The sequence below is a fragment of the Myotis nattereri genome, assembly GCF_964212035.1.
Source record: "Myotis nattereri genome assembly, chromosome: 9".
Classification (NCBI taxonomy): domain Eukaryota; kingdom Metazoa; phylum Chordata; class Mammalia; order Chiroptera; family Vespertilionidae; genus Myotis; species Myotis nattereri.
Genome location: NC_138084.1, coordinates 67,023,231 through 67,095,319, shown reverse-complemented (window position 1 = coordinate 67,095,319; position 72,089 = coordinate 67,023,231). Strand labels below are relative to the sequence as shown.

Here is a 72,089-nt window from a genome sequence, read left to right as displayed (position 1 = left end):
AGGTGTTCTCAGCCAGGACACCGAGAGTTGGTTAAAGTTGTGTTGGGACATCCGGGAAGCTGATTCCAACTGAAGAACCAGGCTGTTTGGAACTTCTGCCCCAGGTTGCAGGGTTTGTAGCAGAACCCATGTCATACCTTTGTCACAAAATTCATGCACTGGGGGGAGAAGGAGACGTTCCTCAGCCCAGCCTGCACCCTCTTGCAGTCCGGGAGTTCTTGGGGGATGTCCTGGGGAGCAGGCCTAAGCTGGCAGTTGGACATCCCTCGCGCAGTGGCCTTCCCTTAGTTCTTAAGGTTCCTGAAACTTTACTGTGAGCATCAGGTTTAGTGGAACAGCAATTGTGACTGTGGGAAAGAGCAGCAAGATGCTGCAGCACATCGACTATAGAACGAGATGCACCTGGCAAGACAGTGCCCAAAAGGCTCTTGACAAACATGTGAACTTGATCTTCTGTGACTGGGGTGAGTTCAGGAAGATCAACCCAAAGAATGCGAAGCAGCTGGAGTGTGAAGGAAAGAGGGGTTTGAGTCTGGTGTTGCTGCCTGGGGGAGAACGTGGAGTCCATGACTGTGGAGGGACTGCCCCCCAGAGACACTGGCCTTGCGTTTGCACCACTTGCAGGAGCTGCAGGAGGCCCTGGGCTTGCAGGGCCACCGGCAGCTGGTGTTCCGATTCCCCAGGCTCCTGCTGGGTTAGCAGGTTCTGTCTGAGGGTTGGGGACGATCCCAGCAGGTAATGGCTCCACAGGAAAGAGACACACTAGCGGCTGCTGCAGTTGCAGCCATTGCCGGTGTTGCAGGAGCCCCCACACCTGTAGGCTGAGTAACCCCACCTCCAGGCACTATTGCTCCTCTACCCATTGGGCTTCCCCTGCTCGAGAGATGCCAACAAGCATGCTCCCCTCCATAAATGAGACCTCCACCAGGAATTAGAGGTCCACCCAGGAATGCTCCCACCAAGACTCCAGGATACTACCGATCCGTGGTCACTTTTTCCTGCAGTGCATCTTGTGAAACTATGTAGAGTGTTTGTGAGCTTTTGTCCCCTCTTTGCTACATTAACATTCACTAATAAATAGATCAATTAAGCTGTAGAAAGAAAAATAGAGAAACTGCATCCCTTCATTCAAAATTAATGGTTAATATCTAAAGAGCTTTCTGGAAAAAAATTAATATTAATAACCTGAAGCCGAAACCGGTTTGGCTCAGTGGATGGAGCGTCGGCCTGCGGACTGGGGGGTCCCAGGTTCGATTCCGGTCAAGGGCATGTACCTTGGTTGCGGGCACATCCCCAGTGGGGGGTGTGCAGGAGGCAGCTGATCGATGTTTCTCGCTCATCGATGTTTCTGACTCTCTATCTCTCTCCCTTCTTCTCTGTAAAAAATCAATAAAATATATTAAAAAATAATAATAATAACCTGAAAACACCACTGAGTTTGCTTTCCCAGTTAAAAGTGTGCATTGTAATCAGTGTGTGATGGCACTACATAGAAATCACTCCTGGAACCCTTTCTCCCCCATTTCACCTTTTACTTCTTTAATAAAAATTAGGGGTTGGGAGAGGACTCTGAATGTTAAATGACGCATGCTAGACTTTAAAAATCCATTGCTCCAAAGAAAGGAGACCACCTATTTTAAGAAATAAAAGAATCAAAACTATGAAATGAGAAATTATAAAGGCTGTTATTACATACAGATATATGACAACAGGAAAAAAAATCTCCTGAGGGAAACAAAGCCAACTGCAATGACAACATGAAAGATAATATTGACAGAAATTTCCCTTTAATTCAATCCCCAAGAAGAAAGAAAAAGGGAATTCATTGAATGCGGGTGTATAAGTAAATGTGTTCTGAGTGATTGCTTTTCCCATTAGTAATGTAATAATCATACTTAACGTCAGAAATCTTGTTTTAAAACAGCAACAAGGTAAATGAGACATGATAAACTCCAGGAACTTCTCATTTGATCAGAGCAAAAAAAAAAAAAAAAAAAAAAGACAGATGACTAAAAAAAAAAAGTGAAAAAAAAGGCAGGCCCTGAGGCCCCAGAAGAAGGCAGCACCTGCCAGGGGAGAACCCGGCAGGGCACTGTAAGCTCAGACCTAGAGGCAGGAGGCAAGGAGGACATGCCAACAGCTTCGTTTTGCTCCCCGGGGCCTCCAGTTTCGCAGGAATGCGCGTTTTCAGCAGAGCCAAGAGTCTATTCTTGATACTACAGTCACTAGGAAAAGGTAAATAGACACAGGAAAAGTCATGAAGTTAACACTGAAAGCATTGGCAGGGTCAACACCTGTCAGTGTTTACCCCTGGCTCCACAAGATACAACCTGGGCACTTAAGGGACAAAGAAGACACGCCTGTCTTATTCTGCCTTAGGTTTCGCCACTCTACTCACCCTTCAGGCTGTGGGAACACTGGGTTGGCATATTCTTGCACAAACCAGGCCATCTCATACTGCTCCACTTCCTAAAGTGCTACTTTTCTTTCTTTTGCCCAGTTCATGGCTGCCCATCCTGTCACACTCAGGAAGCCTGCCCTGACCTCTGCGATAACCCTCTAACAATGACATCCTATATCCGCCCTCGACCCCTGTTGATAATTGCTCTCTTGCGTGATTGTCTCAAAGGACAGCGCTGAGTCATGTTTACTAGGGCATCACTGGTGCCAGGCATGTGGCCATGTGGTAAGTGAGTGAGTAACCGGGATATTTGTAAACTTTAATCAGCTGTTCTTTCAACTTTTACTGGCAAAAACGTCCTAAGCAATGTTTAGAGACTGCGGGGCTAACCAGGGGGAGAAAAAAAGGAAATCCACAGTGCGCCCTATGTTCTCGAAGAGAATGCTTTTTAATTGCGGAGCGGTTGGGTGGGAGTAGGGGAGATACATTTAGGATATGTTTAAAAGATTGAGAAGGAGAAAAGTATGAAAGAAGGAAAACAGAGAGTTCTCTTATAACCACTCATTAAGCTGTATACATTTGCTTAGTAGTTCTAAGCATGTTTGAAGGGATTCAAATCAAAAAGGAGTGCTGTTAAGAGGCTTTGCAGATAAATTGTAGCTTAAGATGATAATAATTACCACGTACAATGTTATAATTCTATGTTCTACACATGTACATAATATGTAATGCCATATAATATGTAATATATATAATGGTATATGATAATAATAAACATTATCCAGCACTTTCTCCCTTCCAGGGAGACATGGCCTGGAAGAAGTTTCACGGAAAATAAAGACTGTATTTGGAAGGATAGCGTCCAGTGGAGCAGTATGGCCACCAAGCACACAAGACTGTAGATGCCTATGGCACCAACTAGAGCAGGGGTGGGCAAACTTTTTGACTCGAGGGCCACAATGGGTTCTTAAACTGGACCGGAGGGCCGGAACAAAAGCATGGATGGAGTGTTTGTGTGAACTAATATAAATTCAAAGTAAACATCATTACATAAAAGGGTACGGTCTTTTTTTTTTTTTTAGTTTTATTCATTTCAAACGGTCCGGATCCGGCTCTGCGGGCCGTAGTTTGCCCACGGCTGAGCTAGAGCCTTAGGGGACACAGTCAAGCAGGGTTTCCGGGAGACCACTGGATAGATCTTAAAAGAAAAATCTTGGTTCAAGATAAAAATTTAGGTTTCATCAGCATATATGTGGATCTTGAACAACAGTAATTGATGAGGTTACCCAAAGAGAAGGCATAGAAGATGAGAATACATAGAAGAGAATATGTACTCAAATAAGATGATTAAAGATGTGCCCTGAAGGGCACCAACATTTAAAGTCCTGGATAAGGAGAAACAAGGAGACTGCGGAGCACAAGGACATGGGTAATGGGGAGCAATGTGGCATGAACTAGGCATGATAATGGTAGAGCTCTGTATAAAATGTAGTCATCATTTTCTTGTTTTTATTGTCTGACTTGATAATTTCTTTTGAGAAACTAATAAACTCAGAAAACAAATGAAGTCGTTATTTAATTTTCCCAACTTGGAATGACTTCTTCCAGATACATTTAAAATTAGATACCGCTCTGGCCTTAGTCATTTTCACTAGGAATTTTAGAGGGCATCCATATAATTCTACTTCCCCAGTCAGGGCTAGACCAAGGCTAAATGAATATTGAGTGTGAAAATTTGGCACCCTTTCAAATTTATAATCTTTCAATATTTCAATTCAATGCTTGAAGGAGATCAGAAAAAACATGTTTTCTATGAATAAAGATCACCTCTTTCATGTATAAAGTGAGATTCATCACAGCACTTAATGAATCACAAAATTTTAACTTATTTGGACTCATCTTTTACTTCAGTTTTTTCCTTACATAATTAAGCAAAGCTAGAGATAATTTGCATGACTATGGCTCTACAGATTGTTTATAATACTTTTTTTTTCCTGGCTTGAGTGTTGTCAAAATATTTCTATTTTTCTAGAGTGTTTTATTCTTCCCCTTGGTTGATACAATTTCATTTACAACTAACTTTCACTAGCTCCTCAGAGCAACACTGAAAAGGAAGTCCTTTTGTGTGAGTGTAAGTCCAATTCTCCAGCATAATGAAGGGGTCCTGAATTATTTAGATGATCACTTTTTAAATGCTTATGTTTTTAAGTATTTAATTTTGAAGCAGTTTTAAGCTTACAGAAAAATTGCAAGGATAGTAAAAAGAACTCTTACCTAGAGACCTCATTCAGGTTTTGCCACTCTGCCAATAATGTCCTTGAGAGAGCCCATGTGGTACCTGGCTTTCACGTCCCTCTAGTTTTCCTCGACCTGGATCAGCTCATCAGTCTTTCCTTCACTTTCATGACCTTAACATTTCTTTAAGTTATAGGTGGTTATTTTATAGACTCTCAATTTGGGTTTATCTGGTGTAGCCTCATAAATAGGCTCAAGTTATGTCTTTTTTTTTTTTTTTGCCAGAATATTATAGAAACTTTGTTCTTTTCTTTGCAACCTATTAGGCAGCATATAATGCTTATTTATTCCACTAGAGGCCCAGTGCACGAAATTCATGCAGTGGGGGGCGGGGGAGCTGGTCCCTCAGCCCGCCAACCATGAGCCCAGCTTGTGGCTGAGAGGTGCTCCCCCTCTAAGAGAACACTGACCACCAGGGGGCAGCTCCTGCATTGAGCATCTGCCCCCTGGTGGTCAGTGCGCATCATAGTGACCGGTTGTTCTGGTCGTTCCATCATAATGGTCACTTAGGCTTTTATTATATAGATTATACATGATGGTAATGTTTTTCTTTGGTAATAATACATATTTTGCAGAATGATGCTTTGTAACTATATAAAAATCCCTTCTTCACCACACTTGTACCCATTAGTTTTAGCATCCTTGATGTGTCTTGCCTGGATCAATTATCACAAAAATAGTTTCCAAATGGTTAGTTTCTAAATTCATCATTCTTTTTGCATTTATTTATTAGTTGGCTCTCTACTTAGAAAGGAGAGCTTTCTCTTATCCCCATTGTTTGTTTATTTGTTCATTTATATCAGTATAGACTCATGGTTCCTCTTTTATTCGGTGGACTACAACTCATTGCTACCATTACGCATTTTGATGCTCCAAGTGTCCCAGACTAGGCTGGAGGAGGCTCCAAGAGCTGGCTTGTGTCTGTTTGACATGCCTCCATCATTATTGGAGCACTTCCTTACTACCTGGCACCACAAGGTATTCTAGGTTCATCTTTTAATTTCCCTCCCCCAGCTCTACAAACTGCCATATCCATGGGCCCTAGTTCCTTTTAGTGGTGGTGGTTTTGGAAACCAAACTGTGGGTGCAAGATATGCCTGTGGGGTCCCTGGTTGCCAGCCCCTTTCACCCCATCAACGGACACAGATAGGAATTATATACATATACAAGCACACACGCACATTTGGCTCCGTATTTATTTCTATGAATGTGAGTTTGCACCAATACCCTCATTCCCATTCTCTCAGGTGTCTTTGGAGCTTTCCTCCTGTCCAAATCTGCCCCTCTCTTTCCTGACGGTGAGAAAGCTGGCCCCTGTCATCTATGTAGCCAGCCTCTTGATCCTGCCAGGACACTGCCTCTTACTGCCCCACGTACCCATGTCCTGACCCCTGCGAGGGGCTGCCTTCCCCAGGTTACCATCCCCATTTGGCCTTGCAGAAGGGCTTTTTGAGAAGGAAGGTAGGAACAGAGGAGGAGGGAGAAGAGGGAGGAAGAAAGAGAGAAAATTCTAGAGGAAAAAATGGAAACTTCAAAAGAAACTGCTGGGCAAACTTCCCGAAATTGCTGATTCAAACACTGGAATATGTCTATAATTTCGTGAATTGCCTCACTAAAACGATTAGGCAAGTGGAATGTGATCTAATGAGACCTTTGACACCCCACCCTTACACAGGCAGCTGTAAACACATATACAAAAGCCCACATTGGTGATCATTGCATTATAGGCTTGAGATTTTACAAGAATAAACAAAATGCTAACTATATTGACACTATACTTGTCTTTCAAAGTTCATGATCCAAGATAAACATAGTTGTTAGCCTTCTGGCCCGCACTTCCTACACCCCACCCCTCGGTGACCCCTCGCCTCCATCCTCACTCCCCTCCAATCTATGCCGCACGCTCCTTTCAGAGCTGTCTCTGTGTAAATGCAAACCCAATCATGTCATTCCTGGGGAAGAAACCCGCCGGTGGTTTCCCATCACAAACCGTTAATGTGTGGATGCCTTAGCTTGGCACAGAGGCTCCCATGACGTTGCCTAGTCCACTCCTCTCTGGGCCCTTTAAGTAAACTCAGCAAGCCCTCAGTCGCCCTTGTTGCTACTGTGGCTGTTCCAGACTTGTTCCGTGCCTTCTGCCTTCCTTGTGCTGCCAGCGTATTCCAGCTCTGTGCCCTGGAACCTCACCAGTCCTGCCCCCTGGATCTACAGCTTGGGTTAGAACTTGCTTCTCTCCTGGCTTTCACCGTTGGCCATGCTCACCCAGCGAATGATTCCTGGCCTCCGCCTTCCTGTTTCAGTCATCGGAACTGTGGTGAGAGGTGTCCTCCATCAGGCAGTTCTCTGCCCACTTTTTCTGCCCCATCTCCTGGTGCTGCCACCAAATCACCTGTGCATAAAAATACCTTCCGTTTCCTAAGAATAGATGCACTTTGACATGTTCCTACCCCATAATCATCTCGGTTTAGAATTTCTACCTCCTCATTTCCTTTCACCATCTCACCCATCTCAACTCTTACTCCTTCTCACCTCACCATCTTGCTGGTGAACTCTAACTCCTTCAGCAATCAACACTCACCTACATCCCAGCCTATGGAAATCCCACCCCCCTTCCACTCTCATTCTCAATAGTCCAGACAGAAATGGGCTTTCTCTCTTCTGCCCTCATTTGGACCTTTAAATACCTTTATTATTCCACTAATTATCCTGTAGGATATTTTTAGTTTACATTCAGGACTCTCACTGGAGACTCTAAGACCCGGGAAGGCAAGAGCACGTTTTTATGTACCTTTTGTAGCTAGAACACTAAACCTAGTACCAGCATATAGAATAAATGCAAGAGATTTAGACTGAGTAAATAGATGAAGCCCGGGGAAACAAATGAATGCGTAAAATAGGCCACTGAGTCCATTATATAGAACTTTTGTTTTCTCAAATACAAACTAAACTTATGGATATATTGGCATAGACTTTCAAAATGTCACTTACTGTTTTTAAAATGTATGTTAGCATTAAAGGAAATTTTACAAGAATGGTTAGGTATAAGGTTTTATCACCTTGACACTATCGTTTTCGGTTCTCTGGGTTTCCTTCCAACTTTCTTGCCTACATGTACAAACTTTTCTTCAAAAGACATAGAACCAAACTTGCCAAAATTTGTATTTGGGGGGGGGGGGGAGGAGGGAGGGTTAAAATTGTTCTTTTAATATTTTATGCATTGTTATTTCATTTCTCATGACTAAATTATGTAACATGGAGTTGCCATAACTTAGGTAACCACTTCCCTATTTTTAGACATTTAGGTTGTTTCCAAGTTTTTTGCTGTTATAACTAAGCAAAAAATAACATCTTGGTTTTTTTCTTTTAAGTAATTTTTAAAAATCATTCTTCTTAAATTCTTAGGAATGTGGCCCAAAAAGTAATTCCTTGTATGTATTGTAGAATTGCTTTTTAGAAGGTTTCTACCAATTTGCAGTGTAAAGGCACATTTTTGTCACAAAGAGTCAGTCCTTTTTTATCAAAGTTCTTACTCTAAATTCTCTATCTTATTGCAGTAGTAAATTTTGAGCCCCTGGAGTATAAAATCAGTGTCTCAGATCTTTGTACTCCCAGGGTCGAGAACACAGACTTTGAACTCTAACAGATTTGGATTTAACTCTTGGAGCCACCACTTAATATCTGTGTGTATGTGAACAAATCTTCACCTTCCCTAAGGCCAAGCTTCTTCACTTGAGAACGGAGATCTCTTAAAAGTTGTATGAAAAAATGTACATACGGTCCTTGGCTGAGTGGCTGGTATAAAATAAGGGTTTAATAAAAGTTTGACACCTAAGGGTAATGCTACACACCTTTGATTCATTATATGGGTTGATTTAATATGTATCCCTCTGAAGACAATCTTGTTTCCCTTATTCCTAGCTTTAATCATTCAATCCCTCACTCATTCAAGCATTCACATATTCAACAACACTTTATTGAATTCTTTGTTTGTGCCAGACACTGTCCTGTGTCCTAGGGAGACTGCCGTGAACAGAATAAATAGAGTCCTTATCCTTATGGAGCTTAGTGGAGAAAGACAGACAGCAGAAACATAAATAATCTATAGTATGTCAATGTGTACATTTCATGATATAATGTTGTACTTTTCCCCACAACTGTTATTTTAATCAATGGTCCATTCAATAAGCAATGACATCTTAGAAGAAAATGTCATATATTCATTTTCATTAATTCATCACAATATTTCTGGGAACAAATCATGGTGAAAAACAATTATGAAGGCTCTCATTTATGAACTGAACTGAGCATTAAGCAACCATTAGCCGTTTAATCTTCTCAACAGCCTTCTGAGAGAGATTATCTCATAAAATCTCATGAGATAATACCCTATGTTACAAAGCAGGAGATAGTTTAAGAATCTTCACAGATTGTGGTGGTCCTTTACTTGGTTTGGCTTTTTGGTATCTCATTGTTGTTTTGATTTGCATCTCTCAGATGATTAGTGACTCTGAGCATGTTTTCATATGTCTCTCGGCCTTCTGTATGTCCTCTTTCGAAAAGTGTCTATTTAGGTCCTTTGCCCATTTTTTTATTGGATCATTTATCTTCCTTTTGTTAAGTTGTATGAGTTCCCTGTAAATGTTGAAGATTAAACCCTTATCTGAAATATCATTGGCAAATATGTTCTCCCAGGCAGTGGGCTTTCTTATTGTTTTGTTGATGGTTTCTTTTGCTGTGCAGAAGCTTTTTATTTTGATGTAGTCCCATTGTTTATTTTCTCCTTAGTCTTCATTGCCCTAGGAGCTGTGTCTGTAAAGATACTGTTACAACATATGTCTGCTATTTTGCTGCCTATGGAGTCTTGTAGGATTTTTATGGTTTCCCATCTTACATTTAAGTCCTTTGCCATTTTGAGTTTATTTTTGTGTACGGTGTAAGTTGGTGGTCTAGTTTCATTTTTTTTGCATGTATCTGACCAATTTTCCCAACACCATTTATTGAAGATAATATCTTGACTCCATTGTATGCTCTTGCCTCCTTTGTCAAATATTAATTGAGCATAATGGCTTGGGTCGATTTCTGGGTTCTCTGTTCCATTCCATTGGTCTATATGTCTGTTCTTGTGCCAGTACCAGGAAGTTTTGAGAACCATGGCTTGGTAATATAGCTTGATATCTGTTTTGGTTTTTTAAATTTTTCTTTGGCTGCCCAGCACTAACTTCCTCTCAATGGGAATGTCTCCCACAGAGGAAATTGGTGGTGTCTATGCAGTGTATCCTGCCTCCTAGTATGGAGGCCAGATTCAGAGGTCCTTCTTGCCTCTGGACATCCAGGTTAAGGCACATGACCCAGACCCAACCAACAGACTCTCCCACTGAAGACCCTGAAAGCTGAGGGAGTGAAACTAGGATAGTTAGAAACAAGAGCCTAGTCTCAATGCCTGGACTGTCCAGCTGTAATACTTTCCAGTGGTAAGAGGTGAGGGCCCCAGCAATAGATGACTCCTTGGCTTTGGTTTCCACTGACCTCAGTCCTTCTGCTTTTCCAGCCTGCTGCTCCAGTCTTCCTGACAATTCTCCGAGCTACCTAATCTTTCACATATGTTATCCAGAACTGAATTTCATAGCTTGAAACTTAAGAACACTGACTGGTAACACATATAGAGAATGGCCAAGTCAGTGTTTGATTCTAAGTCTGTCTAAATGCAAAGCCTGGGCTCTTTGCACAAAGGTAAGGCAAATAGGCAGTCAGTTAATTTTTCAATAATTATTCCTCAATCCATCAGACAGATAGCAGGTACCATCTCAGAAACCTAAATGTGAAAGATTTACTAGAACTGCTATGGCATTGAATTCAGCTAGGATCTAGCAAGAAGTTCTCTGCAATAAACTTGATTCTAAGAAGTCTGCAGGATCCCCAAAATGTCATCCCTGCTCAAAGCCTACCAACTTCCTGTTTCATGTATGTTATTTTTATCATCCAATTTTTCTACAGATACTATGCTTTCTGACATTCTCTGTGGCCTGGTCTCTCATTTCATGTCCTTGTCGTCATTGACTTGCTTTGATATGATCTTTTTAAGTTGGAATGATTTGGATTTAAATTTGATACAAGGATAATAGAAAGAAAGCAGACTTTGCTCCCCTGTGAAGAGAAAAATATCAAGAAAAGGAAACGCCTAGTGAGAAATTACCAGCTGGGGTTTGTCATTCTTTTTGGAAAGAATAAGGATGCTGCCTAGCACTGGCCTGGAGCTAAAATTTATTTACACTAACTTTTAAGTGACTTATGAACATAAATTGCTATTCCTCTTCAGTTTTTGCATTTAAAAATTAAAGTATCATACTTGGGAATATTGAGATTGATTATATTCATACATGAGAAGGTTGGGTAGTGGGACCTACTAAAAATATCTATATCACACCTTTTACGCAGTTATTTACCTCCATCTGCTTTCAAAAGTGGAAGTTGGCAAAACTCTTTAGAATTCTAGAGGTGAGGATGTCTTCTCTCTATTGGCCCCAGAGTTTCTTATTGTCATTTCTTCCACTCAAATGCTCCCCTCTCTGTCTGCTTTTGTACTGGGGTCATTACCAGGAATTGGAACAATGGTTTGGGGAGAAAACAAGGAAACACAATGACCAAGTGGAGAAATTTTCAAGGATTCAGTCCTTGTTCTTCAATTTGGCAGCTGCTATGAAGGTACAGTTAGCACTGCAGAGCTCAAGAAAGCATATAAATGCAAATTTTGAAAGATTATTGTAATATTTTTTCCTTTCCTTAGACCAAAAGGTGACCATGAGGGTTTGTACATTCACTCATTCATTCATTCATTCATTCATTCATTTATAAAACAAGCTTGATTGTGACTTTTGTATCATTTAGTTTTCAAGAAGCTTACAAGTCAGTGAGTAGAATAAATTTACTAGATCTCTGGTTTTCTTTCCTTTTTCTTCTGAGAATCATGTGTTATGTGTCTTAGAGTATGTGGCAGCGATGATGTTCACATGTGCTACAAACTCTTGTTGAGTACCTGGGATTATTCACTGGACCCCATACATTAGGTGTAACTCCACTATTTTCTTTTTCACATGGAAAGTATATCAGGATGAGAGAGAGAGAGAGAGAGAGAGAGAGAGAGAGAGAGAGAGAGAGAGAGAGAGAGAGAGATCACTATGGGAATAACCTTGAATCTAATAAAAATGTGAAGGCCATTCATATACTTTTGTTAGTGATGAAAAGTGGCACCAGCTGTTAACCTTGGTTCAGCAACTTCCGTTCTCTAGTTCTTGCTAAGAAATAATTCAGAGAAAGTTTATTTAGAAAGTCACAGAGGTAGAAGAAGTGAGCTGTAGAAGAAATGGACTTAGGAAACAAGTTACAGGAAAAGAAGAGCCCTTCGGATCTTAAGGAAGAGAGAGAGAGCCCTGGGAAAAGAAAGGGGTGGGAAGGTCAGGGTGTGTTCCATAGAGAGAGCCTCACTCTGGGTCCTCCATCCTAATGGCTTTTATCTGGAGGACTGAGAAGAGAATCCCAATGGAACATTCATCAGCTTTCCTGGTGTGCCCCCTCATGGTATCCACTGATTGGTCAGCACCAGGAAGCCATTAGTCAATACAGCTGGTCCTAATATGAGCCATGGTATCACTCCATCTGATTTTGCTGCTTCTCTGGGCCCGGAGCTGAAACACAACTGAAGCCTAGACGTCTTCTTCCAGGGGGTAATGCTCAAGGGTGTGGTAGTGCAAGGGCTTATTGTTTTGGCCCATTGCTAGGCAACTGGGCTCTCCACCTCGGTGACCCTCTGCACCTGGCCCATTTTTCCTGCTCTGCCCCTGCCTATCTAACTCCCTAGCTCCCTAATATACTTTCATGGCTTGATAAGTATTAGTAATAAATTATTGGCAATGAACTTCACAAATGACTTTCAAATACCAGGTATATCACCGCAGAAAATGCATGGGTAAGGGCAGAATTGAATACTTTCTGTGACTGGAATGTTCTTGGCACTTTTTATAAATTTTTTTTTCATTTCATCCCGGGCCCCGCAATTTGTTATTTACTCAACAAATCCAGTGGCTTTCCAACTTTAGCATCCATCAGAATTACCTGGAAGGCTTGTTAGAACATAGGCTGCTGGGACCAGTCCCAGAGTTTCTGATTCAGGAAGTCTGGGCGGGGGCTGAGAATTTTCATTTTCAACAAGTTCCCAGAAGACAGTGAGGATGCTGGTCCAGGAATCACACTTTGAGAATCATTGAAGAAGTCATCCATTCAAAAACGTTTATTAAAAACCTACCTGGTGCCTGGTGCCAAAGTGAAAAAGAGAAACTAGACATTATTTTATACGAGCTAATGTCCACTGAGCACTCTGCTATGAGCTTTGTTATGACAGGATTTACTCCTTTATGATAATTCTACAAAGTAGATATTGTTTCCCCTATCTGACAGAGGAGAATACCACAACTGTAACCTGCTCAAAGTCATATGGACAGGTTTCTGAACTAGGATTTGAACACCTGTCTATTGCATGCCAAGTGGTGCCAGCAGACACCATGTAATATGCTATGCGACCCCTGTAACACTGAAGAGCGTACATACAGTATTATAGTCAGTGTTTTCAGGTTGTTGTTTTTTTATAAAATGATGTTCAGAGAGGTTAAATTACTTGTCCAAAGTTATTCAGCTAGGAAGTCTCTTAAAACGTAATGTCAGTTTGTCTGATGCCAAAGTGCTTTTCCCACCATAAACACCATTTCTCCTTGATTTATCTCTAGGTCAAGATCAATCTTAGTCAGAGCCAGAAAGGAAAATGAGCCTCAGTTAACTAGAGCGAGCAGAGAATGGATAGTTCAGTCTAATGTCTTGGTTTACTAAGTCATCTCTCTTGTGTTCACTTTCTTTCTAATAGTTATCAGTTCACCTTCCACCCGAAGTCAGCACAGTTTAAAGTAACGTTTCCCTCATGATTCAGGACCATCATACCCCACAACCATCCTGAAGAACAGCATTTGTTACTGACACATATCAAAGTGGGTGCAGAAGACACAGACGATTGGATTGAATGTGTAGGGAGCCCAGAATTCCTGCGGACAAATTAAACTATAATCTAATCACTTACCTTCCCTGGAACCAGAATGGAAAAAGGCCCCCAAGCTGACACTAATCAAATGACTCAGTTTAGTTGGGTTCTAGTTAATCAAGTTTATCCCAATTTGTGTAAGGAGCTGATAGAATTCAGTAAAAGTGACCGCTTATCTCCTTTTGTGGCTTGGCAAATTGCAAAGAATGAAGCTTTCCCTGACTCCTGTGTACTGCTGTGTTACCCAGTCATCAGGGAGAGAAATGAGCTGTATAATTACCTTTTGAGACATGAATCATCCTTGCTCTGAGGGTCCAGACCTGTTTGACTCTATAAAAGCAGCTCAAGGTCGAAGTGCAAATGTGCACTGTCTGCCGTCCCCGAGGCTGATATAATTACCAAGCTACCTTGAGGAGATGAAGGTGCTGCCTGCATCTGGCCTCGCTCTCCTCCTCATCACGGCTTTGAACTTTTCCTCTGCAGCCCCCTCCCTATTTGCAGCCACCCCCAGGACCTCAAGGAACAACTACCACCTCGCACAGGTTTGTGAATCTTTGCAGAATTCCCTCTTCCTTTTCCCACCCCAGGAAACTAAGAGTATAACGAGAAAATAAGGGGAAAATCTGTTATTGTTTTAAAATCTATAATAATAAAAACATACTATGCTAATTAGACCGGACAGCCGAACAGCAGAACGACTGTCCGGACAACCTTCCTGACGAAGCCGGGGCTACAAGGGCCAAGCCCCTTGCACGAATTTTGTGCATCAGGCCTCTAGTCTTCTTATAAGTCCATTGAAAGCCACTAGATTCCATCTGCTGTGAAACTAAGACTGGCTGGTGCATGTTAGGTGTACGTTTGTGTGACTAAATAAATAATTGAATAATTATCTACCTAGTTATCTTGCTTCTTACAGAATTTGAGGTGGTTTGCAAAAATATATGCCATACAAAAAGACCAAAGAAGTATTTGAGAAATAATGTATGAGAAAAATAAAGGCAGCAATTGAGGTGTACAGTTGGCACATAGTAACTAGGCTTCCTGGCAGTCCGCCTGTGCTCAGGGAAAACTTGGTCAACATCTAAAGTGAACTAAGTTTTTCCTGGGTACCTATCTGCTTCTCGTTTGACAGTCTTTCCTCTCTAAAGCATTTCCCCATTTGCTTTCATTTTCTGTATCTCCCCTTTTAAAATCTCTCCCAAATGACTGTTGGGAGGGATCTGATACAAATAATTCCTATTGGAATTTTTGCAAAGACTACGTGTGACTCAGAGTGATTCAATGTATTCAATGTACAGGGGTGGACAAAAGCAGGCTTACAGTGGTTTGTGTAGAAAAAGACATCCAATACAATAGCTTTATTAACTCAAACGAATGTCACAAGGCAACTGTAGACCTACTTTCGCCCACCCCTGTACATAGTCTGCTCAGTGTTTTTGTTGTTGTTCTTTTGCATTTAATAGGAAGGTGGCAATCTTTAACCTAAAAAAAACAAGTCTCATGTGACGGAACTTCCAACAGTAATGAAAGGTGTGTGGATGAGAGGTTTTTGCACCAGGGCCTCTCTTTTAAGAGTCTAAGTGACAGCACATCTGTGATTCCCAAGCCTGCCCCCGAGTGCTTTCCTGCCTGCCAGGCTACCCCTGTGTGCTGCCTGCGGAGCGGCCCTGCAGCGCTGATTTTCACCTACATGTACCTCATCTTGTTCCTACTGACTGTTCACACCACTCATCCGTTCTGACTGGTCAGGCCCCCTGCCAACCAGCCATTAAACATTTTGAGTATCAATCGGCCCCGCCCACAAATAATACAGTGAATGCCAAGGACAGGCCTGTTGAGTTAAACTTCCTTTGACTCGAGTCCACTTTTAGAGGAATTCAATCCAAAATAACATAGCTCAAATACTGGCGTCTATTTTAAATTGCATTTCATCGGTGCCACCTAGCTTGGGTCCCTTCTCTCCAAATGTGGTTTTGCCTCCCCCACCTCATGCCGCTCTGATTCGGACACAGCGGAGACTTCGTGACCCCAGAAGGAGGAGCACACTGCGGCCTGACTGAGCTGAGGTGGATGGAGACCGTGATGCTAGTACAGGTTCCGACAAACTACGGTCGTCGGAGATGCTGGCCGCACCTATTCACTTACCTGTGGTCTATTACTCTTTCGTTCCACAATGGAGTGCGGCAAAACCAAAAATATTCACTTTCAGTCCTTTACAGAAAAAAAAAATTAGTTGACCTAAAAATTAGCAGTTTGTACCGGAAGAAGACTAGAACATTTGGGAAAAGCCATCCTTGCAGGAGTATTTGGAAAAATTAGGTGGCCTGGAAATATTGGGGATTTTTAGTGATCCCTTACTTCTTTTTCTCCAAAATAAGCCAGCCTCGGTCTGTTTTCCTAATGATGTGCCCTCAGAATGACTTTTGACCAAGGACCAAGAAAACCTGTCAACACCTTGCCACCTGGCAAACAACACCTCCTGCCTGCCAAATCCCCAGTCATCAGCTCCGAACAAAAACAGGTATCACTCTTTCATTCTTAGAATAATCTGGGCAAACCTCTAATGTGGGTCCCAGTGACTAAAACAAAAATTAGTGCCCCACCTTCTGGTTTACAGAATCATATAACTTTGACAGCCTTAAAATACAACAAATAAGACAGCACGAAAGTAGACAGTTTAAGTTCATTCATTCAACAATGATTTATTGATTGCTGACTGTGTGCTAGGTGCCAGGGTCAGTTCTAAGTTTTGGATAAACATCAATGAACAAAACAAGTAATGTCCCTGGGCCGACGGTGCTTACTTGGGGATGATAGAGGGCATGGGAAGGTGCTGGGGGGAGATAAACACGTAGTCAATTGACAAACGTCCAAGATTATTTCAGAAAGTGATGTGATGTTGGAAAAAAATTAACCAGGTTGACAGAGAGTGACTGGGACAGTGGGGCGCATTTTCACCTGGGTAATCCAGGAAGGCTTCTCCGAGGAAGTGGCACTCGCGATGACCCCGGGCTACATGAAAGAGCCAGTCCCATGAAGATCCGGAGGCAGAGCAGTCCAGGCAGAGGAAATAGACAGTGCAGCATCTTGGGGGTGAAGGAGCATCAGGCTAGTTTGGCAAGAGCTGAGAGACCACAGGAAGAAGTCATTGGCTGAGTCCAAGAGACAGGCAAGGCCAGTGGATCACCTGGGGCCTGGGAGCCGGCGTCAGGATAAACAGCTCCCACACTGCTCTCTTCCTTCCATTTGATCACTCACTGGGAGAGAACAAGGGGTTTCTTGTGCCTGGAAACACAGACAGGCAATATTTCCAAATACCATCTGCTGTTTCTCAAACCCACAAACATAGAAATCTACAGCTGAAAAGATGAACAGGATTTTAGTTGATGTATTTAATGTCCACATATACCCGTTCAATTCTGATTTGCTGATGAACAGAAAGGCTTCAAAAATGAAGGATGATGAAATGCTTACTTTGTCTTAATCCAGGGTTTTATTCTTTTTGTTTGTTTTTTAAAAATTAGTGATATCAATACAACATTTAAAGCAGGTTCTTAAATTGTCCTTAAAAATAGTATAAATTTTTATTATCACATTATTATGGAATCATTAAAAAAATAAAAACTTCCCAAATATAAATTGTTAAATTTGGGTGTCTTTATTACCATTTTACTCTCTGTGCACAGAGATATTTTTAAATGTTATTATATTTGGTTCCTATCTTTCTCAGTAATTATTATGTCACAAGAAAATATTTATTTTTATACTATTGTCATGAACATTATTTTGAAGAGTTACACTTATTCCAGAATACAGGGGTGAACAAAAGTAGGTTTACAGCTGTGAGTACACAAAACACAGAGTTAATAATAATCATTGTAATAATCATAATGCATGTCTTTTTCCATATGAACAACTGTGAACCTACTTTTGCTCACTCCTGTATAAGTGAGTTTTAACTTAATAATTTCTTTTGTTGGACACATAAATTATTTCCATATAAATAATGTTTCTATGAGCATCTTTGTACATCACCTAATCTGAAGGATTACTTTTTCAGGATAGATTTCCAGAAGTGGAATTAATGAGTAAAATACTAATGACTGAAATATTAGAGGCCTGGTGCACGAAATTCATGCAAGGGGCTTGGCCCTCATGGCCCTGCGGCCCTGCCCTCCACCCGCTGGTTGTTCAGGAAGGTCGTTCTGCCATTTGGTCTAATTAACATATTAGCTCTTTACTATATAGGATATACTAGTATACATATTAAAATATTTTTATACATTTAAAAGCATTTTCAGCCCTGGCCGGAATGACTCAGTGATTAAAGCATTGGAGGATCTCTGGTTCGATTCCCAGTCAAGGACACTTACCTGGGTTGTGGGTTCAATCCCGGACCCAGGTCAGGGTACATGCAAGAGGCAACCAATTAATGTGTCTCTCTCACATTGATGTTTCTCTTTCTCTTTCTCTCTCCTCCCTTCCATTTTCTCTAGAAATCAATGGAAAAAGTATCCTCCCATTTCAGGTGAGGATTGAAAAAATATATATTTTAAAAAGCACTTTTCACAATGAGGGTCTCATTGGATCCTCACACTGCTGCGGTCAGTAGGACAGATACCAACCCTATTTTATAGATGAGAAAGCTGAAATCAAAAGAATGTAAAGGAATTTCTGAAAACCTAGGGAATATTCTATTGGGATTTATCACACAGCATCAAAAGTTCTCAACTCCCTTTCTGTGACTTAGCCAAAGTAGAAAGAAATGTTGAAGAAACCGTATCTTGAATTTCACCTTGTGTTGAAGCATAATTAACTCTGAGTTTTAAACTCTTAATTCTCAAGAAGGACACTAGGAAAATGCAGTGAAATAGAATTAGGGGGAGACCTGGGACGCTGGTTTGCTGGGACAGACTCTCTGGGACTCCATTGTTTTTATTTCTCAAACATTAAAAGAGAAGTGGAGAGGGAACCACCTGGACCCTTAACCCTGTGATTTAACAGTGGGGAGTGGGAAGGGAGGAGGGTGAATGGGACACGTCTGATATGTGCTGAGATCTTTGACCCAGGGTCACAATCAGATGTTGAGCCAACAGTGCATGAGTGTTAGATTTAACACAAACACATTCTGAGTGCACATCTATTTGCCTAATTGAATATTTTGACCCTGAAAATTATGCTAAAACCTTATCAATAATTTTGGCAAGAAATTTCTGGAATTATTTAGGCTCTCAGAACATTGGATAATTCTTCAAAGAAGAACAGTACCAAGCCATACAGGCCTACCTTGAAAAAATCCCAAATAAACAATCTAACTTTACACTTAAAGGAATTAGAAAAAGAAGAACAAACAAAACTTAAAGTCAACAGAAGGATGGAACTAATTAAAGTCTGAGCAGGAATAGAAATTTAAAAAAAGAAACCGTAGAAAAGATAAATGAAATCAAAAGCTGGTTCTTTGAAAAGATAAACAAAATTGGCAAACCCTCAACCAAACTTACCAATACAAAAAAAGAGAGCCCAAATAAATAAAATCATAAATGAAAGAGAAATAACAACAGACACCGCAGAAATACAAGGAATCATTAAAGAACACTACAAACAATTATTTGCCAACAAATTTGACAATCTAAAAAAAATGGATAAATTTCTAGAAACATACAACCTTCCAAGACTGAACCAGGAAAACATAAAATATCTAAACAGACTGATACTAGAAGTGAAATTGAAGCAGTAATCAAACTCCCAGCAAATGAAAGTCCAGGACCAGATGGCTTCAAAAGGTGAATTCTACCAAACATTTAAAGAAGAATTAATACCTATCCTTCTCAAACTATTTCAAAACATCGAAGAGGAAAGAATGCTTCCAACTCATTCTACAAAGCCAGCATTACCCTGGAGGTACGTTACCCGAGGACTAGTGTTACTGCACATGAATATATAATACTATATCTAACAAACCCCCTATTGTTAAACATTAAGATTGCTGCCAATGGTTTATTATTTACATATATAAATATGTACATATAACATGCAAATTAAAACATACATAATTTATGTAGAATATAAGTAAGTGTATAGTTCATGGAATATCTAAATAAATGCTATTTATAGGCAATAAAATACCTTATATATAATGTATAAATATAAAATTTTATATATAATAAAAATGTATATATAAATCTTTAACTGTTCCTTGTTTATTTTCCTGAAATAAGTTGGATCAACAGCAGGTTCTGATTCTGCATTTGTGTGACTCTGCCTCACTCACTTCACCTAAGCAGTCATAGAAAAGTATTTTGAATGATATATGAGAGGGTTAAGCTTTATGTGCAAATGAAAGCTTTATAATGTACTAGAGGCCTGGTGCACGAAATTCCTACACTATGGGGGTGGGTCCCTCAGGCCGGCCTGTGCCCTCTCGCAGTCCAGGACCCCCTCAGGGGATGTCCACCTGCTGACTTGGGCCTGATCCCCTCCTAAGCCACAGTCAGACATCCCTCTGCCAGTCCTGGGCTCTCACAGTGTGGGACCCCTCGCTCCTTACTGCCCGCCTGCAGCAGAGGCAGGATAGGCTCCCACCACTGCCACTGGGCTCACCAACCGTGAGCCCAGCTTCTGGCTGAGTGGCACTCCCTCTGTGGGAGTGCACTGACCACCAGGGGGAAACTCCTGCATTGAGCGTCTGCCCCCTGGTGGTCAGTGTGTGTCATAGCAACCAGTCGTTCTGCTGCTGGTAGTTCTATAGTTCGGTTGATTTGCATATTAGGGTTTTATTATATAGGATGATTACTTTTACTTGTCTCAAGGGACAAAGAGCCTGTCCCAGGAAACCTGCCCCACAGAAACAAGTTCAACGCCACACACTGAACACACCTGAACTGATTAAAAGCCTCAGCAGGAAAATGGATTGAACCTCTGCCTTTGCATAAGGTGAGAGGCTGGAGCACAAAGCCTCTGAGAGTTAAAAACATTGGTGTCTAAGGAAAATATGATGCCAATAACTGCTCGCCAGAGGACTAGGAGAGTCTGTTTCATAAATTGGGTACAGGTGTCAAGGACAAATAAATGATTCATGGGGGGGGGGGGGGCGGGAAATGTTCTTTTTCCTTCCATTATTTTTCTCTCTTACAATACCTATTCATTGTAGGGAAACTATAAAATGCAGGTGAGCAAAAAATAATAATAAATAAATGAACTAACTAACTAAAATTCCCATTACCAAAATATAATTGTTGTTAGTAATTTGGCACACTGCATTTCTTTCTAAGCTTTACCTATGCAAATATATCTAAATTTTTTCAAAAATGGAAATATACTCTGCGCACTATTTTTCATATATCCAGAAAATATTTCCTGAGCATGAGTACTCCCCAAGACTGTGCTGTAGGTGTGTCAGCCCGCCTCTCCCTTTCAGGCATATCTTGACAAGTTCTACACAAAGAAAGGAGGGCACCAGGCTGGTGAGATGGTTGTACGAGGAAGCAATTCCATAGTAAAGAAGATTAAGGAGCTGCAAGCATTCTTTGGCCTTCAAGTCACGGGGAAGTTAGACCGGTCCACAATGGACGTGATCAAGAGGCCTCGCTGCGGAGTCCCTGACGTGGCCAACTATCGCCTCTTCCCAGGTGAACCCAAGTGGAAAAAAAATACCTTGACATACAGGTAATGAGATCTGAGTCTTTCCAAATTCAGACAGAAACACCTCTCTCTCTTTCCTTCTTTTCTTTTAAAAAAATCTTCCTTCTGTTCTGTATAAATATCATGGCTCATCACAACCACAAGAAAGATTGTTTAGGCTCAATCTTTAGACAATGACAATGGAAAATTCACTAGAAAATATGATTTCAGGATTGCTGTAATTGCTGGCCATCTTAGGTATTACAATTTTACCAGTTAGAGACAACACATTTATCTTTAAAGAAAAAGAATCTAGCCTAGGGTTAATAAGCTGACAGTATCCACCAGTGTTCTTAAAACAACCTGTTCAATCAAAAGGATATGATAAAACTCCCCTATCGGTAAATTCATTGTTTTCATGGATTGAAAAAGTCATTTATTGATGACTTATTAAGTACCTATCACAGGCATTCAATTTTGAAAATAAATTTGTCCTTTGTGGGCCCTTAGCCCCAGGTTCCCCCTCCCCCGACTCCACCCCCCTCCCCCCCTCCCCACCTCCACATTCACTCCCACCCTCTGGCCTCCTTCTGCCCGGAGCAAGGATTCTGTGTAGTTCGAGGGGACATGCCCAACCAGAACCTACATCTTCCCTGTGCCCTAGGTCATCACATGGGAATTCCATCCCAGCAGCCTGGGGTCAGCGCTGGCTTCCCTCCCAGGCCCGCTGGCGGGATCACGCGTGGTGCCCATCCCCCCGCCTGAGGGTGGGGTGGGAAGCAGGCAGTCTGCCAGTGGACTTATGGGCCTCTTACATGCCAGACAGAGGCGGCATGGGAAAAGGGCAGCTCCTGTTTCTATCTTTGCCAAAGACCGCGCAAATGTAGAGGTTTTCCAGGTAGAAAAGCAGGCCAAGCAAATAGCCGCAGGGAGTGGAATGGCCTGGTGTTGGACCGGCAGGGCAGTGGGCAGGGCGTGCGGGGGAGTAGAGGGCGCCGGAAGAGGAGCAATGAGAGTGAGGATGGAGCGGGCGGAGGGCGCTAGAACAGGAGGCTACGCAGTTTGGACTTCAATCCAGGGCACCCGAGAGCCAGACCAGGGTCAGGATCAGATTTCGTTGTCTGGAGGAGCACGTCTGGTCGATATCTGGGCCTGGAGAAAGGCTGGGCTGTTAAAACAGTGGCAGCGGTGGTGCGCTGGAGCTGGCTACTAACAGCTCACAGCAGCCAATCCTGACATTTTCTGCAGTGTTGCAGCCAGTTGTTAAGTTTCCAAGAATTTTGTGAGCTGGTTGCTAAACAGAGCCAGTATTAAAAACTAAGCTATATAATCTTACAATTAAATAAATTACATTAAAAACAGAGGTAATCAAACCATTGTTTTTTAATTATTATACTGTACTACATTTACCTATGCTCACGAAGTCATTGACATCTATTCTATTTGTATGGGGAGATGATGTGCCACTGCTCAATTCTTCCCAACTTTGTGTTCCATGGTGACAAGTTGGTAACTAGAAGTTAGTCATAATGAGAGTGTTTAGAATATGAAAATCTGCAAACCCTACAAACCAAGGTTTCTCTTCAGAGAGCCAGTTGTTAAACTGTGATCAAAATGAGGGCTCAAACCAAGGCCACTAATTAGCTGCTATGAGCTTCTGAGTCCATAAGGTGGAGCTCTGAACACAATTATTAGTCATGGGCTTCAGCTTAAGAATCACAAAAATCAAAGCATTTGTTCCCCTTATGGGAAACAATTGATAAGCGGATGAACATAGTGATTATGAGATGATTAGGATAAGACAGGAAAAATTTATATAAACCCATGGAATTTTTTTCCTTCATTTTCTTAAACTTATCGTAGACTTTTAGTCTGTGAATATGCATAGCAAAAACAAGGGACATAGATCAGGATAATGTGGGACTTGGAGAGGTGTAATATTCTTGTGATAAGTTGGGCAGCTCCAAAGCAGCCTCAAAACTCCCACTGCCCATCCACGCCTGCTCCTGAATAACTCCCTACCCCATCACGGAAGGCCTAGTACTCTGTCTACATAGCTACTGGATTCCAGAGGATTTTAAAAGACAAAATATATCACAGTGCTTGTGTGCATAAGCTTTGAAGTCAGAACTGGGATCAAATCCTGATGAATCATAAAATGTAGATTATTATAATTAACCCTGAAGGTGTTGTGAAAATTTTATGGCGTGTGTTTAAAAAAAGTGCTTAGAACAGTATAATAGTATGTGTTCAAAGAATATTAGCTATTATCACTATTGCTTATCAATCTCCAGACCTGGGGCCAGGACTTTTCTTGTTCTCTCCTGGTGTCTCTGCCTTCTCCAGCCCAGCACACAGTTGGCTCAAAGATGTGGCCGACTTGTCCATGCTGTAAGGGAAGTTCAAGTGCTAACTACAAAGAATTGTGATTAAACCACTGATTTTTGTTATATAAGGGTCTTGGCATATTTCGAAAGCACGAAATGGTCCCTTTAAGGATTACCTCTGATGGTTTCTGGTTGAGATTTTACCATTTGCATCAGAATAACCTATAGGACACTTGCAAAAATGCAGATTTCTGGATTACACCTATATATTTAAAAATCTCCCTAGGTAGTTATCCTGGGTCCTAAAATTTGAGAACCACCAAGTAGGCCCTAAAAACCATTAACTTTTATTCATCAGTTCATCCATTTATCAAGTATATTTGCTAAATACCTACTGTGTGCAAGACTGGACTAGGAGCTGGAGAAAGAGAGACAGTAGGTTCAGTCCTGCTCTCAGGGTTGTCCCTCACTCTGCAGCTGAATTCCATCCCAGCAAGTCCCCAGGTGAAGTTCCTCTCTCCAGCCCTTCCTTCGAATGCTGCCAGAAACCAACCCCCCTACCCCCACCCCGCTCCAGGGCAGCATGTGTTAGAAAACCACCAACTGTCTCTCTCTACAACTGTTTGTTCCACCACCCCCCAACCCCCCCCGCCACCCCCCCACCACCACCACCACTAAAAAAAAAAAAAAAATCTCCTTAATTTTCTGCCTGCAGATGTCACTGTCCTACCAGGACTTGATGAAAGACTCAAGCCTTTTCCAGTTCAAGAGAGCACTTCCTCTTTTAAAATGCATCATTTAAATATTCCCCACAAGGCCCTGGGGAAATCCTGATGGCCTTTGAATGAAAGTTTGCAAAACTTTCCAACTCCACATTTTTATTTTTTACAACTGAAAATTCTCAGTCGTCCCTTATGGGGGAAAAGAGAACTCTTCTCAATTAAAACCACATTAGGGAAAATGGACTTCTTGGTACTTGTCATGTTTCACAAAGTATGATTCTTCAAAATTAGAGAAAATATAGTAATAATGAAAGGCAAACTCTTTCAGCACCAGATAGTCTCAACTCTTTCATTTCTTCACTTTATTTTTCTTATTGTTTAACATGTTTCAGTATTTTAACGAATATGAAAGCAAAATAAGAATTATTGTTTGGAGGACCAAATCTACACTGTAAATTTATGTTCAATATTTAAGGTTTTAATACAGACAATATAATTTCTTGACTTCTTCACTTAGGGACATTTACTGAAAGAAAAACATGTTCCTTCTATTTCACAGAATATCCAAATACACATCGTCCATGACTTCTGCTGATGTAGACAAGGCGGTAGAGATGGCTTTGCAGGCCTGGAGTAGCGCTGTTCCTCTGAACTTTGTGAAAATAAATTCAGGAGAAGCAGATATCATGATATCTTTTGAAACAGGAGGTACTGTGGTGCTTCTTGGGTTTTGTCTGCTAATCCAAAGGAGAAATGTTCCAATACTTTTCCTTCTACAATACTTAATCCAAGTGATCAGCACAATCCTTCTTGGTGCAGTAGTGTGATGGGCAGAGGCTAAGATCATGGCAAAGTCATGATCTTCATCTGGCCAGAGAATAGAACCAGAGGAGTTCTCAACATTTCTTGTCTTTATTAGACTGAGCTGTAGAATGGACTCCGTGTAACATGTGTTCATTATGGTTTTGCCCCATTAGGGACAGAGAATGTCAGATTTAGCTTTCCCATTGGTTGGGTGGCCACATGACCTCATACCATTCCCGTGATGTATTCATTGCTTTATATCCCCTTCCATATTAGCCAAGAATCTCCCACTTTGAATTCTCACTGAAGAAAGTAAATTTTACAGTGGCCCTGACAGTAAAATTTATTTCCTTCAGTGGGTAAGAGAGTGGGGTTGCCGTCTGGCCCCCACTTGCAGACGACTTGTGGAATCACTAGGCCTGCCTCCTACTTGCCTGCTTCTCCATCCCTTCTCACCCTGGCAAGCAATAGAGGCATAACTTTGCGCAGAGATTGGTGGAGCTCTCTAAACCTTTTTCAAGAGAAACCTTATCTAGTTAGTAGACAAAGGAAAGGCCATGAAATGACTTTCTCTCTTTAGCGTCCTATAAACAAGGTAAGTGATCGCCACTGCCTCTTACCCTCCAAGGATAACATTTCTAAGTGTCCCTTTTATTTCAAGTCTTGATCTTAATTTTAATCTGATGTCCCTGGGAACCCTGCTTAGAAGCTAGGAGAGAGAAGATCAAGCAAGTTTTTCCTGAGTACAAGCCCTTTAGAGACGGCCCATGGTGGGTTCCGCTCCCAGAGGACCAAGGCCACCCCAGTAAAGTGGCAGGACAATGTGGCCAGGGCAGCTTGGGGTGATGGAGTTAACGTCGTTCATGCTTGCACCCTGTCCCCTAAAACACAAGCCTATTAGGGACTGTGCTGCCATTTCATTAGGTGCCTCAGGTCATACAACCTACAGTGCACCTAAACCTGGGAAATGACACACCAGAATTTGGTGGTGTTGTTTTTGTTTGTTTGTTGTTTTGAGGTTTTACTTTTTTATAACTTAATTTTTATTGTTGGCACTATTACAGGCATCCCTATTTACACCCCTTTCCCCATCTCCGCCAACCTGCCCCCTCTCCTTCTGGCCATCACCACACTGGTGTCTGTGCCAACGGGGTATGCATATCTGTTGTGGTTTTTGTTGTTGTTTGGGTTTTTTTTTTATTGTCTAAAGTTTTACATATGTCTCCTATTTCCCCAATTGATCCCTCCCCACATCTGTTGTTTTTTAATAAAATGTTTCATCACTAAAATCCTGATAAACTGTGAAACATAGCTTCTACACCATCCCTCATTTTACTCTTCCTCCTTTTCTATTAAGTTTGTAAAGAAGTGTTAATTAAATATAGATAATAAAACAAAAATATATGAAGCTTTAAAAGTTGGGGTTTTATAAATACTGTTATGACTGTCATGAGTTTTACACATGAAAGTCTATCAAAATTACAGAGAAATTTGTGGCACTTCCTTAAATTGGATTGGATTGGATTGTGCTATTCAAACAGGAAGCACACACATGCTCACTTTGCTGTTCCTGTCTTAGCTAAATCATGCGCTGAAAGCGGCACTCTACCAGCGCATCCACATGCCAATCAGCGGAAGAGATCACTGTCAAATGACCATCTGTGCTTTCTCCTTTTGTAATCTGTGGCGTGGGTGCCATTCACAGCCTGCCACGCATCAACTAATAGCTATCACAGTAAAAACAATAGCAGGAGTACATTTTTTACTTTTAATGCTTACTATCTTTGAAATATAAAAAAGCCTTTAATTTTCCAACTGACAGATTACTCATTGACACTGAACTTCTTATAAAAAATGAATATTGAAAATCCATTTGTACGAGAAGTATCAGTGCTATTCAAAAAGTTATGTTATGTATCCCACCATTGCCAGATGGACTAAACGCTGTTGGCATTTTTCCCCACTTGTTTAGATCATGGGGATTCCTACCCATTCGATGGGCCCCGCGGGACGCTAGCCCATGCATTTGCACCTGGAGAAGGCCTGGGAGGAGATACACATTTCGACAATGCTGAGAAGTGGACTATGGGAATGAATGGTATATATGCACAATTCACCATAACCTGGAAAATATTGTACCTTCTTCTGGGCCTCCATCATGAAACCCTGAGGTTCAACGCCCCAGGCCACCCTTTAACTAGGGGGGCTGGCTAGGAAAAACAAGTAAGCCAAAAATCCAAAAGGAAAGACCCTCCCTCAGTTGTGCTGTAGACTTGTCTGGTCTCTGATTCATAGCATATAATCTCAAGAAGCAGCAATTCCCCCCTCCACACACAGCTCTGTTTCCTCACCTCCATAGTATGTACTGTCTTTTACTTGTACTTGGAAATAGGCTGCATTCAGAAATGACCTGAGGGAGTCAGGACTCTCCTGAGAAGCGATGGGGATGGGGATGAAACTCCAGAACATCATGCATGCCATCTGGAATTCTTGTGTGAAACGTGTGAGGATAAAAAAAGAGAAGGCTGTAATAGCAGGGAACCAGTAAAGCGTCTGTGACCTATGTCTACATATTATTGCCGCTATTATCATTTTACCACTATTGGCTCTGATGAGACCCTTGTTTATCAACCTGCCGAGCATCACTGACCATGAACAAAAGGGGTTGATTTACATTTCCCTCTTCCCCCACCCTGCAACCCCTCCTAGCCAAGCGGGAAAGAACTAGAGGAAAGTAAGCAAAACTAAATGCCAGAATAACCTACTAACCTGGGAATGATCCAGTTATGGAAAGAAAATAAGTTAACTGTAATGTGAGTGTAATTTCTCCTGTAACGACAGAAGATATTGAAAATAAAACCCTGTGTTGATGCTGCCTTTTTCTCTCTCGTGTTGTCTAGGTTTCAATTTATTCACCGTTGCTGCTCACGAATTTGGCCACGCCCTGGGCCTGGCCCATTCCACAGACCCCTCCGCGCTGATGTACCCAACTTATAAGTACCAGCATCCCTATGGATTCCACCTCCCCAAGGATGACGTGAAAGGGATCCAGGCATTGTACGGTACAATCGCTATACTTCTTTGACAACTAACTCAGAAAGTCACAAGCATTTGGTCTCCAACTTAGAGAAAATATACTTTGCCAGGAGTTACCTGCAGAGATTAAGGTCAAGCTAGAGACCACAGCCCCAACTCTGCCCTCTCCTTGAAGAGCTTATTTACCAGAATGGATATTGCTTTCCTCTAAGATGTGCAATTACATTTCATATCTTTCCTCCAGGGCATAAGTGACCTTATTTTTCTAAAAACAATTATGATAATGATAACTACATTGCTCAGTTGCACAGGCAGTTTGCACAAACCTACCATGTTTACAAAAACCTGTCATGAGTCATCCTACACCATCCTCATGACCAGCCTGTGGGGTGTGAAGTGTTTCTCTCATTTGATAGCTGAGAAAGCTGAGGCTCAAAGATAGTAAGTATCCCAAGATATTCAAAATTATCTCGTGTTAACATTCTTTCAACATAATAAAGGATTCCTAGAAACTCTCTATCCAACTTCTTTAACAAAAGACAAATCCATTAATTCACGAGGAATCTTGATGTACTGTTAGACCTTGACACTTTTTCTTTGATGCATAAAAGGCAGAAAATTCTAGAAACTGATTTCCCCTTAAGCCTTGGAGCCGGGTTTTCAGACTTGACTTGTCCCCAGAGGCAATGACTCAGGCAGCTCATGCTTCTGTTGCTGGCAGATAGTCCCTCAGGAACAGCGTGGGAGATAAAAACCACCAGCAGTCCTCCCAAGGGGTGGGTCCAGCAGAAGACGCCTTTTCCCACCATTTATTCTCTTGTGTATATGGCAGGGGGTGTGGGAAAGTGTATTAGTGAGAATAATAAACCCTGGCTATGGAAATAAACACCTCCAGAAACTCAGGGGCCTAGTGCAATGCACAATAAGATATATTCCTTGCTCATACAAAGACCAGTTCATATAGTATGACTGTTGAATAGCTCTTCTCCATGTAGTGACACAAATGTACAGGCCTCTTCTAGATTCTATATCTTTTATTCCATAGTGCTTCACTTCTATCCATAATGGATCAAAAGTTTGGGGAAATTATTCTCTGCATAGATGTTTCTTGGCCTGCGAGTTACTCATATCAGAGATGATGCCTTTAAATAGCAAACACCTTCAGTGTACCTCCATGCACAAGAATGCTTAGTCTTTCCTGAGGTGCCTAAAAAAATACTTATGCATAGTGTAGGATGCCCAGAAGTGGCTGAAAATAATATGAAAACACATAAGAAATTTATCATCTTATTGAGAATGAAGTACTTAATTACAAAGAAACAATCATTGGCAACTTTTAAAATTTCCAACTTAGAGCACCTGTAGTTATCAAAGAAGTTGTGTCTAATAATAAAACAATAGCTACCATTCTTTGAACCAAGCTCTGTACTAAGTCCTGTCAGGCATTCTAGAATTCTCACAGAAACCTGAGGTAGGTATTATTGCACCGCCCATTTTACTAGTAAGAAAATTTAGGCTTCGAGAGGTTTGATTATTTGCACATTTTTCACACACTCAGTAACTAGTGAAGCTGGATGCGAACCAGGGCTGGATGCAAGCCATCAACAGACATGCTCTTTATCACCTTGTCAAACGCAGTGAGGTCTCTGGAGCAGAAGTGTACAAACTCGATTCCTAGTGCCATTTGACCAAGTCGCTTTGAATCCTAGGACCTCGGAAACCATTCCCAGGGAAGCCCACTGTGCCAAATGTGCCTCCTCATAACCCGTCCAACCCTGACCTCTGTGACTCCAGCTCATCCTTTGATGCGGTGACAATGCTGGGGAAGGAGCTTCTACTCTTCAGGGACCGGTAAGCCTAAAATGTGCTTAAGACAATGAGGTTGTCCTAGAAGTGTAAAGAAAATAATTTATAGCCTGGCCAGAGTGGCTTAATGGTTGACCTATGAACCAGGAGATCACAGTTTGATTCCCAGTCCGGGCCCATACCCGGGTTGTGGGCTCCATCCCCTGTGTGGGGCGTGTAGGAGGCAGCCAATCAATGATTCTCTCGCATTATTGATGCTTCTATCTCTCTCTTCCTCTCCCTTCCTCTCTGAAGTCAATAAAAATATATTTTAAAAAATAATTTATAAACGATTTCACTCAACAACACCTTATTTTTCCATGTCAATGAATTTTCATTTTTATCTTTATTTTATATATTTATACAGGATGGGGGGAAAGTAGGTATACAGTTATGAGTATGCAAAACAGTTTATTCTTGTATTATTATTTATTAATTATTGTATTCTTTTCCATACAGACAACTGCAAATCTACTTTGGCCCTTCTCTGTATATTATCCCAATGAATAGATATATTATTAGTTATTTAAGCAGTCCCATATTTATGAACATCTAGATTATTTCTAATTTTTTATTTCTAGTTTTTTAAAATTAAGACCAGTTTAAACTAAATCTTTAACAATTGGAAGGGCATCAACTTTTCAAAGGCAAAATAGAGCAGAGCCCAGGAACCCAGGCTTTCGCATCAGGCTAAGTTGGTTTGAATCAGGGGTCCTCAAACTTTTTAAACAGGGGGCCAGTTCACTATCCCTCAGACCGTTGGAGGGCTGGACTATAGTTTAAAAAAACTATGAACAAATCCCTATGCACACTGCACATATCTTATTTTGAAGTAAAAAAACAAAACGGGAACAAATACAATATTTGTATTTGCATGTGGCCCGCGGGCCGTAGTTTGAGGACCCCTGGTTTAAATTCTGACCCTGGGCAAGTGACGTGCCAAACACATAGTGATCACAATAAATATTTAGGAGTGGGAATCAAAAGTTATGAACAATGGATTGAGGCTTAAAAACTTGAGGTATTTATTATTATTTATTTTATTGATTTTTTTATTAAGGCATTGATTATTGACTTTTTATTTACTATTATCAAAAGTAAAACTAAACAGAATTGGTGGGCATTGATTCAGGAGTGATTGGCAAGAGACAGAGCAGGAGGAACCTGGAACACCATGCTCAGTAACACTGGCTTTGAAGGGACAACGTTGTCAGATTTTACATTACCCGGAGGGGTGCATGTAGCACTCATTCCCTGACAAAGAAATGAGATGCTAGCCACCCAGTAGTATGTAGCTTATTCTTTGGCAAAGATCAGTGACTGTGGTAGGGACAAAGGATACAGTGAAGTTAAAGATATTATGCCTTTCCATGCAATTATAATCGTTTTCTTTAAAAAGCTTTTTTTTTTTTAAGCGCTCTATCGAACTATGAGCATTTAGCAATTCCTAATGACTATTTGAAGAAGCTACACCTTTTGACAAAGTCTTGGGTATAAATACTGAGGGTGGTAACAGAATAAAAAGGGAGGCATAGATACAAGAGACATGTAGAAATGAGTCAGGGAGGGATTGTGAGTGGTGTCCTAGTGCTGGGCTTGCCATTATCTCACCATGGGACCTTGAACCTCTCCTCCTCCATTTTAAAATGAGGTGTTACCTGAAATTAATAGTGACTTGAGTGTGTTCAGTACTTACTATCTAAACACTTTGCTATCAAATCCTTACAACAGCCCTGGTGATGTATGAATTATTATTCTCTTCTTATAAGATACAGAAAGGATAAGCAACTTCTTTGAGTACACGTTGCTAGTGAGGGGTGGAACTGGGACCTGCACCTACACTGTCCTAGGGCAGAGCTTGTGCTCCTAACTGCCTTGCTGTACAGCCTCCTACTGTGTCCTGCAGAGAAAGAATCCCATGACTCTATAGCGCTGATCCCTTGCCGGCTGTCACCAAAAGTCCCAAACCGTTTGCTAAGCCTAGGCAGAGAACAAAGAATTCTTTCAAGTCACAGCTACAATGGCAACCTGGGGGCCGTTATGAAAGGGCTCCCGTCTGTTCTCTCCCAACCGCAAGCCTGGAATTTCCCATCACCAACATTGTCTGCTGATGAGACATTTCAGATGCTAGATGTAATAACCACATTATTTGTTTCCAAAGTAAGATGGAATGCAGTACCTTGTGAAGTCACTGTGAGGATGTTTCACAGTCTCCATAGTTCATAAAGGTACGCTGCTACATTCAAATGTTCTGTTTGGAGAGAAATAAACTTCAGGTGTAATAAGTCATATATGTTTAATTTACATATTTTATTCTTTATAATAGATGAAAATATATTGAGACTATCCCAGATTTCCTCAAGCACTTAGGGAAGAGAAGAGGTAAATGAATTACAGCCACACCAAAATGATATTTGCATCTCTCAGATATATTCTGAGTTTTACACAATGTCATGTTAAGGATACAATCGAGAATATCACCATCAGCACTATCTGGTTTGGCTCAATGGACAGAGCATCGGCTTGCGGACTGAAGGGTCCTGGGTTTGATTCCGGTCAAGGGCACATGCCCAGGTTGTGGGCTCAATCCCCAGTAGGGGGTGTGCAGGAGGCAGCCAATCAATGATTCTCTCTCATCATTGATGTTTCAATCTCTCTCCCTTCCTCTCTCTGAAATCAATAAAAAAATATTTAAAAAAAAAAAAGAATATCACCATCAGCTACAGGCTTAGATCCCTGACTCATTGTTACTTCTGAAGTTGTGGCTTGTAAATATGGTTCCCCACTGTCTTCTCAGATGGTTATAGACAGGTAATTTAAGGGCACCATGCACAGCTTTGACTATTTTTAACCCTCAGCACTGTCTCAACATGGGTTTTTAATTTTATAAGCTGTATTTTGCTTGGGCTCATGAGATGCTGCATGGTGGACTGCCGGGGTTCTTGTCCCAGCATCTAGAAGGGCTCAGGAAATCTGGAGAAGGCTGTGCGTAGATTAAATAGGAGTCCAGAGACGAAGCATAATTTTGAAAGGCATATGGGGGTCAGAGGAGCTTAGCTTAAAGGAAACTAAGATCTAAGTTCTAAGTTCTCCTCATCCCAGGACCCCATGCTTTTTATTAACACAATTTGTCCTGAGGCAAGGCAGGGATATACACTTCAAAGGGTCAGGATTTCGTATACAGAATCCGTTGTCAGATGGGGGAATTAGCCTACGGCTGTTCAGGTGTTTGGCCAGTAGAAGGCAATAACATGTAGATTAAGATACCCTGAGCTATCTGGCAGCCAAGCAATCAATTTTTATATCCTATTCAGGTTTGGGGAAATGCCTTCAGCCATTCCCAACAGGTGACTACATGTGTGACTCAACCCTGTTGAGTCCCCAAGTTCCATCAACCTTTTGATGAAACTCTTGAAATTATGACATGCTAGAATTGGCTTCCGGCAGTGGATTTCTTGGCCTCTACAGTATTCTGATAGAAGCAAACCTGGTTAGTGAACGCTCAGAAGGAATGGCTGCTCAGCCAGAGGTGGCAGTTTGTACTTCAAAGTTTCATATATAAAAAGAAATTTGAGATACTCTGGTTTCTCTTCAGATCGCATAAATCTTTCGCCTTTTACTAAAAAGAAATTTGACTCTATTATAAGCTCTAAGTTTATGTAGTATACGTCATCATTTAATAAATAAATAGAGCGAAAACCTGTCTTTCTAAATAAAGAGTAGTCCAAAGTTTATAAAGCTCTTCCATATGCCTTATCTCAATTGATCCTTTGAAGTATTAGCACAGATATTATCATTGCTCTCACTCTTATTTAACAGAAGGTACTTGAGTCTCAGACAAATTAAGTGACGGATGATGAAACAAGGTTTCAAGCATTCCTTGCTTCTGTCACTGCACCACATCGCCCAAGCTCAGGGCAGAGGAGCAGCAGTTCAACTGTGAGCATCAAAAAGAAAGAAAGAAGAAAGACACTTCTTCCCCCTGAAACTGGGGAACAGAATAACAGAGAACAGCGTCAAGGAGAGTAAAAGGTTGAAGAGGATGGAAAATCAAGGTGTCCATTCAGCTCGTGCTGAATTACCTTGACAGTCCAGCAAATCGGAGGTGAAGGCATCTCCTAAAAATGAAAGGCTGATGGGATCAGGTTAGGGAGGTGGAATGAAGATGGTTGGGTATCACAAAAGGAACAAAGGTTTGACAAACATGGATCATGTGCCAGGCACTCTGCTAAATCAAGATTTAAAACAGTGGTTCTCAACCTTCCTAATGCCGCGGCCCTGTAATATAGTTCCTCATGTTGTGGTGACCCCCAACCATAAAATTATTTTCGTTGCTACTTCATAACTGTACTTTTGCTGCTGTTATGAATAGTAATGTAAATATCTGATATGCAGGATGTATTTTCATTGTTACAAATTGAACATAATTAAAGCATAGTGATTAATCACACAAAAAAATATGTAATTATATATGGTCTTAGGCGACCCCTGTGAAAGGGTCATTCGACTCCCAAAGGGGTCGCGACCCACAGGTTGAGAACCGCTGGTTTAAAAGATGGCTAATACATGACCCTGGCCCCAAGGAGCTCACAGGACTGGCTTAGAGCTGCAAAGGACCAGGTGAAGGTTACAAGTGGCCTAATCTCAAACATCATGAAGCAGTTGCTGTTCTTTCATACAAGGGAATGAAACTTTCAGAGACTATGAAAATTAATGATCAAATAAGTTCTGCTCAACATTCTGGCACCAATATATTTCACCCACAGATATTTATGGAGCCCTCATTATGTGCCAGGTACAGTGTTGCTCCTGGGCCCACAAAGATAAACAGTGAAGCTAAATATCTAATCTGCAGGTCCACAAAATCAATAAATTCCATTGTTTCGTCTTCTTTATCAAAGATCAGATTACAGACTATTGATATGATTTATTTATCTGTTTTCATTGCCAGTTTCAATACATCCTGCAGCTATTCTTTTCCAACTAGCTCATGGATTTGGAGGTGTGGAGCTTATATTTTTTAAATCCATTTACAGATGTATTAGGAGGTTATTTACTATTTTTTGTCAATTTTAATTTATTTATTATTGTAATCTATAGCTCTAAGGTTGTAAATCCTCTGAGTATGTGCTCTGTTGTTTTATTACCCACCAGACATAATATTTTTTCATTAGTGTACTGAAAATTTTCATGACTATGGATGCCTTTGGAACTTGTGATACTTTAAGTGATGACTAGAGTTTATTTCTATCTTATGCATACAGTGTATACATTATAATATTCGTAATAGTGTTTAAATCAGGGTTTCTCAACTTTGGTATTACTGATATTTTGTTGTGTTGGGCTATCCTGTGCATTGTGGGATGTTTAGCAGCATCCCTGGCCTCCATTAGATTCCAATAGCACTGCCCAGCCCCAGTTATAACACCAAAATTGTCTGGATATGCAAACCTGTGCTCATTTTGTGCTGGTGGAGAAAAAAGACAAGAGAAAGCAGTCCCTCTTGCCTTCAGAAAAAGCTAGGCCTGAGTGCTCAAATTATAAACAAAGAAAAACCAAGGATCACAGCCTGAGAATGAGCAGTAGCTGAGATAAGGTATGTGATGAAAATCAGGACAGCTGGAGCCTAATTCGGGTCTGTCTCCCCGTAACCACCAGATGAACTTTGGGCCCTTCAGCCATTTTCATCTGGTTATGTGTTCTAGATAAGTGTAGGGCCTGAGGCGATGCAGGATACCCTAAAAATGGACTCCTGCCCCCTGCATATGGTCTATGGTGGGTGCCCAGTAAGTGGATAGGTAAGGCTTAAGTAAATCATAATTTCTATAATTATAAAATACTAGAGGCCCGATGCACGAAATTCATGCAAGGGGCTTGGCCCTCTCAGCCGCGGTGGCTGCCTCAGCTTTGTCCAGAAGGTTGTTCAGCCATCCGGTCTAATTAGCATATTATGCTTTTATTATTATAAGATAATATGTTTATAATGCACTTCCATATGCATTATCTCCTTTGATTCTCAGTGATCTCATGGGTTAGCCCAGGCATTATTTGCATTTAATCGCATCATTTGCATGATGAAACCGAAGTTTGGAGACCCTAGTCAGAGCTCTAGCCTACACCTTCTGAAACACAATATGCTTTTCTTTCTGCCATTTAGGAAACACAAAGAATTGTTTTTCCCTTCTTAGTATAGTTCTCTTTTAGATTTCATCATCAGTGCAAATTGCCTCATCTGAGATGCCTTCACCAAACCCCCAAGTATCCCTTCTGTATGTTCCCAGAGCATCCGGAACTTAACTCTTTGTAGAACTAATCACCCTGAATTAGAATGTTCTAATTGCTTATCTGTCTCAACTACTAGATTGCAAGCTTCTTGAGGGCTGAGCCTGGGTCTTGTTCAATGTTTCATCTTTGATGTTCCATAAATATTGGTTGAATTAATTGAATAGACAAACCCAACATAAAATTTGAGAAGTTCTTTAAGTCACTACATGGAAAGTTAAATGTCAAAACTTTATTACAGTTTTCCCATCCACAGATAATTTTTCATATTGACTCTAGCTTCTATGGAGTCAACTATTCATATTTTATAAAAATAATTTTTATCTGAAAGATCAAAATGGACTACATATACATTGAAAGTTTCAACTCACAAGCCTCATGTATCCTGCCATATTTTATGGAAATAATATTGGGTAAGTGGATTCATGAGTTGATAAACCCTCAGTTAATTTGTGTGTTGCCCAGTTTTCTGTTAATTAGCCACCCAGTTCAAAAGCACAAATACTTTTAATAGATAAATATATAAGCAGCATGATAATTTAACATTTTTGTGTTTTTACTGGGAATAATGAGCACCTTCCAACCACAAAGTTTGGGCTCATTTATATGTTCATAATGCTCACCTGGATCACATTTAATCTTTGTGAGATTTTAATTTTTAAAAGATCAGAATAGGAAAAGGAAATTTGTATCAAATGATATTGCAAATAGGAAGGTGCATAGCTTAAGTGTGCCAATAATTGATGCGGTTTCCTTGCTATATCCTTCAGTATTTTACCCATCCTTAAATCAATGAAGGAAAGATTGTAGAGATGCTAACAGAATGGAAAGGGAGAAGAAACTCTTTACCAAGGTCAAAAAAATATATATTCACCTTAAAAATAAGACAAGGGCAAGAGACATGTAGTGACGGCCTCTGAAGTGTGGCTTGCAGTACATTTCCGCTCAATTTTTTATCTAAATCAACCCTTGACCTTTATTTCTTTGGGGTTGCCCAATAGGATTTTCTGGCGGCGGCAGGTTCACTTGATGGCAGGCATCCGGCCCAGCACCATTACCAGCTCCTTCCCACAGCTCATGTCCAACGTGGATGCAGCTTACGAAGTGGCAGAGAGGGGCACCGCTTACTTCTTTAAAGGTACCCTACGGTTCCTCGAAGAGAGAATGGCAGGCTGCAGTGCCCGGTGTGTTTGGAACATGAGGCACTGCCCATGTTTGTCCAGTGATCATGGAGCATGTTTTGGTCACTTCTTCTCAGGTGGGATATGAAATGCCACCCATTGTATTGTAGCAATGACAGAATTGACAATGACTATCGAACTGTTCTCAGAGCCAACCCTTTACCCTAGTGAGGCTTTATGCTAAGGGACAGTGCCTAGGGAGCTAGAAACTTGGTTTCTGCCCCCTAGGATCCCTTCTCAGAGTGGCATGGCATACCCTCCTGAGAGCCTCTAATTAACGAAAGCCATCATGGAACCCAATGTGAGGAGAGCAATACCTTTGCTGCTATACCTTTGCCAGGGCATTTTATTTACCTTTGTCTTATTTGTAGTTGGGAGATGCCTCCAGGACAAATTTTAAGTCTTTCACTGAATTGAATAGTTAGAGGCTTCTCTCGCCTATTGGGTTATAGCCATGGCAAATATCCCAGAATGCCCCATTTATGACCAGCATAGAAATCCTCGTGAGTGAAGTGCACAGTAAGTGGTACAGAGTTTTTGTAAACTTTAACTTCTGTTGTTAGGCCCCCACTACTGGATAACAAGAGGATTCCACATACAAGGTCCTCCTCGGACTATTTACGACTTTGGGTTTCCAAGGTATGTCCAGCGAATAGATGCCGCCGTCTATCTCAAGGATGCTCAGAAGACTCTCTTCTTTGTGGGCGATGAATACTACAGGTATGCATTTCCTCCTTTTTATTGCCCAGATGTATTCAATGGAAAGGAAAAAACATTTGCAGACATAAATGCAAGGCGAGTTTGCAACAGGCACATTGACTCTTGGCCATTTACTGAGGGTTGACACTGTCTTCAAGATATGGAGCCATCCAAATGATAAGTGAAACGTTAATTCAGTAATATCATTCTTTGGACACTAGGACACCAAACATCCTGATCTTTTAATGCACTCATTAATTGGACCCCCAGTGACCTAAAAGAGTGGATGCGGCACCCCCAAATACATAACTACCCACTGGGAATGCCTGGGAGGAGAACTGGCTCCCCGTTATGTGAGTACCAGTGCATTTCAGAATACTCTGATTTGGGGCAATAGGACATGGTTATGGCTATGGGCTCTTTCCTATGACTATAGGAAAGTTCTGCTGAAAGGAAAAGGTCTTATTCCTGAGTCCTTTTATTCAACCTAGAACATGAAGATTCTTTTTATCCAAAATTAATTATTAATCATTTCCATTGCCTGTCTTGCTGGGAGTTATTATAAGCAGATCTGAATAAGGTGTCATATGTCAGCCAATCACACAGGGTCACATCTCATTTCACCTACTGAGTTTCTATCCTTAACTGATTCATGTTGAAGGATGAATACACTCTTTGCCAAGCTCTGCCTCTGCACACCTCCCCTATATTCCCAGTTCTCACTTTGGCATTGCTTTTCCCCTTGACTGCAAAAAAGAGGAACAAAAACATATCCTAAGCAAGCGACTGCACTTAGGGTTGGGTTGGAAGCAGGAGGGCACACTTTGGTCCAAGGGTTTTTATTTACCAACTAGGCTACTTCCCCACACATCCATTTACTTTTATTCCTTCCTTTCCTCTTTCTAGCAGAACCCAGTGATACAGCCAGTTTTTTTTTCTTCTTCTTCTTTACATTGCTCCCATCACCTAAGGCTAATTTCTCCTGTAACTTTTCTCCTTTGCCTACCAATATCAGAGTAGAAGCCACACTAAGGAGTTCCTGGGGGTATATCAATCAATGCCATCATTCTTTGAGATGGTCAATGTTTTCTAAATTTTATGAAAAGCGATTTGCAAATGTGCAGGTCTCAGCCCCTTTTCACCCCTAAATCACTCTTTCTGTACAGACTAAAGGCATGATTGATGCAATGTAGGACACAGTCTTCCACATTCTCTCCTTCCTGAATGCCCAGGAATACTGGAAATGGATCTGTATACTTAAGGATTACATAGTCAGTCATCATAGAGAAATAAGTAACAAAAACAAGAAGAAGGAGTAGGGATCAAATCTTGTCTTTTAATCTTAAATTTTAAAAAATACATTACCAAACGACCACATTCAACCTGCATATATTGGACATAATTATGTGTCAGGCTCCGTACTAGAAACTGACACCAAGAGAGGCACAGTTTGCTGTCGGGGAGTCTGGGCAGGAGTGAAAGAGTGTTAATTTCAACTCTAACAGCAATCAGTCCTTTGGCAACTTGGATCACCTTTCTGTCTCTCTTTCATCATCTTCAGAATGGAGATAGAAATAGTATCTACTTCATAGACTTGTGAGGATGAATGGAAAAAAAATGTGAAATGCATATCATATAATAAGTTCTTAATTCACGTTAGGTGCTATTAATGCCCTCAGCAAGTCTCACGGTTGAGAGCAAATATATGGATAAATAATGAACAACAATTCAAGTGCCCTAATAGAAGACTGTACAGGGACCAGTGGGGCAAAACGAAGAGGAAATAGCCAAGAAATAATTCTTAGCAGAAGCAATGACTGAGCTTCATCTTGATAGTTGAGTAGGAGTTTCCCAGTCAGGAAGCGGGATGCGTGGGGGTGGCTTCCAGGCAAAGAGAGCAGTTGAAGCAAAGGCACTGATGTGTGAACGAGCCTGTGTGTGTGGGAAAACCCTGAAGAAGTTCACTGAGATTAAAACATGGGCTGGAATGAGAGATGTGGCCCAAGGATAAGCCGGGTGTAGATCGTGGAGGACCTGTGTTTTCATAGGAAGATCATAGGTCTTATTTTCTTGAGATTAGGGATATCATTAAATGTTTTAAATAAAGGAAGAATCCAACAAGATTTATGTTATAAAAAATATCATTCTGGCAGCAATGTGACTAAATTTGAGGGGGAGGGGGGCCAAGATTGAAAGTCAGCTAAACCAGTTAGGCCAGAAAGTAGAGGAAAACGTGTTCAAAGTGTTCAAAGAAAAACTATTTTTCAAAAATGAAGGCAAAATAAAGACATTCCCACATATACAAAAACTGAAAGAATTTATTGCTAGTACACATGCCTTGCAAGAAATACTAAAGGAAGTTTCTCAGGCTGGACATAAATGTCACCAGGCAGTAATTTAAATCCACTTTTTTTAAAAAAGAGAACCAGTAAATGTAAGTACGTAATTATAAAAGATAGCATCAATGTATATTTCTTCTCTTAATGGATTTAAAATTCACTGTATAAAACAATATGTATATAATTATATTGCTAGGCCTTTATGACATAGAAATATATTTGTCAATAACAGCACAAAGGCGTTGGGTAGAAGAAAAACTGTATTAAGCTAAGGAAATGACACCAGATAGTAACACTGGTGTCACACAAACAAGAGAACCAGAAAAGATAATAAGAGGTTACAATAACAAACACTGTAAATATATTTTCTCTTTTTTCTTCCAGCTTCTTTAGAAGACATTGAGTTATATAAAATAGTAATTATAACAATATATTTTGGGGTTTGTAACATATACAGATGTAATATGTTTAACAGTAATACCACAAAGAGAGGAGTAGGGAATAGAGTTATATAGAGTTATGCTTTAATATCTCACTGGAATTAAGTTAGTAGAAGATGATTATGCTAAATTTAGATGTATATGGTATGCACTAAAGAAATAACTTAAAAAGTGAAAAAATTATGAAAGGAATTAAAATGGTACATTAAATTTTTTTTCATTAATGCAAAATAAAAATCTAAGGGTCAATAGAGGAACCAAAAAGACATGAGGCATGTAGAAAACAAAAAGTAAAATGGCAAATGTAAGTTCAATCATATTAATAATATTAAATTACATTAATAATATTAAGTGTGAATGGATCAAACAATCTAATCAAATGGCAGAGATTATCATTCTAGATTAAAAATGCAAGATCAAACTATGTGCTATCTATAGGAGACACACTTTAGATTTAAAGATACAAATGGCTTGAAAGTAAAAGGATAGAATATATCATATATACATATATGTATGTGTATATATATATATGTATAAATATATATATATATGCAATAAGAAAGCTGAAGAGTGACTATGTTAATATCAGGGGGGAAAAAACTTTAAAATAAAAAATGTCTTAGGGATAGAGAAGGACATTTGATAGTGACCAAAGGGTCACTCTACCAAAAAGATATAAGAATTATGAGCCTGATAACAGAACCCCAAAGCTGATTAAAATAAAGGGAGAAAACAACAATTGAATAATAATAATTGAAGATTTTAATACCTCACATTCAATAATAGATAGAACAACTAAACATCAATATCAATAAGGAAAAGCCTTGGATAGCACTATAAACCAACTAGACTAACATATATCTACAGAACAACACTTCACTCAACAGCAGCAGAATACCTATTCTTCTCAAGTGCATGTGGAACATTAATTATCCAGGATAGGTGATGTGTTAGGCCAGAGTACAAGTCTCAATAAGTTTAAAACAATTGAAATCACACAAAATATGTTCTCTAATGATGAAGAAATAAAGTTAGAAATCAATATCAGAAAGAAAACTGGGAATTTTACAAAACTGTGAAAATTAAATAACAATACTCTTAAAACAACCAATGGGTCAACGAAGAAATCACAAGGGAAATCAGAAAATACTTACAAATGAGTGAGCATGGAAACACAACATACAAAAATTTATAGATGCAGGGAAGGCAGTGCTCAAAGTGAAATTCATAGATATAAAATGCCTATATTAAAAAAGAAAAAGAATCTCAAATTAGTAACCTAACCTTCCATGTTGAGACACCAAAAGAGAAAAGGACAAATTAAACCTAAAGCAAGCAGAAAGAAGGAAGCAATAAAAATTGCAGTGGAAAAAGCTAAAATCGATAACAAAAAAGTAATTTGAGAAAATTAACAAAACAAAAATGTTGGCTGTTTAAGAAGACCAAGAAAATTGACAAACTTCTAAGTAAATTAACCTTTGAAACAGAGAAAACTCCACTTACTAAAATCAGAAACGAAAGGGGGACATTCCAACCAATCCTATAAAGGAATACTATAAACAATTGCATGCCAACGAATTAGATAACATGAAATGGACAAATTCCCAGAAAGGTACAAAATGATGAAATTGAGTCAAGAAGAAATAGACATTCTGAATAGATCTACAACAAGTGAAGAGATTGAATTCATAATAAAAAAAATTAAAAAAAACTACCCACAAAGAAAAGTCCAGGCCCAGATGGCTTCACTGGTGAATTCTGCCAAAACATTTAAAGAAAAACTAATACCAATTTTTCACAAACTCCTCCAAAATACAGAAGAGGATGGAACACCTCCCAACTCATTGCATAAAGCCAGCATTACCCTGATACCAAAGCCAGGCAAAGACATCACAAGAAAATAAAACTTCAGACCAAAATCTATCATGAATATGGATGCAAAAATTCTCTAAAAATACTATCAAACCAAATCCAGCAACATATAGAAAGAATTACATACCATGTGCAAGTGGGATTTTCCCTATGGAAAATGCCAGATAGGTTTAACATCTGAAAGTTAATATACCATAGAATTTAAAAAGCATAAGTATCTCAATAGATGCAGAAAAAGCATTTGACAAAACCTCACACTGTTGTGTGATTTAAAAAACAACACTCAGCAAACTAGTAATAGGAAATGTTTTCAACCTGATAAAAAGAACTCATGCAAAGTTCTAGCTGATATCATACTCAGTAGTGAACAACTGGATACTTTCCCCCTAAAGTCAAGAAAAAGACAGAGTTTTCCACTCTCACCACTTCCATTCAACATTGTACTGGAGATTGCAGCTAGGACAATTAAGCAACAATTAATGAACTAAAAGACATCCAAATTGGAAAGAAAAAAACCATATTTATTTGTATGTCACATAAATTTTATATAGAAAAACCTAAGAAATTCTTTTTTTAGAAAAACCTATTAGAACTAATAATTGAATTCAGCAAATTTGCAGAGAATGATTTCAATATGCAAAAATCAATTCTATTTCTAGCCACCTCAATGAAAAATATAAAAATAAAATTGAAGAAACAATTTCACTTACAATTATATCAAAAAGAAAAGCACTTAGATATATATTTAGCAAAAGAAGTTGAAAACTTATAATCTGAAAATTACAAAACATGGTTTAAAGAAAATAAACAAGGTCCTAATGAAAAAAATATATCATGTTTATGGATTAGAAACCTTAATATTTTTAAGATGGTGATACTCCCCAAATTGTTTTATAGACTCAACACAATCCCTATCAAAATACCACCTGACTTCTTTGTAAAAGCTGTCAAGCTGACCTTAAAATTCATGTGGAAATTCATAGGACCCAGAAGAGCCAAAATATCTTGAAAAAGAACAAAGTTGAAGAACTCAGACTTCCTGATTTCAAAACTTACTACAAAGTAATAGGTGATACTAACATAAGGCTAGACTTATAGATCAATGGAATAAAACTGACAGTCCAAAAATAAACTCATATCCATGGTCAGTTGATTTTATTTTAATTTATATATACATTAATATATTTTTAACTTATTTTAGAAAGAGGAAAGGAGAGAGAGAAAAAAACTTCAATGAGGAGAATCATCAATCAGCTGCCTCCTGCATGCCCCCTACTGAGGATCAAGCCTGCAACCTGGGCATATGCCCTGACTGGGAATCAAGCCATGAATTCTTGGTTCTTGGGTCCACGCTCAACCACTGAGCCACACTGGCTGGGCAATGGCCAGTTGATTTTTGACTAGGATGCTATGGCCATTCAATGGGGGAAAGAATGTGCTGGTGGGATCCAGGAATAAAAGTGTCCACAGGAGAGTGGACATACAGGTCTTAAACTCTGAGAACTCAGGCTGAGAGATGAGCTTGGACTCATCATACAAGCAGGTAGTAACTGAGACCATCAGTATTTTTCCATGTTGTTACTAATTCTTTGTTCCAAGTACTGGTTCCTGAACTCTTGTCTGGGATGGAACATGGCAGCTTCTCACTCTTCTCCCTTCTCTTTCGGACCACTCTCCCCTCTACCCTTCACTGCTGTAGATTGCAAAGGCCCCTTCCTCCATGACAGCCATATGATTCTTGGCTAGAAGTGGATTATTAACTCCAAAGGAGATTCCAGTTTTCCATTTCACGAGGAAAAAATCTCCTTGAAGAAACTTCATGAAAATACATATCTTAGATACTTTATGAAAAAATTCCCTTTTTTGCAATCCTTCCTCACATTCTTTTTAAAGCATCCATTAGCAGACACAGCTCCTCGTTTGGTTCTTTAAAGGGGGCAGGATGGAGGCAGTGTTGCCATTGACATGTTACAAACATCATCACAATCAAAATTCTAACAAATCTGAGTTCTGAGCATAAAATTAAACACACACTTTACCAAAATAGTCCCCCAGTCCTTGTGTTACAAAGGTGGAGAGCAGGGTAATATGTCTCAAAATACCACATGAAACATCTGTGGCACCATGACATTGCTAGTGAAGTTTAAATCTCAGAAATGATTTCTTTAACATCTATACACATCAATCAATATTAAATGATGAAATAATTCTAGGTCACTTCATTTTGCTTGGCATTTAGGTAATTTAGTTGGTATTTCTTGTTTCACAGACGAGACCTAAGTGATGAGAAAACATATGCAATTGATTTCAGCAGGTAGTTAGTATACAGTAAATTCATAATACAAATTCAGTTCTTTTTTAACATTTAAATTCATCTAATACTTATTGATAATTTATTATGTGTTGGGAATTTAACACAGAATCCTAACACATAAGCAAGGCTCAGTATTTTCTCTTATGTCCCCATCTGCTTTCTAAACAATCTTGAGACACAGGTACTGCGATCTCCATTTAACAGGTAAAAACTTCGAATCAGAGAGATTAAGTGATTAGCCCAAGGTCACACAGCTAAATACAGTCTATCCGAGGCAATGTTTCATGTCTTCTGAATCCAAATTCAGAGGTCTTCCCCATTCACAACATATAGTCATTCTTCACTCATTTAACCATTTATTTATTTACTGTCGATTAAAATACCCATACCCATCATTCTTACCTCATTATATAATGTCCTTTGACCTTCAGTAAAATCTTCAATATACCAGTAGATCTTCTTAATCTTTTTTTTCTTTATTGATTAAGGTATTACATATGTGTCCTTGTCGCCCCATTGCTCTCCCACCCACCCCCAACTCATGCCCTCCCCCCCCGCCCCTCTTCCCCCCCCCCCCCCCCCCGTTTTCTGTGTCCATTGGTTAGGCTTATATGCATGCATACAAGTCCTTTGGTTGATCTCTCCCCCTTACCCCAACCCAGATCTTCTTAATCTTAATCCCTTTCTTGCTAAATTCTCTGGACTACCTCCAACATTCTCCAGCCCTCCTTTCTCCACCTCTCTGCAGCCGTGCCTGACATTGCAAACTATTATCCAGATAAAGTGTGTTTAAAGATTAGGTAAAGATTAAACTCACTGATGATTTAGAATCCCAGGTTGGATCACAAGTTCACTTAACCTCATACTAGCCAGAATTCCTGGTTCCTGGTGCCAAAATAAACCACATCTTATGGCTTGTGTGTCTACAAATTTTGTGGTAGTGGTAACATCTAAAATCTTAGGTATATATAAGGTGTCCCAAAAATGTATACACACACTTTGAATAATTATAAAGGTAGTGTTTATTAAAATAAATTTCATTTTCAAAGGTATCAGCTATTAAAGTGTGTATGCACTTTTTGGGGGGACACACTGTATTGTGTGTGTGTGTGTGTGTGTGTGTGTGTGTGTGTGTGTGTGTGTGTGTAACCTGTCTCTCATCCTCAGGACCACTATGATCCAGATAAGGAAGCCAGAGCTCACAGCTCTGAGCACTTTCCCCTGATCACAGAGCCTGCAACAGAGTCATCTGACTATACATGTTGTGTCCTTTGCTCTGTAACAGAAAACCTCAAATGTTTGTCCACAAATCAAGGGCTAGCTCATCACAACATTTTTATAAGCCCATAACAAAATAAGAACAACATCACAATATTATGCATGTTGGGGAGTGGGACCTGTGTCAGGATAAAGACACATTATTGACAAGAACCATCTTTTATTCTGAGAGTATGTCCTTTCTGACTTTTTGGTGTTAAAGTTTCTTTTCTTTGTGAAATGATAATGAAAATAGGTGGTAAATTTTGATGGTTGGATGGTAATGTTCTTACTTGGTAAAATGAAAAGTAGGTGACCCTGTATTAGTTATATAGGCCCTGTCTACATATGTCTACATAAAAGATTCAAATGAAATATTAATATGTTATCAGATAATCTCAAGATGGTGATTTTTTTTTAATTGCTTAAAGTATTACAAAGGGTATTACATATGTCTCCTTTTTCCCCCACCCTTGACAATTGCCTGGCCTCCCTTGCCCCCCAGTGTCTTATGTCCATTGGTTATGCTTATATGCATGCATATAAATCCTTCACTTGATCTCTTACCCCCCCTCCCTTCTGCCCCCCTACCCTCCCTGGCCTTCCCGCTGCAGTTTGACAGTCTGTTTGAGGCAGCTCTACCTCTGTATCTATTTTTGTTCATAAGTTTATAATGGTCTTTATTATCCATGAATGAGTGAGATCATGTGGTATTTTTCCTTCATTGACTGGCTTATTTCATGTAGCATAATGCTCTCCAATTCCATCCATGCAAAATGGTGATTTTTGTGTTAGGCTGGTACTTTGAAATGGAGTTTGTTGAGAGTAATACACTTTGGAAAGCAGTTATAGGACAGGAGGCAAGAGGGCAGAAAGGAATATATCAGTGGTAGAAGAGCTGGAGGAAAGAAATAATTTCACAATTTTGCCAAGGACTTTGCCTAGGTTTCTATAAATATGATTGAGAATTAAAATTTGCAACTGGACATTGCTTTGCTAACTTTTCTTCTGAAATTTTATTGACATATAATATTATTACCTTTGTTATCCTCTGAATATACAGGGTGTCCCCAAAAAATGTATACACACTTAAATAGCTGATAACTTTGAAAATGAAGTGATTTTAATAAACACTGCCTTTATAATTATTCAAAGTGTGCGTATACATTTTGGGACACTCTATACATACATAAAATTTTAGGTGTTACTACTACCCACCTCAGTGAACTAAGCAGACAGATAAAAATAGAAATTTTTCTTTTTCAGGTTTTCTATTGAATTAATAGTCATCTTTTTTCTTGAAAATGTATTTCTGTATTACTTAAGCTTTATCTCTATTCTCAGGAAAGATCTTTGCTCTGTCCTTTCTTACTCTCCAGACTTCTCCATCCAGTTTTAATATCATACAAGCAGGTCCCAACTTGTATTAGGTTTCCCTGTAAATATTCTTTAGTCAGTCACTTGTTCGGAACTGAGGCAGAATTTACCATAAAGCAATATAAATGGGGATTAAGTTCTCAAAATCACTCATAAATGTCTGTCAAAAATACACAAATGTAAGGAGCTATAATTATAACAGTTCAGCTTCGAATCCTGTATCAGAACAGACAAAAGAGGATAAAGATATGAAGGTCATTCCAACATTTTTCCTGAGCATAGGTCAACATTAGGCAAAGAATTCAAAATAGGTACGTGATCTGTTACCCTCTCACTGTGATCCCCTCCGTATCTACAGACATACCAAATGCCTGGTAGCAGCTTTGCATTCTTTTGCATTCCATCCCCCAAATATTTTCAGCTTTAAAATAATCTGCCTTATTCCTACCCATCAAAGCTTCCACTTCCTCAGTAGGACTGCCTCAGGGAAGTGGGAGAAGGAAAACAACCTGGTGAACAGAGATTGCCATGTGAACATCTGTGCTCCGTTTTGAATGAAGAATTCCAGATTTCAGATTCTGGAACAAAGTGAGCAAAAGAAATCTAGTCCCTGAGGGAGCCAACGTGCCTGGACTGTTCCTTTTTTGTCTCCATTTTTTCCCTAACTTCACACCTGATACCTTGCAGTCATGCCTTCCCTCTCATTGAGCTGGCATGTCCGAAGATGATGAAATACTGTAAATGGTTCCTATTTTCATTTGTGCTGCAGTGAAGGTTCTCATGGCTCTCCTGGAAAGGGAGTTTGGGAAAGTTAGCTGTCACTCCCATCCTCAGAGCCCCATATCAACAGGGCTAGTTTCAGCTTGACTCTTTTTTTTTTTAAAATATATTTTATTGATTTTTTTTTACAGAGAGGCAGGGAGAGGGATAGAGAGTTAGAAACATCGATCAGCTGCCTCCTGCACGCTGCCTACCAGGGATGTGCCCGCAGCTAAGGTACATGCCCTTGATCGGAATCGAACCTGGGACCCTTCAGTCCGCAGGCTGATGCTCTATCCACTGAGCCAAACCGGTTAGGGCTCAGCTTGACTCTTTTCCCAATGTTTAACTTCTACTCAGTATCCTAAGAGATCTGTCACTGGCCTGTGTATTCTTAACCACAGGAGAAGGACATTTCAGGAGAAAGTGGGTATTATCTGTTGCCACAGGCAACTGCCCAGTGGTTCAGACACCAGGAAAAATTGTCTAACCTTTTGGTGGGAAAGGACTTGGGTGGCCACCCCGGGAATGTCATCCCTGGGAGTTCTGTGCTGATGAAGAAGGGACTTCCTTACACTTTAATGAAGTCTTCCTGACGAGATGAGAGCCTGCTCTGCTTACATACTGAACTCATACAATGATTCATACGGTGATTCATGCAAGTCACAGTCTTTTTTACAAGCTGAGTAATTTTGATCACAAAGAGATGCATTGACCGATCTTGAGAGTTATCGCTGAATGGTGGTTGCTGATCCAGAAAAAGTTACCTAAGCTATTAGGTCAGTCATATAATCTTCCCAGAAAACAAAAGCAATGTAATTCAATTGAATTGATTTAAAAAGCGGAGCTCAGTTATTCCCGGTTTTCTTGTTTCTTATCTTTACCTACTGATCTTTCACACATTTGCTCATTCATTGTGCATTATTTGTTCAGTCCCACCTCTATGGGTGAATAATAAGAAGCCCATGAATAAGAGCCTCTCTGAAGGACTTTCACCTGTTTGGTGAGCCAAGAAATTCATACATGGGGTGGGGATGGAGGAGAGAGAGAGAGAGAGAGAGAGAGAGAGAGAGAGAGAGAGAGAGAGAGAATAATTAAAACAGTAAATAAAGCATGAAAATATATGTAGAGTTCCTTTCGAAAGGCAACATTTTTTAAATTATGGGAACATTTTGCTATAATATATACTAGTAGAATAACTACTTCTAAACAATAGATGTGACAATTTTTTAAAGAAACTCTGCAGTGGTTCTCAACCTTCTGGCCCTTTAAATACAGTTCCTCATGTTGTGACCCAACCATAAAATTATTTTCGTTGCTACTTCATAACTGTAATGTTGCTACTGTTATGAATCGTAATGTAAATATCTGATATGCAGGATGGTCTTAGGCGACCCCTGTGAAAGGGTCGTTCGACCGCCAAAGGGGTCAGGACCCATAGATTGAGAACCGCTGCTTTAGAAAAAGCTAGTGGTCCCAGAATCTCAAGAACCTGGGGGGAGTGGAAGAGAGAAAGAGAGAGAGAGAGAGAGAGAGAGAGAGAGAGAGAGAGAGAGAGAGATTTAAAGTAAATCATAAGACAGCCCTGGCTAAATATGCCTGACTAGTACAATGTCACTACAATCAATAAAAACCTCTTTTATGAAATAATACTTCCTCCAGCTATGATGAACGAAAAAGGAAAATGGAAAAAGACTATCCAAAGAATACTGAAGAGGAATTTTCAGGAGTAAATGGACAAATAGATGCTGCTGTGGAATTAAATGGTGAGTATTTTCACCAAAAAAACTTTCTTTGTGGAGTTGTAACAAGAAAGCTGGGTTTTGACATAACAGAAAAAATGGGTTTCCAAATGGGAGTCCTTCATTCTTATCTTTGGTCCCGAGCCCCTTATAAATTTAGCTAACCAGATCAACCCGTAGGAAGAATAACTATAAAAGGCCTGCTGTTGTGGTTCTCTCTTTGAGAAAGGAAAGTTTTAAAAGTACAGCTTCAGTCCATTAGTCAGCTACATTATCAAGTTTACCTGGTCAAAATTATCATGTTTATCTTTAAATTGCACATACTCTCAACTTTCCCAGTGTCTTTCCCCACTCCATCCCTCAACTCCTGAAATTCAACACATAGTTTGGGAGGGTGACTTGAACTGAACCGGGTTGAATACGTTTAATTGAATCTTTCGAACCAGTCAACACATTCTTTTTAAGAATATAGCACAGAGCTGGGCACTTCAGAAATGTAAAGACAGTTCCAGATATGGTCTCTGCTCTCACAGAATGGTGAATATCTTTGGGAAACCCCTCCATCCAACACAGATTAAATTGCTAGAAAACAAGACTATCTATAATTTGGTGTTGAATCATGTGATAGTCTTCACAATAATAGCGAGAGATGATCTGAGAAAGAACAGATCAGAACCAGCATTCACAGTTGGAGATTTCGTGGTGGAACCTCAGCTAGAGGTTTGACTAGGGAAAGAAAGGGGAGGAGACTTCCTGGAGGGGAACAGCCTGAGCAGAAGCACCAAGCATCATTGAACTTGACACATCAGATGACCCCAAGGAGGAGGCTGGACCTGGCTGGAAGAGAGAAGACGAGAGATGATTGAGAAGTTAGAGGTGTCCGGTCCTAGGGCTCAGTGAGAATTGTGCAGAGGACTTGCTAACTGCCACCTGACACATTCCCAATTCCCCTTTGGTGCCACCTCAAAAAAATGACAGTTACGCATCCTCCCATTTACACATTTGCAAGTCATTTTCAGTAACCACAATTTCAACTTTGTCTCTTTTAGGCTACATTTACTTCTTTTCAGGACCAAAAGCATACAAGTATGACACAGAAAAGGAAGATGTGGTTAGTGTGCTGAAATCTAGTTCCTGGATTGGTTGCTAAAGAGAAAGGTCTAGTCTTTCCTAAGGAGTGAAGAAGACTGCAAGCAGCCGATAACTGGGTTGAAGGACTAAAGCAGAAATTAGGGTAGGGATTCTTCCCATGGCCTTCAGTTCTAAGGGCAACTTAAAGTTCATTGAAAAGAATTATGCTTCTACATTTTTTTTCATAGTTGTGGATTCATAATTTTAATCCAAATGAGAAATTCCTATTGGTCAACTTCACACAAAATCAGAATCAACACAGTGTACTTTTCAGTTAGACGCTCATTATTTCTTTTCTTACCTAATATCCTGAAGTAAATTGATAACTTTGGATTTTATTTCCAAGAAGAGCCTACTTGTGGAGTCCCTGACATATGTTATAGTTTTTTTGTAGGAAATGGCCATTACCATACAAATTATAATTATTCTTTACAAGTTGTGGCTTTTGTGGCCTTAACGTTTGCTATGATGAATATGAATTTATCCTTCTGTACTTTAAACATACCACAAACAAAAGACTGTGTAAGCTTTGTTTCTCATTTCTGTTCGTTTATGTGTACTCACTGGTCTTTGAAGTAGGTTATGGCGGGAAAACCTATTCAAGTGAATTTTCATACGAGTCAAGAGGTAGGCGTTTTGCAACAGGAAACCTTTTAACAAAAGCCAATTAAAATGTTTTATAAGAACAATTTTTTCATTTCTCTTTTCAGTTAATATTTACTAGCTTCTATCACATTTTACTTGGCAACAAATTCCATGTACCTGTAAAAAAAAAAAAAAAAAAAAGACACAAACCTTGAGATAGTATGTGAGTATATAGAGCCAGAATAAATAACAGTAATTCACTCTATTTGCTGCTTCCTGACAATAAAATGCCCTCAATGAGTGAGTCTCTTCTGAACACTTGTTCATTTAAGGGAGTTCATCTTTTGTTTCTGTTTTTGTTACTTCAAGCTAAACTCTTTTTTTTTTCTACCTAGTCATTAATACAGATAAAACATAGCTGCCTGTCATTCTTATGATTTTTTTTTACATCTAGAACGTAAGGATTCTAAAACATGTTAGTGGTTCTGAAATTAGATGATAAAATACATTTAACATGCTTCCTAGACTGCCTGGAATATTTGAAGTGTTCAACAGATGCTAGCTATTATTGTTACCATCATTTATTAAATTTGTTTCATACGCTACACAGACAATAGTGTGGTAGGCCGAGGGACAGGAGTGAGGGGGTCAATGGGAGAGGAAAAGCGGGTATCTGTAATACTTTCAACAATAAAGATAAATTTTTAAAAAATTAAATCAATAAAAATAAAAGCTCTGGGGCAGTTACTCAAGGTTACGCTAAGCTTTCCATTGGTTTCCTTAATTGAAAGTGGCTATTTACAGCTCACATGTTGAATCTTTGATGATGAAGAAAAGTCTACTGTGCTTGTTTTCTAGTGTCAACTGCCTTTATAGAGTTAGAAAAGTTACTTTTGCAAAAACCATCAGCTGAGGAGAACTTCTTAATATTAATAAACAAGGAGGAAAACCAGCCTGGCAGTTCCTCAAAAGGCTAACCTGGAGTTATTATATATGTGTATATATATATGACTCAGCAATTCCACTCCTCTGTATATACCTATGAGAAACAAAGGCATATGTCCATCCAAAATTTGTACACAAATGTTCATAGCAGCATTATCCATAATAACTAAAAAGTGGAAACATGTCCATCAAATGATGAATGGATTTTTTAATGTAGTAAATTCATACAATTGAATATTATTCAGCAATAAAAAAGGATGAATACATACGTCAACATGGAGGAACCCTGAAAACATTGCACTGTGAAAGAAGCCAGACACAAGAGGCCACATAGTATATGACTCTATTCATATGAAATGTTCAGAAGAGAAACATCCACAGAGACTGAGAGCTGACTAGTGCTTGTCAGGAGTTGGGGGAGAGGGAATGGGAGGTGACGACCAATGGCTATGGGATCTCTTTGTGAAGCGGTGAAAATGTTCTAGAAGTGATGGTGATGGTTGCACAGCTCTGTACACTTTAAATGGATGAATTGTATGGTATATGCATTATATCTCAATAAACCTGTTGTCTTCCTTGTGTTGCGCACTGACCCAGGAACATGCACATTTTAGACACCTCACTAAATAAATTAATGTTAAAAAAAAACAACAACAAAAAAATGTGCTCTGAAATCTGACTGACGGGATTCAAACCCCAGATCTTCTATCTTTAGCTGTGTGATGTTGGTCAAGTTCCCGAAACTGTCTCAATTTCCCCTTTTGTAAAATTAGAATAGGAATAGTTCTTACCTCCTAGGGATAGTTAGAAGCTTAAATACGCGGGTGGGCCAAAGTAGGTTTACAGTTGTTCTAATACAATAATTAATAAATAATTAACAAAATAAACTCCGTGTTTCACATACTCACAACTGTAAACCTACTTTTGTCCACCCTGTATAGGAGCCAAAACATGAAAAGCTCTTAGATAGTCCCTAGTACCCAACAGGGGGCTTTATAATGGTGGTTGTTTTGTTTTATTTTTGTTTTGTTTTTTTTTAAGTTTATTTTTATTATTGATATTATTACAGATGTCCCCTATTTCCCTCCTTCTTCTCCCCTCCACTAAGTCCCTGCCCCACCCCATACTATTGTCCGTGTCCATGAGTTATGCATATAAGTTCTTTGGTTACTCTCCTTCTGTCCCCCATACCCCTCCCCTCTGAGATCTGTCAGTGTGTTCCATGTATCCATGTCTCTGGACCTATTTTTTCATCAGTTTATTTTGTTCATTAGTTTCTACATATAAATGAGAACATGTGATATATGTTCATAGCAGCGTTACTTACAATAGCTAAGTTCTCAAAACAGCCCGAGTGCCCATCAGTAGATGAGTGGATAATTGTTGTTTTTGAAGCAATTAGAATTCACTTTGAGATATTTTGGAGGATTTGTATATATCCTTTCAGATAGTTGAAGACATGATGAGCTGTAGCACCACAAGAACTAATAACCAGTGACCTGAACTTTTTTTTCCCAAATTCCAAATTAAATCAATAATCAAATAATTTTATTGATTTAATTTCCAAAAAAATAATTCTTACAAATCATCATTTCTTTGTTGGTCCCCAGATATAATTATACATATTTTGGAAAGATAGAGTCTTCCTAATGCATAAGAAACAGTGATTGTGTTTGTGTCAAAACTCAATCAGAACATTTACATGCTCATTTGAAACGACGAATTTTGTACAGAAATAATTTACAACGTAGACTCCCCCCTTGGCCTCAGAGAAACTGAGTGCAAAAATGTTTTGTTAAATAACAGTTTTGAGGACAGCGTGGTTGAACTGCTCCTTTGGGGATCAGGGTTTGTGTTCTGATGACCTCCATATATTGTCCTGTTAACCTCAGTGATGCCTATTTGTGGGTGGCCCAGAAGCCCTGGGCAAGCACCAGTGAGGTTACTCAGGACGAAAGGATGGGCCTGGGCAGGGAGTTCCCTAGCAGCTCCACACTGAGTTCCCTGAGGCTGGAATGCCAGATGAACTATGCAGTCTTTTATTTGGAATTCTGTGTGATATATTTTTGTTACCACACGGTCTTCAAGTGCTTTCGTTTATATGTTATCCATGTGTTTTCTCTTCATTCCTGTTTTTAGTCATTTCCGTCTACAGGCAATGATACTGAAGATTCTTTGTGAATATTCATAGCTAAAATTACCCAGTGAAGTGCCATTTGAGAAGAAATAGGTAATGCTGGTCAACGGGTTGTCATTTTTTACTTCCATAATGAAGCATTGGAAAGGCCAAAGATTTTCAGCATTTCCCCCATACAGGCCTCAGTAAGAGGAAGAAACCACATCTTTCGATCACCTTTCATCTCCCAAGTCTGTCTTTGGTCCCATTACCATCCCCAAGTGGCTTATCAACATGCCCCGACTAAAGTGCATCCTGTTACACTCAAAATGCCACGATGCCTGATCCCTGCCTTGCTCCGACCGCCTAGACTCAAAACTTAAATAGAATTGGAAAACTTGTTGGCAAAAAAATAATTAAAGTAGGAACTTAGTGAATGACTTTGAGATCCAAAAGAGAACTCTTTTAATGCACATATTCTCTCTTATTTTAATCTCTTCTCCATTAATCTTAATCTAACATCCTTTCCTTTAATTCAATATGTCATATTAAATGGTTGGGGATGAAATTAAACTTTTGTTGCACAATGCAGAGTGTTGTTCTGAGAATAGGCGTGATCAGAACAGAAAAGGGCTGGAGGAAGTCAAGAAGAAAATAGTTGCAAAAAACCAGTTGAGAAATGTAACATTTAAATCCATTTTAGATCATCTGCAATGGCAGGTAGGGGGGACACACCAGGTCTGTAGAAATAGCAATTTGTTTATTCTTGGAAAATCCCAGGCCCTTAATGCAATGATAAATAATGTAAGCTTTTGATGCTGGGTAGTAAATGTGTTTATAGCTGCCTCTATAAAGGATGAGATATCAAAAGTCCTATTGGAGCACATTCCACGTGACTTGCAGACAGCCCAATGGTTGTAATGTCACTGCTAAATTTTAGATGTAAATCCATAAAGAAACTGGCAATTTCTGGAAGTTGAGATTATCAGCTGTTTCTTTTGAAAGACTTTATCTCTTCCCTAAAATAGTTTTATTTCCACAAATAATCAATCTTTTTTGAGGAATCTAGATACCCTACCATATCCACCCTCAGTATTCATCTTTGATTTATTAAAAAATACTTACTAAGCATTTACTTTATGTTGGCGCCAACTTAGGCACCAACTTAGTTCTCTAGTGTGAACCTCAAGGAGCTTACATTCTAATGGAAGAGACATTCACTGTGAATAAGTAGATGTAAGTACAATGAAAGACATTGAAAATGCTTTGGGGGGTAAAAGGCAGGGAAGAGGATAAAGGACATCAGGTTGTAATTTTATAAAAGCACATTTTGGGAAAGAAGAAACTGAGTTGGGGATACTTCCGTAGAGAGGTGAGTAAAGGGAAGGAAGGTGTCTCTAGGTTTCATGTTGAGAAAGCAGTCAGTGTGAGATCTCAGGTAGGAAGGGATTGGCATAGCTGAGGCACGGCAAGAAGGCCACTATGGCTGGAGGCAGTGAGGGAAAAGAAAAGTATAAAGAGGTGAGGTAGGACGAGAAACTAAGATGGCGGCATAGATAAACACCGGGAAATAGTCGCCTCCCACAACAATTGAAAATTAGCCTAAAGGACGGACCAAACATCGTCCAAAACAACAGGAAGGCTGGCTGAGTGTAATTTCTACAACTAGAAGAAAAGAAAAGCACGCTGAGAGCCAGAGGAGCTGCGGAGGCTGAGTGCAGAGGTACGGAGGCGGCTCGCGCGCGCGGAAAGGGTGTGGCACCTGAGGACGCGGCTGTCTTTTTGAATCACAAGCTCCCGACTGCTCTGAACTCCGGTTCCGGGAAGTCTCTGGGGACCCAGGTCTCATACGGGGAGAGGCGGCTCTCTCAGGCGGCAGCGGGCGAACTTGAGGGCCGCTTTCCCTCAGAGGTGCTTGCAGCCGTTACCGGGACACTGAGACGCGCGACTCCGGGCGCGGAGAATCAGCCATTGCTTCTTTCTACGCCCTTTGACTACCTGAGACCACGCCCCACCCGGGCTGCGGCAGAGGCTTTTGCATGTGAATGCCCCAGAACTTTGCAACCTGATAATTACCTAACTGCAGCCGGGCCAGCCAGACCCGGAACTTCCAAGAGAAGGCCCAAGGCCCCGCAGCGGCTTGCATTGCTTCACAGCTGAGCCTCTTCGTAGTTCCTGCTGTGTGGCCTCAGGCAGGGGCTGAATTAGCACCTCCTTAGATCCAGGAGCCACTGTACCCAGTGGTCAGAGGGGGTCCATTCTCCCACTTCAGACACAGCTGCTTCCTACAGCCAATTGGCCTGGAGGTCAATTCCTCCCAGTGATCCTACAACAACCGAGGCACCAAGAGTGCACCAAGAGTGTCCACCCCAGGTAACTGGGGAGGCTGAGCCACTGGGCCCTACAGGACACCTGGCGCGCAGGCCACTCTATCAACACAGGGAAGCAGCCAAAATGCGGAGACAAAGAAACAGGTCACAATTGGCAGGAACGGAGGAGGCCAGACGACTGGATTTAGAGTTCAAGGCCACGTTTATAAGGTTTGTCAAGAATTTTATGGAAACCGCCGATAAATTTAATGAAACCCTCAAGGAATATGGTGAGACCATGGAGGTCATGAAAAAGGACCAATTAGAAATTATGCATACACTGACTGAAATAAAGAATACTTTACAGAGATCCAACAGCAGACAAGAGGATCCCAAGAATCAAGTCAAAGATTTGAAATGCAAAGAAACAAAAAATACCCAACCGAAAAAGAAAAAAGAAAAGAGATTCAAAAAATATGAAGATAGTGTAAGGAACCTCTGGGACAACTTCAAGCGTACCAACATCAGAATTATAGGGGTACCAGAAGGAGAGAGAGGGCAAGATATTGAAAACCTTTTTGAAGAAATAATGACAGAAAACTTCCCCCACCTGGTGAAAGAAATGGACTTACAAGTCCAGGAAGCGCAGAGAACCCCAAACAAAAGGAATCCAAAGAGGACCACACCAAGACACATCATAATTAAAATGCCAAGAGCAAAAGATAAAGAGAGAATCTTAAAAGCAGCAAGAGAAAGACAGTCAGTTACCTACAAGGGAGTACCCATCCGACTGTCAGCTGATTTCTCAACAGAAACCATGCAGGCCAGAAGAGAGTGGCAAGAAATATTCAAAGAGATGAATAGCAAGAACCTGCAACCAAGATTACTTTATCCAGCAAAGCTATCATTCAGAATGGAAGGTCAGATAAAGAGCTTCACGGATAAGAAAAAGCTAAAGGAGTTCATCACCACCAAACCAGCATTATATGAAATGCTGAAAGGTATTCTTTAAGAAGAGGAAGAAGAAAAAGGAACTCTTACCATTTGCCACAGCATGGATGGAACTGGAGAGCTGATAAATACCACAAGATCTCACTTATTTGTGGAATATAATGAACAACATAAACTGATGAACAAGGACTGATCCAGAGACGGAGAGGCATTGATTGGACTGTCGGGCCTTGGAGGGAAGGTAGGGGAGGGTGGGGGTAAGGGGGAAAGATCAACCAAAGGACTTATATGCAAGCATATAGGCCTAACCAATGGACACGGACAACGGGGGGGTGAGGAGGTGAGCGGGGAGAGGGGGGGTAGAGGGTACACATATGTAATATCTTAATCAATAAAAAATATTAAAAAAAAAAGAAAGAAAGAGGTGAGGTAGAGAGGAAGCCAGCCAAACTATAGAGAGCCTGGTGGGCCACCTAAGGAGATCAGATTTCATGCAAATGAGAGAAGAAGGGTCTCTGAGCAGGTGGATAACATGATCTCCCTTATGTTTCAAAGGGTCACCCTGACTGCTGGGTGGCATGCAGCTTGTAAAACCATCATGAGTGAATGCAGAGACCAGGCAGCGGCATTTTCCAGGGTAGAGATGATGATGACATTGACCGAGAAAGTATCAAGGAAGCTGCTAAGAATGGTCAGATTGAGGAAAATTCTCCAGGTAACACCAATAGGATTTGCTCCTAAAATACATGTGGAATTTATTAAAGACAAGGGAGCCAAGAGTGACTCCAAAGTTTTTGGCCGAAACAAGTGACAGCGTGGAGGTAAAATGAGGGGGACTAGAGGAAGAGCCCATGTGTGAGAGCTGGGGAGATGTCCAATTAGGTAGGTAAATATAAAAGCTTGAGCCGAAACCGGTTTGGCTCAGTGGATAGAGCGACGGCCTGCGGACTGAAGGGTCCCAGGTTCGGTTCCGGTCAAGGGCATGTGCCTGGGTTGCGGGCATGTCCCCAGTGGGAGATGTGCAGGAGGCAGCTGATCGATGTTTCTCTCTCATCGATGTTTCTGGCTCTCTATCTCTCTCCCTTCCTCTCTGTAAAAAATCAATAAAATATATTAAAAATATATATATATATATAAAAGCTTGAGTTCAAGGAAGAATTTGGAGCTGGAGGTAGAAATTCTGGAGTCATAGTCCTTATGTTATTATTTGCAACCTTTTGAGCACCCCTCCCCCCTACACACATACAAACTTCCATGAAAATTGGAGCCAAAATCAGTTATAAAAGAATAAGGAAGCAGCTAAAAATAATCTCAAGTTTTTAATCACTATTTAGCATTCAATCTACTAACCCATGCTCCTTTTCCTCGTCAAAACCATGGTTTAATTTTTTTTCTTAAAAATCCTTTATTGTTGAAAGTATTGCATATGTCTCCTTTTTCTCCCATTGACCCCTTCTAGCCTGCCCCCACCCCTCACCCCAGGCCTTCACCACACTATTGTCTATGTCCATGGGTTATGCATAAAAATGCATACAAGTTCTTTGGTTGATCTCTTCCCACCCACCCTCACCTTTCCTTTGAGCAACTGGTTTCATTTTCAACGAGAGTTTTTGAGGTTTTGAAGGATTTTTTTTTCTCGGTTTTTCATTTCTTACAACAAAAATTTTTTTAAATCACAAAGGAAAATACAAAATCTTAAGGATTGCTCTTCTAGAAGAAAGTTGTTGGTAGTCTAGGAATTTATTAAATAGGGTAAAAGAACTTTCAAGATTTTTTAAATACATTTCATTCTTACAGTGAAAACACCTGTGTAATCTCACCAAGCCTTACAGAGATTGTGACTAGCAAGGTCTCTACCACATTCATTCGTGTTTATCTGAACACCAGACTCTCTGTGCCTTTACCTGAAGGTCAAGGCCTTTCCCAGTACTCAAATCAATCTTTAAAACAGCACTTATGCCTGGAACTTCAGTCAAGCCATTCAGTGGAGCTTGTATCAAAAGGGCCAATCTTGCTCTCCCGTGGGCCAGTACACCAAGGCAAGGATGAATTCCAGTTATGTCCACCCTTTCCTGCCTGACCCAGTGTGTGCAACCAGGCCCCTGCCTTGGTTTCCTTTCCCAATCCACAGATTAGATTTCTAACCCTGCTATGACCCTTAGATCACTTGCCTGGTATCCCAGAATTATATTCAGGGCCATAACATGTCAATCATCATTGCATACTGAATCTGCTGAGATGTATTATTGTTGCTTCCACAGTTACCCACCCAGATAAAACTAGACATTTATATGAACACATACAGAGAAGAAAATCAATGCTAATTAATTGCCAAGTGAATGGCATGGACCACACATGCTACAGGAACCCAAATAGGGGAAATGTGGCAAGAGAGGAGGAAAGAGGAAAAAAAGCTTGGATTTTTCTTTCCTACAAATGAATGTAAAGTTGAATTGTTATTTTCAGAACATGAATTCTCTAAGTGGTTCAGTTTTAACTCCCAGGACTTCTACCTTTCCATAAACACAACTAGAAAATCAAATATCTCTCTCTCTCTCTCTCTCTCTCTCTCTCTCTCTCTCTCCCCCCTCCACCCCTCCCTCTATCTCTTTCTCTTTTTTGCTAATTACAAGTTAGTCACAAGAATCTACACTAATAATAGATAAATATGTAAATTGGCCATACCTCCAAAACGCCCCACAGCCCATCAGGAGGGAATATGCAAATTAGCAGGACAAAGATGGCGATGGCCACGGAGTCAGCTGAAGTGGGTCAGAGGCTTGGGTCACCCCTGGCGATGGAGGAAGCCAAGCTTCCCACCCGCGTGGGCTGGCCGCTGAAGGATGGGCCTGTGGGCGGCAGCCTCAGAGCTGGCTGAGCGTGCAGGAGGCTTGGGTCACCTGGGCTGGCTGCCAAAGGAGGGGCCTGCAAATGGCCCTCAGCCCCTCACCCAGGCTGGCCACGCCAACACCAGGGTGAGGGTCCCCACTGGGGGGCGTGGCCAGCCTGCAAACATTTATCAGCCCCTCACCCAGGCTGACCAGGCACCCCAGCGGGGACCCCCACCCTGAAGGGGGTGTGACCAACCTGAAAACTACGCTCAGCCCCTTACCCAGGCTGGCCAGGCATCCCAGCAGGGACCCTCACCCCATGGGAGCATGGCTGGCCTGCAAACTGCCCCAGCCCCTCACCCAGGCCACCCCTCCCCCCACCCTGATCCGGGACATCCTTCAGGGAAAACCAGCCAGCCCCCACCCATGATCCAGGCCTCTATATGTACTAATAAAAGGGTAATATGCTAATTAGACTAGGAGACCTTCCAGAAGACCTTCCGGATGTTCTTCTAGACAAAGCCATGGTGGCAGGGTCGAGGTAGAGGCGGTTAGGGGCCATGAGGGGAGGGCAGTTGTGGGTGATGAAGCCAGGATGGGACGGCAGTTGTGGGTGATCAGGCTGGTGGGGGAGAGGGAGGGTTGGGGATGATCAAGCCAGTATGGGGGGCTGGCATGGGGGGCCAGTTGGGGGTGAGCAGGCTGGCAGGGGGGGCAGATGGGGGTAATCAGGCTGGCGGGGGGGCAGTTGGGGGTGAGCAGACCATCAGGCAGAGTGGTTAGGGGCAATCAGGCAGGCAGGCAGGTGAGCAGTTAGGAGCCAGCAGTCCTGGATTGCAAGAGGGATGTCCAACTGGGGTCCCAGATTGGAGAGGGTGCAGACCGGGCTGAGGGACACGCGCTCCCCCCCCCCACACACACACACACACACACACGAATTTCATGCACCGGGCCACTAGTATTTCCATAAAGTTCAGCCAGCTCAAATTTAGTTTGAAAGCCTGAAACCTAAATAGTACATGTATGTGAATGGAAGTTTTACTACATCGGAAACAAGCTTCAAACTACTACAGAAAGTAAAGGCTGTTCTGAAAAGTATATCACATGAAAAACTCCAACAACCTGTTTCTGGATCTTTCCATTATTCTGTATGTCCTCAGCACATGAGCCAAAGGCTCTCTCTGACTTCCCAGCTTTGCTGGTATCCACATTGATTTAGCAAAAAGTATTTATTGAACAACTACTTGACCCTTGCCCTCGAGAGTTTAAAACATATCTGAGAAAGACAGGCAATAAGCATTAAACATAAAGGTGATTAAATTATACAGTGTGTTAGAAGATGGTAAGTTCTAAGGGGAAAAATTATAAAGTAGTGAGGGCATTGAGAATTAGGGGTAGGGTACACATAGTTTATAATTTTAAGTATGGTAGGTCAAGGAGGGCCTCACTGAGAAGGTAAAAAATTAACTAGTATATTAATTAGAAAACAAACCCATTTCTTACCTTAAAATAAAATAAAATGTGTACTTATACTTAACACTGATAAACCAGAGAAAAGACTAAGCTTCTTTCATAAAACCAAAATTATTAAACCACTCTGATTTGCCAAAGAATTACTGTTATTATGTGAACTTAAATTATTATGATGTTCCTGAGTTAACGTTAAGTCTCTAAAACAGGATTTGAAAAAAATAATATATTTGCCATATTAAAGCTTCGCTTTTCTTGGTTTGTATTAATTTGGGGAATATCAGAATTGCCTAAGTGGTTATTTACCTCTATAAAAATATCAGAACAGAGCTTCTTCAATTTAAGAGACATATAATCTAATTCTTCAATCCTCTCTAGTATCACTACCTTACAGAAGTTAGAGAGCATTTCTCACTCTCACAATTGAAGGCTAGAGCCTTTTTCAGTTACAGCCATTAACACACAGAGACACATACGCAGAGAGAGCTTATGGTTTCAATCTCACTCTTCAGCCACGAGTCAAGAATAAATACAGAAATACAAAAATGAACTGTTCTGGATCTCAAATAATTATTTTTCTTCCTACTGGGCACAAAAGCCTGAATTGATTTAAGCCACAAATAGATGAACAGGCATACAAACAAACCAAAAACACTAATCAACCAGATTCTCTTGTTTATTTCTCACCCAATAGAGAATTCATCTCCATCATCCAGAGATCACAAAATGAGTACTCCATAAAACCAATTTCCCAATCATTGATGCAACCGATTGGGGTTTTTTTACTATGGGCAAACCAGAATGAAAAACAAAACACAGAAGCAGTAGAGAGATGGAGGAAAAAGTAGAGAACAGAGAATAAGCAAATTCTCCGGAATTTACTCTAAAAGCCGAGAAAGGACGTGCCCAGGTTAAGCAACCACTAGTGAACTTCTGAAACACAGTTTTCTTGATACTTTGTCAGAAGAACCCATTCCGGCTTCTCAGTGGAACTTCCAAAACTGCTAAATGATAATTTTCTAAAAGGTAAAGTCATTGTTCTCAATCAACTACAAAATGAACATGTGTCAAAGAACTTGTTTGTTCAATGAATTACTAGGGTACTAATAAAAGATTTTGAACAATGTATAGATGCAATTAGGGATGCTGACATGATTTTGCTAATAAATTCAAAACTGGTTAATACCCTGCAGGTCCATAAAATATAAATTTCACAATTTAAAATTTTATCTCTATGGGGCAATATGCCCCTGCATGTACGTGAACAAGATTGTTTGTGTTACTGTGGACAGGAAACAGAATGCATTGTTATCGGTGTTCTACAGCTTACTTTCCATCCTTGCAGAGCTATAAAATAGCTTAGTCCACTGGAGACACTCAAAGAATTAAATGGAATCGAATAATCCCTGGAGGGGATTACACAACGCTCAGGACAACCCATGGAAAGAACACTCAATCCTCTCTTTTTTTATGCTTCCCAAGTCTGATCATTTTTTCTGAAATTGAAAATAAATTTTAAAAATAAAGTCTCCCACATCAATGTCTTCAGTCCTATATAATGAATTCTTTGTTCAGCTGGAGCAGGGGCCGGCAGTCTGCCTACCTATATCCATCTGGGCTAAGGAAAACCAGCACTGGTGCTGGTAATCATAAGCATTCAACTAGAGTTCGCCATTATTTGAAAGTTTGTTCTAATATTAATTTCTAATATGCTGGTGGAACTTTGGGTTTACTTTTTTATTTCTTTTATACTTAATTACAAAATAAAAATAATTTCAACTTAAATGAACATATTTAAAATTAAACAAAAGACAGTCCTCTAAGTCAAAACATTGCTTTCTCCTCCCATTTTGGCCAGACACTATTCCTCAGAAAGTTTATTATTAGGTACAGCTACTGAGAGATGGGACATTTGAGAGAAGGGACACTTCCTGGAGCAGAATAGCTGATGTGGCCCCTGGAAAGTCATCTGAGCCCCTGAACACAGTGCTTGGTATGTGGTAGCTATTGATCCTTTATATCTGGGAAAATGCAGGCAGGTCCAGAGCCTCCAGACAGGGACTAGCAGCTGTTCCCTTGCCTGTATTTACCCAGAAACCAGCCTTAAAACCCACACCTAAGCCCTGGCTGGGTGGCTCAGTTGGTTGGAGCATAGTCCCATACACCAGAAGTTGGAGGTTCAAGTCCCTGCCAGGACACATATGTAGGTTGTGAGTTTGATCCCCAGTTGGAGCATGTATGGGAGGCAGCAGATTGATGTTTTTCTCTCAACACCAATGTTTCTCTCTCCCTCTCTCTCTCTCTCTCTCTCTCTCTCTCTCTCTCTCTCTCTCTCTCTTCCCCTCTCTCTCTCAAATCAATGAAAAACATATCTGCAGGTGAGGATTAAAAAAAATAAAAAGCCCACACCTGACAAGTAGTTAGAATTACGTCTATTACTGAAGCAGTACAATGCAAAATAAAATTTTTTCATCAAATGTTTTTGAGTACAACCAAAGTTTTATCAAGAACATAAGATACCCTTGAAGTTTGACATTTTTACCCTTGATAAGTAAGTCAATAAACAAATAAGCAGAGAAAACGTTCTGGAAAGAGAAATGGTTTAAATAGACAATAAGGACAAAATAACATAACTGTATAAGAGAATTGTAAAGAGTTTGGACCGTTATATTGGACTTACATTGTGCAAGATCCTTAAAAGTCAAGTTGAAGAACTTCACTTTATTCAACAAAAAAATGCAGTTTACAAAGTAAACTTTCTTCTTTAAAACTGAGCTAACAGAGTAAAGGAGGTATTTTAAATAATGGTTGTTGGTTCCTAACCTCAGGAGGTCCCTGGGTGAAATTTGAAACTGGCCCCCATACACAGAGGGCAAGGAGAGACTGAGGAAAGGGGCAGGCCACTCCAGATAGAGAGGTGGCAGGTCTAATAGGCAAGGGGACTTCGGCTTATCCTAGCCAACAACAAACGGGTAGCTCTCCACAGGTGCCCGCCGGCATCTTAAAGTTTACATAGAGGCCTTATCTGAGTTCAGTTACTTATTAAGTCCAGATGGTCTCAGAAACTCCTTACTCTGTCAATGCTGCATCTTTGAACTGGCTCCTAGCTCAGGAAGGGTGGGCAGGAGCAAGAAGTACATTCCAAGGCGGGGAGGGGCTAGGGGAGGAAGAACCTCTAGTGCCAGGGTCCAGCCCCAAGGTCAACCAGCGGCCACATCCTCTAGATGACCGCCAACTACGTTACCATTGCGTTAACTGAGAGGAGCAATTGTTTATGTACCTTATGTGCCTTTTATATCTAGAGGAGGAGGAGGAGGAGAAGAGAAGGAGGAGAAGAACCAACAGCACGTGACATTATTGCAGACGTAGTCCCAAAAAATTACTCTGAGAAAGTACTTTTAAGAGTTTATAAATGTTTACTCTTGCGTTCTATTAGATATGTCATCCCAGACTGATAGGAAGCAGTTTGCAGATAATCTGTGGACCACATTTTAGATATAGCCCTGGTCCATAGCACACAGGCATTCAAGATGGTGAGCCTTAAACTCAAACTTTTTATCATAACAATATCATTCAACAAGTTTCCAAACTGGGAATGCCATCACTAAGAGTCACCTGTGAAGTGCGCCTATAATATAGATACATTTATGAATTATCTAAAAGCCAATTACAGAGGAGAAGATATAAAGAAGGAAGAAGTAGAATTGACTGACAATGTCAAATTGCGCCAAAAATTATTTTAGTAAGACCTAATCATAAAACATTATAATCAAGTATAAAAATTCTACTTTAAACAATAAAGAATTTTTTTAAATGAAGTTCAAAAATAAAAGAAAAAAATTCTACTGAGGAGAGACTAACAGAACATTGAGTTACATTTCACCAAATAAAAATTAAATGAGAGTGCAATTCTTAAGCAAGTAAGAATGTTCTCAGTAGTGAAAATGGTTAAGCATTTCAATGTAATACCTGTCATACCAAGAAACCCTGCCTAGGGGCCTGGCATCGTGGGACTTACCCTTGTCTATTTGGAGAAGTCAGCCAACTCCTGCCCAAGATTTAATTATTCTTCTCGTAACAGAGCCCAAAATTCCCAAATATGACCACGTGACTGGCCATGGTGTGCCAAGAACTTCAGACCAGTGAAGCTCAGGAATTTAAGTATCAAAGAGCACCAAACCACATCACTATTAACAAAATATAGTACATTCAGTTCCCAGGTTTTAATTGGGTTATATTTGAAAACTTTGCTAGTTAATTCTTTAGAACTCAGAACATATCTCTTATGATAATGATCTTATAAGCTAACAAAGGACAATGGGGGAGGGGTATTACCTACCAGGAGAATTGTTGGGTTATAATCTACGCATATGCTCAGCTTTAATATACCACCAAATCGTCTTCAAAAGTGGTTGTCCTAATGTACACTCCACCCAGCAGTGTGTGAGCTCTAGGGAAGCATCATTTTTATTGAGCATTTGTTATATGCTAGGCACTGTGTAAGTGCTTTACATGTGTTATAAATATATATCTATATATATATAGATAGATATAGATATAGATATATAGATATAGATATGTTGATTTCAGAGAGGAAGGGAGAGGGAGAGAGAAAGAGAAATAGAAACATCAATGATGAGAGAGAATCATTGATTGGCTACCTCCTGCATGCCCCCTACTGAGGATTGAGCCCACAACCTGGGTATGTGCCCTTGGCCGGAATCAAACCTGGGACCCTTCAGTCCACAGGCCGATGCTCTATTCACTGAGCCAAACCGGTTAGGGCCATGTGTTGTTTCATTTAATCTTCACAACTCAGTGAGGTGGGTATTACTGTTATCTCCATTTTCAGGGTAAGTGAACCTGTCCCAGTCATATGGCTGAAACGAGGCACAGTCAGGTCTGGTGCGCTTAGCCATTAAGCCTTCCCTGAGAAGAATTACAGTGCACACAGAGCGAACACATATGAAAAATCACCCCCATAGGGTTGCCAGGTGGGAAAGGGGTGGGGGAATGGGCGAAGAAGGTGAAGGGATTAAGAAATGCAAATTGGTAGCTACAAAACAGCTAAGGAGATATAAATTACAGCATTGTGAAACAGGAATTTTAGGGGAATATAGGCAGGCTTAGGGAATTTTTAGAATTGGGGTCCATGGAAAAACACAGGGCTACTGACTGGGAGAAGGTACATTTCCATAACACAAGGAAGCCAGGTGCAGCTACATTTCCATAAGACAAGGGAACTGGGAGTAGCCAAAAAAAAAAAAAAAGGTCTATATTTACAAAATAAAGAAGGAGGAAGAAAGCCCAGAAAGAATGGGAAGACAATGAGGGAGGAGAGCCTCAGGAGTTACTATAATAACCAATTTGAAAGGGAATATTGACCAATCAGAGGGGATATCAGGACACAGGAACTGCAGCCTTTATAAACCATGGAAACAGGAAGTCTGTGGGACCCTTTCCCCCTCCCCACATGGGAGTCTGTACTAGTTCTTCAATAAATCTCCACCTTCGCTATACTACCCTCTGTCTGTGGATTTATTCTTTGTCTCTGGTGGACAAAGAATCCGAGTTCCAGTCCAAAAATTCACTTCATTAGGGAATATAGTCAATAATCTATAATAATAAAAGTGTAATATGCAAATTGACCAAATGGCCAAACAGCAGAACAAACAGTGGAACAATGGTCCGAACGACCTTCCGAACAACCTTCCGGGCAAAGCTGAGGCTGCAAAGGCCTACTCTTGCACGAATTTCATGCATCAGGCCTCTAGTATTGTAATAACTATATATGGTGCGAGGTGGGTACTAGAATTATCAGGGGGATCACTTTCTAAGTTATATAATATCTAATCACTTGGTTGTACACCTGAAACTAATATAAGATATATTGAATGTCAATTGTAGTTGAAAGATAAATTTTTTTAAAAGAAAAATACTCCTCATAATACCATAAAGGTGGAGCTGCATTTAGTCCTGTGCATAAATCAGTTGTCAGCTCTGAGAGCTGACGGGAGCAGACAGGGGTGGGACTGAGAGATTTGGGAGGAGGGGAAGATTGTCTTAGGCAAGGCTGGGAGGTGGACCACACACCAGTGAGGCCTGAGCTCTGGGATTTGGCTCACTTCGCCACCAGCATGTGTAGGCTTGTGCATAGGCCACATTCTTGGTGGTGAGGGGTCTGATTTTTCTGTCTCTAAAGCAATAGACTCCAGGACTCTAAATGAAAAGCTGATTTTCACCCACACTTCACCTTTCCCAGGAGAGAAAATTACTCTCTCTTCCTGGAACTGCACCCTTTGTTCTTTGGCTGTTTGTTGTTTCTGAGAGGGATTTTCTTCCCCTCTTCCTCATTCCCCTGGTGCAGGTCTAATTCCCACCACTCTGGTGGGAATTCCTCTGAAAATGCCGGTCTCTTTGATGAACTGAGCCTGGCAGACTTCTAAGTAAACCCCGGACGGGTGCTCTGAGCCGCTGGCTGCCTGACCACCTTTCCAGAGCCAACAGGCGGCTGTGCATGGATCACTGGGTTTTCCCTCTTCAAATTCTTGAACTCCCCTGAGGGAGGGAAACTCTGGGAAACTCAGTCTGCCTCTTTGAGATCCAAGTCGGTTTGGCCTTACTCTCTGGGTAGACACTTCCCTGAGCCGGCTTAGACTGCTGCATTCCAGCTCAAATGTCTCCACATTTCCACCTTCGAGGTCACACTTTTCTCTAACATCCAAATACAGTAATGAGAGCCCGGACTCTGCACTGGGCCTCAAGTCATCATCACCCATGGCCCCTGCCTCTTGCCAAACGCCATCACCACTCAGATCCTCTGCGAATGTCCAGGTTGGGGGAGGGGTGCTTACATTCCCTATCATCTCTTATTTGTCCCCATCATCACTTCTCCAAGCTCCTTCTCCGAGCATCACCAAGGCCATCTGGACCTGGTAACCCTTCCTGGGCCTGCTGTCCTCTCCAGCATGGACAGAGCCCCTCTTCCCCAGACCCCAGCTCATCAGTGCACAGTGCCGATGTGAGTAGCAGATGTGATGCAGGTTTAAGGGGAAGCTTAGGCACAGAAGAGGAAACAACTTACAGCTGAATCTCAAAGCTCTCTGGTAACATTTCCTGACCGTTCTCAATCAGTATCCTTTCCTGGCTGTTTCTCTTCTCTAATCTCGCAGCTGCTATAGACTCTTGCCTTTCCTCTTGCCTGTATTCTCCCTTCCTCCACTTCCCCAAATTCAGACACCCTTGAACACTTCCTTGGCAGCACCAGGGAACATAGGAAATTCCTATTGCTTTATCACACAGACCCATTTAGCTTCCGTTGCTTCCATTTCCAGTTCCTGGGCCTGGATTTCATAATCAAAAGGCCACAAATGATGTTCTCAAAACTGTCCATGATAGGCTTCCAACTTCAGCGGTGGCCCAGATCTCTGCATTTATTTTTAACGACTTCAAAGTTTTCAGTTCAGGTTTTATTAGTTTCATGGTGAAATCACTGCGCCTTCCTGTCCCAGGAGTCTGTAGGTCGGAGAGCACCTAACACTGTCATCTCCTCCCTAACTGGTCAAAGGTCAGAGCTGAGACTTTTTCCTCCTTTTTCATGGGTAAAATTCTTCTCAAGGACATGGTCTCCGAGAGAGGATTCATATCTCCAACACCAGACAAAGCTTAACTTAAGGATTGTCCATATCAAAGGGTGCAACAATTCTTCCCTCCACTCTTCCCTCTGGATTATGGAGTCAACACAGGAAGCAGCAAAGACATGGAGTCAAACAACAACAAACTCTCATCACATTCAAAAGAATATCCCAGCAATCTAAAAACACTATTCTAACTTCAAGATGCATGATATTTACCTATGAGATATTTGGGTCTTATTTCCACGGTCTCTGTGAAAAAACTTATTGTTCCTCTCCTCTGTGCCAAGAGTTTAATTCTCAGGAGGTGGGGTCATTACTCTCACCTAGCAAGCAGTGTACCTGAAGCCCACAAAGGTTGAGATTTTTGCTTCGTGTAATATAAAAATGCCGGAAGAATGATTAAACCTTGCTCTTCAAATCCCAAGTCCTTAGCGAATTATGTTTCTCCAAAATACAGGGGACAGTAAGTCAAACATCCAAGTGGTATCTAACCTCTTTGCATTAACCTCATATCCCAAGTCCCTCCAAAAACTACGTCAGAATAGGGGACATAAGGGCAGTGGAACAATGAGGTTACGTCTGCTGGCCTTCTTACGGCAAGGCCCCTGATTCATGTTCTCCCAGGTAGTCAAGGGAGGGGCAGAAGTTTCTCTTGAGCCTGACACTAAAATTGCTTGTAGCTCAAAACAACCCACATACCACAGAAGCACATCTAGGGAGTGGCTCATTCTGATCCCCCTCAGTAGCCAGTGCTCAGTAACAAGAAATCTGCGTTCCAGTCCTGGTCTTCTGCTAACGAGCTCTATGTTCTCGGATGATTTGCTTCATCTTTCCAGACTGATTAAATCTCAGTCTGCTCTTTATCCATCACCATGTGCCAGAAACTCTAAAAAATACCATTGATGAAATATTCCTCCTCTAAAAATCTTGTATTAGTCTATGTTCCAAACAAATGCTCAAGTTACTATTGAATTTTAATAATGCATATGTATCCTTCAAAGTAGTACATTTTTATTCTTTATTTTAATAGATATTGTGTCCCGCATAGAACTTAATTCAGAGTACGTTTAGCTAAACAGTGAACCTTGGACAAGCGAGGACTCAGCTACACACAGACATTTGAAAGTTAGTTGGTAGTGGTTCATGCTCACTCTGGCACATTTGTTTCTCCAATCTCTGTAATCCAGGGCTTAAACAGTAGGTTCAAAATAAGCATGGGGTTATAAAAATGAGAAAACAGGCCCTAGCTGGTTTGGCTCACTGGATAGAGCATCAGCCTGGGGACTGAAGGGTCCCAGGTTCGATTCCGGTCAAGGGCATATACTTTGGTTGCAGGCACATCCCCTGTAGGGGGTGTGCAGGAGGCAGCTGATCGATGCTTCTCTCTCATCGATGTTTCTAACTCTCTATCCCTCTCCCTTCCTCTCTGTAAAAAATCAATAAAATTATTTTAAAAAACAAATGAAAAAACAGAATTTGAATTTCATCAATTCTATAATTTCCTGTGACCACGTGGAGTTTTCATTTGTATTTTAAATTTTTCATTAGAAGAGACATATGAAAGATGTTAAACTCAATCCAAAAAAAACAAACATGTATAGCATTGTTATTTCTGGAATTGACATAAAATGAGATTTTTTTTAATGACTCTGACAAGCTTATTCTTAAGTCTAAGACTTTTCCTGACTATTTGTATATTTTTTGCTCCATGTGAAAGAAA

The 72,089-nt window shown here is 40.5% G+C and overlaps 1 protein-coding gene and 1 pseudogene across 2 annotated transcripts in view; both read left to right on the top strand.

The window, feature by feature from the left end:
* LOC308525553 (small nuclear ribonucleoprotein-associated protein N-like) overlaps positions 1-825 on the top strand; it is a 1,051-nt pseudogene extending 226 nt beyond the window's left edge. The window contains exon 2 of the transcript in view: positions 325-825. The product of the transcript in view is annotated as a small nuclear ribonucleoprotein-associated protein N-like (transcript). The remainder of the gene's footprint in view (positions 1-324) is intronic.
* Positions 826-14,194: 13,369 nt separating this feature from the next.
* Positions 14,195-51,544, top strand: MMP20 (matrix metallopeptidase 20; the record flags this gene model as incomplete). The annotated part of the gene is made up of 10 exons (XM_081098761.1): positions 14,195-14,320; positions 21,196-21,443; positions 25,007-25,155; positions 27,224-27,349; positions 28,152-28,313; positions 29,997-30,138; positions 37,416-37,552; positions 38,159-38,315; positions 50,315-50,418; positions 51,444-51,544. 10 exons carry the CDS (start codon positions 14,195-14,197, stop codon positions 51,542-51,544), a joined length of 1,452 nt encoding a protein of 483 aa, XP_080954887.1.
* Between the last annotated feature and the right edge of the window lie 20,545 nt (positions 51,545-72,089).